This window comes from Oryza brachyantha, chromosome 3 (assembly GCF_000231095.2).
Source record: "Oryza brachyantha chromosome 3, ObraRS2, whole genome shotgun sequence".
NCBI classification, from domain to species: Eukaryota; Viridiplantae; Streptophyta; class Magnoliopsida; order Poales; family Poaceae; genus Oryza; species Oryza brachyantha.
In genome coordinates this window covers 8,034,683-8,098,073 of record NC_023165.2, presented here as the reverse complement: position 1 = coordinate 8,098,073, position 63,391 = coordinate 8,034,683, and the positions used below count along the sequence as shown (strand labels likewise).

Genomic DNA, 63,391 nt, shown 5'->3' with positions numbered 1-63,391 from the left:
CCAATCCAATTTCCTGGTCAGCTGTCAGCATAAATTTTTCAGTTGCCGTGCTGAATCCTCTGAAGAACACCAGAACAAAATCAAGGTGCTGTCTTGACATATATATATATATATATATATATATATATATATATATATATATATATATATATATATATATATATATATATATATATATATATATATATATATCCCAAAATGCTGAACTGCCTGCTGCAACTTGGCCTTGCATTGCATAAAGAATTAGCTATGAAGGGCGTCACTGCGTGCGTACTCATCACGGCCTCACGCATGCCTGTACTTGCTCTTGTCGCTCTCTGCAAGCCACACTGCAGATTGTTTACAATATGATCCTGCTGCTCAAGTCGTCTGAATGCATCTACCAGTTCATGGCTCCCCCGGATGTTGCTGCTGGATGATGCTGATTGAGGTTTCAGATTAGCTAGGAAATTAAGCACCTAATCTGACTTTGTGCTGACTTAAAGAGTATATCCATTACTATTAGGCTATTAGCTTAGCCATAGCTAACGTATCTTTCGAAGTTTTTTGTCCATGATGCATAATTGTGAGTGAAAGTACATTGGAATCATATATGCAAGCTGCACAGGGCCACAGGTTGTTCTGTACGATTTGACCGATCTTAATTATAGTTTGTAGTATTATTAATAAGTTGCTTAGAGGCAATGTCAACCGCCAAGAGATGCACTGTTTTATTAGCTTTAATTAACAACTGGGAAAATAATGAAAGTGTGCAATCTTACGTGAAGCAGATGATTGATTATCCTCTGACTTTGCTGCTTCAGTTGGAGGAGAAGTTGATCTAGGTTTTGTTTTGATGCATCCATTATGCAGTTTTTTTTTTCTTTTGTTCTCTCTGTAGTAGTGGTGGTGGTATTATTGTTCTGTGCCTCTGCTAAGCCGCGTCTGATGGACGTCGTCACAAACAATCATTTATATATTCTTATGGATTATTGTTTTCTCGTTGGGCAACACTTTGATGCATATTATTTGTAGTATAATACTGCCAGTAGACTAATCTCGTCCATCGATTTAAAAGGGTATTTTTGTACTTTGATTAATATTAGATTTATATTTATTTTTTTATCACATTATGTACGGATAAAAAAAAAGTCCAGCAAAGCCCACTTACTATCACAGTAAAACTAGAGGTGGCAATGGGGACCCGATCCCCGTTTTTCCGCGGTGAATTCACCTATTAGGGGACGGGGATGGTTAAGATATAATAACCATGGGGAATGAAATGGTACGAATCTCGTCCCCATCGGGGCTGGCGGGGACGGGGATGTTGCACCACTCCCCGTCCCTGTTCCCCACGGTGACCCGTACACTTAAGGGACCAAAGATAGATTTCATACATGGTTTGGCCCAAATAAAACAAAGCCCAATGTCCATGTATATAAACCTAACCCTAGTCAACACAGTCATTATTCAATCCAATACACCGCCAGCCGCCGGCTCGTCGCCAACCTTGCCGCCCTCCAACGCGGGGCCTCGCTGCCCCTCTCCGCCCGCCGGCGCGCCGCCCCTCTCCGCCCGCCGGCGCGCCGCCCCTCTCCTCTCGTCCGCTGCCCATGGACCTCGCCCCCCGCCGACGCGCGACCACGTCGGCGTGCTGCCCCTCTCGGCCCGTCCGCTGCTCGTCGACCTCGCCCCCCGCTGGCGGCCACGCTGGCGCGCCGCCCCTCTCCACTCGTCGGCTGTCCGTCGACCTCGCCCCCCACCAATGCCGGCCACGCCAGCGCACCGCACCTCTCCGCCCGTCGGCTGCTCGTCGACCTCGCCCCACGCCGACCCGCGGCCTCGCCGGCACGCCACCCCTCTCCGCCCGCCCTCTGCACGTCGACCTCGCCGCCCACCGACGCGCGGCCTCGCTGGCGCGCCATCCCTCTCCGCCCGCCCGCTTCCCATCGACCTCGCTCCCCGCCGACGCGCGGCCTCGCCGGCGCTTAGCCCCTCTCCGCCTGACGGCCGCCCGTTGCCCCTCCCCACTGCTGATGGGGAAGGGGAAACCATGGTGATTTTTTCCCCGCGGTGACGGGGATGGGTTCAATATAATTCCCGTCGGGGTTCACGGGGAAATTTTTTCACCACCGGAACAGGGACGTAGCGGTGATCCCCGACGGTGAATTCTCCGTTAACATCTCTAAGTAAAATAGACGATATTACCCTCTTAGAATTTTACTACACCTAAAATTATTGGTAGTAAAATTTAATCACAACCGTCCAATAAAATTAGAACAATAGTCTAAATTAAATTATTAAATTATACTACAAGTAATATGTATCGGAGGTGGCCTCTTTCTGTTATGGTACATAAGACGAGTTAATTATGATACACCAACAGACTACTCCGACCAATTATGAAAACCACGTTGCTCTCGTCACAGAAGAGAACTGGATTAAATGGAACAATAACTGAACTGAATCCATCTGTATTGTTATAACCCGAGCACATCATTCTCTAACTATTAAGGTTTATCACCATCATCTTTTAAATTTTGCTTATACTTCTAAGCCAAAATTTTAATTTTTAACCTTAATTTGGAGTTGATTTTAGGGCTTTATTGTGGTTCGTTTCTCATCCTTTACTTTTAGCTCATTAAGAGCACATATACAAAAAATTTATTCAAATTTTATCTTTTATTTATAAATATGTTGTTTGACTATTTTTTCCAAAAAGACAAACAACAATACCTGTCTTTTTTATTAGATTAAGATGGTGCCTCTAGAGCAATAGACAGCTAGATAGATATTTTAGGATGTCCAGTGCATTTTCTATTGAATTTAAGTGGAATCAGATATTTGTTGTTGATACCCGTATTTTTAAACATATGTTATTATGGGGGGCACTCGTGGTCACGGATTTGTATGTATTATGCATGTGGGTGCGTGCATGTCAGCCAATCAAAATTAGAGCAAATTCAATAGTGTAGCTAATCATTGGCTCTAACTTATCTATAGTCAATTTAATAGTCAACTCATACAATAGCATAGACTATATAATTAATATCCGGTCTCACCTGTCATATACACATGTGTTTTAGAGTCCATGCTGCAGCTGACTATTGCAGCTGACTATAAATTAGTAGCTCTTTATCCTTTTCTCCTCTCTTGTTTTCTTAAAATATATTTATAGAACTTTCAGGAACAGGTGTTGCATGCACAAGCGAACGGTCGAGTTTTTACTATAGCAGCCGTCTTCTGCTCACGATCGTAACGATGACAGTTGCGTGACATCGAGTGACCCGAACCCGACTGAAAAAGCACGCACAAGACGTCTGGCCGAAAGCGAGCATCAACTAACAGATATGTCTATCGCCGTCGTCATCGGAGAAGTCGGCCGGAGATATGTATATTTCAGAGTTCAGATACCTCACTCTTCAGACCTCCGAAAGGAGCAGGTAGCACAGTACCAACAGCTAGAGCGTACAACCATTAAAAGAACTTTTGTTTTGACAGTGACCATTAAAAACTTTTAATTAGCATGTCGACTATAGAACGGATAAATAATAAATTAAAAACAAGATGATACAAAATATATCATCTAGTACCCTACAATACCGATTAATATTATCTAGTACCATCGACGTGAGACAGCATGGAGGACACGAGTGAGTACGGGGGAGAGCGCCGGCAGCTAAGGAGCATGAGATTAGCGGGGCCGTGCACGTGCAGGAGAGGTGTTGAAGTTGGCACAAAAAGACTTCCATCTCGGATGGGAGTCCGTTGCATAGTATTTCTGTTTAACAAATTATACGCCACTGATAACTACAAATTAACACTAGAAAATATTTTTTTAACTAAAAAATAAAGACAACTTGACTGAAAAGTGGATCTTAGACCTAGCTGACTGACGTCACGTGTTTACGCCTCGTATTAACTAGGGGCTTAAAAAATATTACAAAACTTTTGAGAAATTGATTATAGCGGCCTGTCCTCTCCATATAGAGATGCATCAGCCGGATAGTGTACAAGGATGTGTGTGCGATAGTGATCTTTTGCTTTTTGAAAATGAGGGGTTGTTTGGTTTGCAAATTTTTTTTAAAAAAACATCATATCAAGTTTTAAATACACATTTAAAATATTAAACGTAGTCTAATTATAAAATAAATTTCAGATTCCGCCGCGAGACAAATCTTTTGAGTCTAATTAATCCGTCATTAGCACATGTTGGTTACTGTAGCACTTATGACTAATCATACACTAATTAGTCTTAAAAAATTCGTCTCGCGATTAGTTTTTTTAATTTATCTATATTTAATGCTTTATTTATATATTCAAATATTCGATACGATGTTTTTTATAAACTTTATGAAAACTAAACAAGGCGTGAATTTCGCCGATAAGACGGGTAGCTGATACGAAATTTGTCAACAGTTCGCTCCAATCCGATCCCAAGGCCGGCCGGCTAGCTCGCGGTCGTTAGCAATGATCAATCCGAGGAAAAGGAAAAAAGGGGTAAAAACAGCGTCGCAGTCGTCTGTAGCAAACTGTGTATGCGTCAGCTTTTCACTGTGCAGCCGCCCGCACAAGTAGGCGGTAGCAGCGACGAACAGCTAGCTGCCTACCTCGTCAGATCGACACTGCAACGACGACGATTTGCAGGTGCAAAATGCTCGCAGCCAAACGGCTTCCACGCATCGCTGCTGCGGAGCCTTCCGGCGGCCATGCAGCAACACAAGCTCATATATATCGTAACTGACATGATATTGCTGAATATATCTGCTTTGTATGCAAACGTATACAGCTGATGCATCTAGCTCCACTAGCTACAGTTAGTGTACCTAACGAGTTGCCATTGAAAATTTATCGAGTAACAAGGGGTGATTTGCCAAGAAAAAATATCAAATGATATATTTATGAATAAAAAATAATTTATAAAAATAATTTTTATATATGTGTTCATTAGAGATCTAAAAGTCAAACCAAAATAATAAACTAAAAAACCTAAATTCAACTTTAAATTCAAGGCTATAAATTTGGTTTTTGGTTTACAAGTATAAGCAGAAACGAAAAGATAAGATTATAATTAATTAACCATCTCATGAGATGGAGTAAATGTATTTTAACGTATAAGCAAGTGTTGATGATATAACATCATCTTGGATTTTTAGTTCTGCATCCAAAAAAAATGCTTGCAGCCGCATAATACGTACGTATAACCCAGCTCACCTCCATCGAATCAAAACACCCTCCCAATTGAGCTACCGTACGTTCGTTGAAGATGATCCAGTTGATACTTGTTTATGCTTAATGATTTTTACATTTGCATCTTTCACGGCTAGAATTTCAAAGCATATCTTCGTGCTACCAGGAAATTCCAGTGCAACACGCAAGTTATCTACTAGACACAGATAAATAGTTAATTATATCGGGCTATGGAATATTGTTGTTACTATTGTTTAATTTTTCTCTTTCACTACAATCATACATACGTTACCCGTTTGAAAAGTGTATGCAGCGCTCCTTTCAGTAAACATTATTCTCTCCTTTTTCTATTTAAAGACATTGACTTTTAGATATATTTTATTATTAGTCTTTTTTTTAAATATGTAAAATTATAAGTCATGTTTAAATAGTCTTTCGTAATAAATTAAATGATAACAAAATAATTATTAATTATTACCAAGCCGAATGGTCAAGCGTAGACCTCAAAGTTAACGACATCAAATAAAAAAATTGATGGAATAGATGTTTAATGCTAGAATCGGTCAAAATTATAATGCTCCAACCATCACCTTTTATACTGGAGTAATTTTGTAAGATCTAATTATTTTATGGCATTAGTACGATAGTACTCTGGTAAAAATCTACTTATTAAAAGAACTAAGTAAATCAACGATTGTGGTTTTTTTAAAAAAATTATATCCAAATCATATTCTAAATATTAAATATTTATAACTCGAGAGCCAGATAGAGTAGTACACATATTATTGATCAGTATGACAAGCACATAGTTAGCTTCATGAGAAAATATTACACAGATGCTGTATAGACAAAGGATTGATTAATCTTATTACACATTCCTAGCCAATGGAAGCTAGGAAAATAAAAATGCAAAGTCAGCTAAGACATATAGTCGTGTAACGTGTATTATTGTACAATTGAAAAGGCAATCAACATGCAGTCTTCGCGGCCTATAAATACACCGCCTCGGCTCGTCGTCTTCCATATACACGCTTCCAAGAAACGGCTCGTCCTTCCGTCTCTCTCCTTTTGCCAGTAGCTATTCTGCTCGATCGATCAATGGCTTACGGCAAGAGGTCGCGGCAGCAGCAGGCCGATGAGGCGGCGTTCAGCCTGTTCGACAGCAGCGACATGGCGCGCATCCTGCTGCTCTTCTCCGGCGGCGGCGGTGGCGGCGCGGCAGCGTCGACGGCGGACGTGTCGTCGGCGCCGGAGCGGATGTTCGAGTGCAAGACCTGCAGCAGGCAGTTCCCGTCCTTCCAAGCGCTCGGCGGCCACCGGGCCAGCCACAAGAAGCCCCGCCTGGCGGACGGCGACGCGGCCGCCGAGCCGGCCAGGCCCAAGGTGCACGGGTGCTCCATCTGCGGGCTCGAGTTCGCCGTCGGCCAGGCGCTCGGCGGGCACATGCGGCGCCACCGCGCCGTCATGGCGGACGGCGTCGGGCTTGGCCTCAGCCTCGGCGTGGGCGTCATCGGGCAGAACGACGACGACGACGGCGGCAAGAAGAAGGCCGCGCCCGCCGCCGAGCTGGTGTTCGACCTGAACGTGCCGGCGTTCGAGGAGGAGCCGGATCGCACCAGGGCCAGGCCGGTGGGGCTCGCCGTTGACTTTCCCGTGGTGGTTGACTTCCCGTGCTAATATTAACACGGAGATTTACTTCTCCATACAAGTTTTGAAATTAATTAATTTTACAATTTACATTATACGCTGCCCGAGAAGTCAACCCTGGAACATTAGTTAGAGAGATTCCGTCTTACATATTTTTTTCCCCTGGAAATGTATTCGGATGGTTAATGCTTCCAGGGTCTATATATTGTATTGTTTGACTTATCGCGGTATCTTCCTGTATTTTTATTCTCTCACATTACTTTCGGGAAATTTTTTTCCTGGACTTTGTGGATTGTCCATCATATATTCATATAGATGTAAGCTATTACCACCGCCGTTCATTTTCAATTGACACCATTAACCAGTTTGATTTTATCTTTGATCAATAAAAAAATTAAGTTATGATAGTTTGTTGAATATAAATAGTATAGATATATTTAGCATAATACTCCAATATATAATATGAATAATCTCTAGTGTCCATTAAAAAGGAACATTTGAGTACCATAGGATGCTTCATTTCTAACTCGACATGGCCTTTTACCAGAGGACCACCTTGACATATATTGACAAAATTTTATATTATTTTTTGCTCTTTTTGAAAGTAATTATAAAAAATGATAGGTTCTAAAACTTATTTAAAAATAGACTGTTTTGCTCCACGTCATACTTAAGGTGTTAAGATTTTCTCGACACAAACCTTGCTGAGTAAATGCGGCCTCAGTTATCTCAGCGCTGATTCCGTGGCAAGGAGAGGAAGGACATTCACGCCGCCAGGAGTTGCGCCGAACAAATTGTTCATTTTAAAAATATTTTTTAAACCTATTTATTTCCATAATTTGTTTTCGAAAAGAGCGCAAAAAAACCAGACATATTGGCATGCCAGTGCTTGTTGTTTTTTTTTAAACCTTGATTACGTAAGAGACGCATAAGTGTGCAACAACACGTACGTGCATAAACTCACATGTATACTCTTTTTAACACACGCTCAAGTAAAATACATTCTAACATTTTTTTTAGTGAATCATTCTAATAATTAAAATGTCTAATATAAAATACTATCATTGAAGTTCTGTGAAAACATACCATGCGCAATATGTGCATAATTGACGTTACTGGGGCTGCTACACATATCACTCGCTATGTTCCAAAATATATACGTATTTGATATGAATCGAGATGAATTAATTGATCAGATATATTTATTAGTAAATGGAGTAGATATTTATATGATATGCATAAATACATACCTTCTTTATTTTATGGTGTATAAAGGGCGTTGTTCTATATTAACAGAAATGGGAAATTATAAAATAATTTTTAAGATTAACACTTTATTAGCCTGAATCAAAAGTGTTATACGTGAACCATTTTAGCAGAGGCTTACTTCCCCGTAGTGGTATACTACCTCCGTCGTAAAAAGGACTTTTATCCTTATCAATTATTTTATTAAAGTTTGGTAAAGGGGAATAAATGCATTCGAAATTAAATAAAGTTTTTTTTGATATAGGGAATATACAATACGGTCTTTGAGTTCACCATAACGAGCCCATGAGTTACAAGCGGAAGCAATCGTGGGCTCAACCCAACTTAGAGAAGGCCCATATTCCTGAGCCCCAAGAGGAAAATATCTCGTCTTCTCTTCCCCTCGCCCTCATCCGCGTCATCCACCTGCGCTTCCGCGTCCGCCCGAGCCCACCCAACAGCTCAAGCGGCGCACGGCCCCTCCCCCCAAAACCCCAAAACCCTACTCGCCCATGGCCTCGCCGCCGCCGCCGCCGCCGCCGCAGCCTCCCAGCCCCTCCTCCTCCGCCGCCGCGGGGACGGCAGGCGCGACCCCGGCGCCGGTGGACGCGCTGTTCCTCCAGAACCTGATGAGCCGCGTCCAGCTCCGCCCGCCTTTCCTCGATACCAACTCCTTCCTCACCCAGGACCTCGACGAGTTCCTCCTCAACGAGTTCGCCGCGCTCTCGGCCGCCGCCGGGGCCTCGGACGATGACGACGAGGACGAGGACGGGGAGGGCTCCGACGGGGAGGCGGTCTCCGGGGAGGCGCGGCGGCGGCGGACGCTGGCAAGGGAGGAGGCCAAGCTGGAGAAGGAGATCGTGCGGCTCGTGCTCGCCGGGGAGGCGGAGGAGGCTCTCAAGCCCAACTCGGGCCAGTCCGTGGCCGTCGGCGACCACCACGTCTGCGTCGGCTTCCACGACGAGGTCGGAGGGGAGTACCGCGTCTGGGAGTGGCACGGCCACGTCATGATCTTCGACGACGAGGACGGCTACTCCGCGGAGTACATCTACGGCAACCACTTCGAGCCGCTCGCTGCCGCCACGGCCAGGGCCAAGAAGAGGGAGAAGGAGAAGAGGGAGAAGGAACTCAGCTCAGGCCTCCGTGATTTGATCGTGGGAGATGGCGGTGGCGCCAATGGCTCCAAGGAGAACGGCAAAGGCGGACAACCCAGGGTAGTGCGCAGGAACGTTGTCAATGCCCCTGCGGCGCCTGCCAGGTAATACTCTTTTAGCTCGACCAGTGTATTGATGGAAGCTAAGCATCAATCCGAGAAACAGAAGCAAATAAAGATTTGATATTTCCTTCTCTTCTGTAGTTGCCGCCGAAGCGGTATGTTTTGTTCTGATCAGAAATGCTCTGTACTTTGCTTCTGTTATAACACACAGTGTACCCTTTGGGTTTTGAGATGGGAATGTTTGTTCCATTTACTGCATATATGCCGTTTATGTGCTTCAATTTTTCTGTTCATGTGAACCTATGTTTCTTGCTCCATCAGTGGATTGTGCACATATGAGTTATGACTATTATGAAGAATTTGGTTCACCCTTTCAATACAAATTGGAATGTACTGGACTCCTAGACCTGAATTCAGGTGGTGGATTGGGGGAATCATACCTCCTGGCTTCTATTTAAGCCTATAAGGGGGGGAGTAAGCGTCACATTTAACATGACTTCGCTTCGATAAATGCAAAGAAACCAGGCATCAAATTTGGTGACTTGCTGTTGTATTATGGTCAATTTTTGTGTGCTTTGAAACTGATTCCTTCTCCTATCATCAATGGTAATTTGGTAATGCAAACTTCAATGTGTCTATGGACACTGGCCAAAAGCGTTGAATAGTTCATTACTGGACATTTTAATCGTATTCAATTGCAGAGGGATTCCCACAGGGAGGACATGAGTATAAACTATAGAGGTGAGTCTGAAACTATGGATTGGTTTGCCGCTTTGCATTTCATCTGTAAATGAAATTTAGATGTATTTCATAAGCTGGAAGATCTTCTGTTTGTTTTCCAATGAGATTTAGATGAACTTCAAAATTTCCATTGCTGATTGGTCATATAGGCTTCTCAAATGTTTAAGCTCAATAATCAAGACCATACATGCAGATGTTAAGTTCACATATGTTTTCCATATTCCAACTACAAGTTTGCATAAAACATCGCTTTTCCATAAGCTATAGATGGGATCAGACACCTGTTGTTCAGAGATCATTGCAACAGCGCACAACAGGCACTCTGTTTCTCTGCCCATCCAGAAAGTTCTGTAGCGTACAGCAGATAGGCCTCATATAGAACAAGTTGGCTTGTTAGGATTTATAGAGAAATTCCCATTTTAGTTGAACCATATAGCGCTGAAATGACTCTCGCATTATTATTTTTCTTTCACCTGACCATCTGTATATCAACAAGACAACAAATAATTGATTCGATCAAGAAGTGAAGTACAGTAGATATATCTATGGAACATTAGATTTGTGTGAAATGAACCATATACTCTTGATTTGGCTAAACAGTTACCGTTTCAACTGTATTCGGGTGAGTAGCACATGAAAACTAGTTAAGAGGCCTACCTCATACGGAGCTGAGTATTTTGTACTTCTTTCCCTTCTTCATTAGCGTATGCTTTATAAGTGTCCGGTGGAATGTGGTATAAATCCTTTTTCACAAAAACATTATGAGGTGTGGCATGTTCTTATGAGCCTGTGGTGTAGGAGATTTTGTGAATGCTTGAAACTTATATTATATTAAACGGCTACTGCCATATAGATCCTTGATTCTTCTGGTGCTATGTGCCAACTGCCAAGTGTAAGCTTTCTAGGCAAAATGGTTTGAATGGCATTGAGTACATTTGCTGTTGTTTTTTGGTTACCTGACTTCCATTAAATAGAGTTTTTCGGTAGGTTTGAATCTTGAAGTGTTTGATATAATAGTCACTATAGTTAATGTGGGGCATGTGTCTTCTGTCATTTAGCACTGTTGAGTCACTTGCATCCTTAGACATTATTGGCAGTTCTAAAACAAATTGGACTGAAACAGCACTAGTTTTGTCTGCTGATGAATCGATCTTTGTGATAAACACAAACTGGGTCAAAGTTGTTTTACTTTTTCGTAATATTGAGCCATGACTTTGAAACAGTTGCTGCATAGATTTCAGATAAAAGCTGCGAACAGTGGGACTGGAACTTATCGGCAGGAACTATTCTAGATTGCGAAGACGGCAGGAGTGAAGACGAGCTTTTGCGTAAAGCTGGCCGCAAAGCATCTAATAAATCAAATCATGGTGATCGCATCAAACAAACATGAGTTAATGGATATCTATATCTGACATTAGAAAGGTAGAGCTTTCTTTTATTGGAATAACTACTCTTTCCCCAGAAGTAACTGCTTTTCCATTGCATTCACATAATCACATGCATCATTTTTGCTTTTGTATTGAATGTGTTGTTTGTTAAGACTTCAGAAACAGCAGTTGCGTATATGTATACGCCGTGATGATCTGGAAATGCTGAATTGAGAAATATAAATCTACACCAGAAGTAACTGTGTTTGACAAATAATATATGCGGCCGTACGTACTGATCGATTTTTCTAAACAAAACCCCCAAATTGGAGCAGTATACCGAACATTGATACTCATGGCTGACACATTTCTGGCTAATGATTCGCGTCAGTTTCCCTATGCTAAACGTAAAAGCTTCTCTCTATATGTAAACACTTGCAAACATTTTCATCTACGTTGAAGGTGATTCCATCTTCCAAGCATTCCACCCTCTCCTGGCATCAGTTTTTTTTTCTTTGCTGTTAAGACTGAGCTTGCAACTCTCTTGTTGCGTCGAGAGTGGTACACATTTTTAGATGGTGACGCAAACATCTTTGAGAAATCGTGCAGGCTGTTGATGCGATGCAAAAGGTTAAACAATTGGCCGGCCCTGCGCCCCCCTAACGGTGTTTGGTTCATGGGTCAATTTATCCCAAATGGCTTTGTTTACTTAATTATATCTCTGAGCTTGAACTAACCCTGAGTCCCTGTCTCCCTGACACGATAAACAAAACCCATGAGGGCTCGAGCAATGGTCAACTGGAGATTCAGAGTTTCAGACCAGCGTCGTCCTACCTGACACTCGTCGACACGGCAGGAAGAGGGAGAGACAAGAGCCTAATCCAAAAACATATCCTTTTTTTCGCTGCCACTGCTGCAAGAATACTAACAGACAGTAACGCGGCTTGCAACAGTCAATCTCTCTGATAAAAAAAAAAATAAACCGAGAAAATTAGTTTCAGTGATGGGATGATTGTCATTAGAGGTTGCAGTAAACTAGTAGTAATCATATCTTCTGCATGTAAAAGAAGTCAAGGCGAAACGGCCATGACCATGAGAGGCCGGAGCTGAACTTGTAAAAAACTAGTTAGAAGTGGCAGGCCCTCCTATTAATGCGTGGCCAATCTCCCTGCCTTCTCCCGTCGATCCGCCCCGTTTTCCCGTGTGCTCCTCCTCTTGAGCTTTCTTGGCATGCTTGATGCTTCTCTGCACATCTCATGTGTTTGATTTGGCAAGCTTTCAGGTTATAATTAGCAGCAACCTGAATTACAATTAAAAACGGCAGTGCAGCAGAGGAGAGAGAGGTGGGAAGGCCAAGCAAAACGACGCATTAATTCAGAAGCAGAGGATGAGGAGGAGTATTTAGCCATTGCTGCTCTGGGATGCCTTCTCTTCTTCTCTCGTCGCGTCTCGCCATTGCTCTCCCCGATCGAGTGCGGCTCCCATGTAAGAAATTCCGCCGGCGTTTTTTTTTTCTCCTGTTTGTTTTTTGGCCATCTGCATTGCAAGAGAATTCGGTGGAGGGTACGAGCCTAGGTGTTCGTGGTCGTGTCAAACCTGATTCATACTTGTTGTTTATTTCTGTGATCTCTGAATCTTTGTCTTGTGGTATATTCGAGGAGGCAAAAGATGAGCACATGTGTTAGTTTACTGGATAGCCTGTGAAGTTTTGTCTTTGAAGAGTAAAGCAAATTCATAAACAAAAGCTTGGTCCTTTTCTTCTTCTTCTTTGTACTCGGAACTATGATTGTTTTTTCATCTTAACCGCAACTGAACTTTTCGATTTTTACTCTATGATGAAAGGAGGTGAAGCCTGCAGGTTTCTGGTGATCTGAGCTTAATCATACATAATGTGGAACTGCTCTGCATCATCCTCTCTGCTTCTACCGCTCAGCGACGATTACAGTAAAACTCCCTGCTTGCCATGCCATTTTGTTTTCTTCTCTGTTGAATTTATCTGACAGGTGTTTTCAGTTGCAGTGAAATGTGAAGTGCCGTCTAATTCACCTGCCAGAACTATAGGTTTTGACAAAATGTAATGGTGGCTTCGTCTTTGTATACTCAGAGGGCTTCAAATAATATCTCTTCTCACTGAAATATTATTCTCTCTTTGTTTAGGCTAGCCGCGGACTATGAACTGTTCAATCACTTGAGCTTCTCGCCGTCGCCTCAGAATCTACAGTCGCCAACGTTTTTTACCACGAGAAGTTCAGACAGCTACTTAGGTAACTCCACTGTTTCGATTTTTTTTTCTTTGCATGGACGGTGAAATTGTTTTACCTTCCTAGTTAATTCGTTCTGATAAAGTACTAATTACAGGAGAGAGCTCGATGTATGGTGCCGGTGCCAGGCCTGCATTTGCGCAGTTCAGCTATGCCCAGCCAACTGATGCTACTTCTGCCGCTGTAATTCTCTTCGCCTACCTGAAAACCTTGGTGATAAACTCTAAGCCGACGATGTTGAGCTTCGTAACTTATGTCGCCGGCCGGGATGCTTGTTTATGTCAGCATTTGGTGAGATGGACGGCGGCGGGGGAGCGGACGACCGGCGACAGCGGCGGCGGCGGTTTCAGGGGCTCCAAGAGGCTCAAGACGACAGCACCTACGGCGGCGACAACGCAAGGCCCACGGCATGGGCTGAATTGCCATGCAAAGCCTAGAAATCAGCCTGCAAAGGTATGTATTCTTTCTTCTTTTTTTCTTCGGCTGCAGGATCCGGAAACTTGAGTATTTGATATCCTGAACACATGCTGCAATGTAAAACGACTGCAGTTCTTGCGATATTCAGTGCGTAGCTGTGAGCCTGTGACCGTTGTCTTGGATTTGGTTTCGTTCATGATGCCTTTTCTTTTGTCGACGTACGTACAGGCAACGTGTAAGAGGAGCCAAAAGCTGGGCGACAAGATCACAGCGCTGCAGCAATTAGTTTCACCTTACGGCAAGGTTAATCGACACCGTTTCTTGGTTAACCTTTCAGTGTTCGTTAATTCCGAGAGATTTTAACTTCCGAAACCTGATCGTCCTCGTCCGAGCAGACGGATACGGCGTCGGTGCTCCAAGAAGCCGCCGCCTGCATACGGCAACTCCACCACCAAATCCAGGTGATGACCACAAAATCATCGTCCGCGACGCCGTCGTCCATTTGCAACAGATGGATCCATCGGTTTCGCGTGTTTCACATGCAAACAGAGAAGGCTGCAGCTGTGCAGAATCTCACCACACTTTTCACTTCCTGCGCAGATTTTGACAGCTCCCTACCCTCCTGGAACAAGATCTTCCTCTGCACCGTCGCAGCAGGTACTACTCCCTAAATTTTTCTTTTAACTGTAATCTTTTATTAAATATATAATAAATAAATATTTATTTTTATTAAAGTACACCTTTTGACTTACTGTCTTACTAATTTCAAGCTATATATTTTAAAAAATTTAACCTACATCATTGTCTAAAACAATGACAATTATATAACTGTCTAAATATTTTCTATTCTTGAAGGTGTCTCATATGGAAGAGTTTTCTCTGACTTAGAGTTACACTAAGATTAGACCGTGTCAGCGACACGGATTCCTGACTTTAAATCAGAGGATCCGGTTCCGCCTCGTATGTCCTTGCTTACTGCAACTGCACCTCTGTGGCTGCAGGATGCCGGAGGAGAAGGAACGACGACGGAGCTGCGCCGGAGAGGGCTGTGCGTGGCGGCGGTGTCGCCGGCCATCGTGAGCCTCGTGGCGGAGGGCGCCGCCGGGCACGGCCACCGTCGCACGGACGTGGAGGAGAATCAGAGGAGAATCTGGTTCGGCAACCGGTAGCCGCCAGGGCCCAGGAGGACACGAGACGTGGCGAGCGGCGACTTTCTTGAACTTTTGCTCTAATCGGAGCTACGGAATACTTAAATTAATTCGATATTTTGATCACGTCCACGAGGTTACAATGTGTCGTTACACGTCGCTTAAAAAAGTTGCTGGAGCGACGTTCGGAGCTAGGCTTGCCCTCGAGTCAATAAAAAAACTAGTCTCCCGACTGTAATGCTATACACCTGAAATGTATTGTGTTCTGAGATTGAATTAGCGGGAATACGAGCACCAGTTTATTCTAGGAGCTTAGCTACATCGCTCTTTACATGTATATTCTACCGTCGGCGTAATTAGTACTGTGAATAGAGCTATAAATATTTGTATTTTGAGAAATATAATCATTTTAGTGCCAATGGAGTAAAAGATTGAAGAAAAGATAGGACCAATAAAAGAAGAGACGGAGAGGGACAGAGAGAGGGAGGGGTTTGGTTGGGCCTTGCCTTGGAGAATGGCTGATAGATCTTGAATGCCAATGTTCGTCACTGGTTGGGCGCACGACAATGTTGAGTGTTCCATTAGTATAAATTGAATGCCCCGAGTAAGTTTAATAGAAGAGTCATATAAGGTTTACAGAACTGCTCAGTCACGGTGGATAGTCGTTGGTGGGTGGCAGTGGTAAACCGGGGTAACCGTCCTAAATTCAAATAATTTAGAAAAATAAAAACTTTTGTTATATTTGATATGATTTCGCATTGTTCAACCATAGTTACCGTGATTAACATGCGGTTTTCTTAGGGACCAGTAACGGTTCCCCCATGGTCTTATAAATCATGGAGCCAACTACTAGCTATCCGTATTGCAGCTAACATATATATTAGATCAGCCATAAAGTTGGATATAATGTTTATCTCTATCTATTTATCTTTCTTGTGTATTTAATGCATTTACGTTGGATTTATATGTAGAGCTGGCTCTTACATAAAAGTCAATGATCTTATGCTCATTCTTTGTTATTTATCTCCATTCACATATGTTTAGTTAGGTCATAGCCTATTGCTATTGTCGGAGTACGAGACTCTTACAATGAGGAAGTGTATAAACTCCCCTTGGAAGGTTCGGTCAGGCGGTGAGTAGGTTCAATCCTCTAGAACAAAATAAACTCGATGATTTATATAGGTTCGAGCCACACGATCGCATAATACTGCACTCATTTTTTGACTATATGGAGGTGAAGTGCATGGCGCACAATCCTTCTTGCCTCTCCTTTTCATAAAGATTGATATCTCCTCTTATATTTCTAAGGGGACCTTACAGAGTTATCATCACCCAAAGGGAGGTAACATAGAATTTTCACAAGCTAATTAATCTGGTGCCACCATCCCATTCATATTTTTTTCTAATCTTGTTGTCGTCGTTGACATACCCCAGATGCTCGGAAGCAGGGCCCTGGATTGGTTAGTCATTTTGTCCGTGACACCCGTCTAGTACACCCTAAATGCTATCGACATATGCGCAAAGCAAGGATCCCTGCTGGCCATGACGGACAGTTGTTCCTTTCCATATTGCACCACGTTGTGAAGACAAGTGGGGTGGCGTCCCAGATAGCTCTAGGCCTCACCACCTCCCAACGCATGCAGTTGTCATATCACCTTAAACCATAGCTCCTTCTTAGGTAGCGGTTGATGGGACATTGTTGCTACTGAACAAGTTATAAGATTTACCATTCGACATGCCTTATTGGTGGTTACTCTACACCTTAATTGCACTTTACTCCCCCTTGTGGGGATTGTTGTAACAACAACCCAGGGCGAAATGCATGCACGTCAGCACGTGGGCATATGTGGACACTACTAGAAAAATAAGTTATCACCATGAAAAAAATCGTAGCATCAATGCTAAAATCGTGCCAATAGGTACATGTTGCCACAATCTTAAAATCGTTGCTAGCCATGGCAATAAATAGCGTAGCAATAGGTTATTGCACTGATTTTTATTTAGTTGTAACAAATTTTGATATTGCCACGAAATGGATGTGGCAAAAAAATATATTGCAACACTTCACATCGTTGCAATAGATAACTATTGCCACCACTCCATATGTGGCATTAGTTCTATGTACCAAAATAAATATTTCAATATTAATTTGTCATCCTAACTATTTTCCTTTAATATTTTTGTTATGCATAGGATTCGAATCCAAGATTTCTCCCTCACGCGCGCTATCCTTTACCAACTACGTATCAATCTTGTTTAAAAATGCATATCATTCTATTTGAGCTTTCCTATCTGAGATTTGAATCATGAATTTGAGTATTTAAAAAATTTTAAATGAAAAGTTTAAGTTGCGGAGCTCTAAATTTCATACAAAATGTATCCTAATTAGTGTCCATATGAAAACAATAATTTAAATTATGAGATGATAAATTTTTTTGTTGCAACGAATTTGTTAATCGTGGCAATAGAAAATAGTGAAAAATACCATGTACTATACAAATTGCCACATAAATTAAAATTATGGCGATAGAACATTTTTTTTTGCAATAGTAATATTCTTTTGGGCGATATCTCATTTCTTATCATAGCAAAAATACTGAATAAAACCACGATCATAAATCGTTGCAACAAAATATAGTTATTTGCCACAGAAAAATTATCATTATGATAGTATAATATATTACTACGAATTATTTTTTGTTGTAATAAATTGGTGGCAATAAGTTATTTTTTGGTCCAACATATAAAAGATAGAGCACCAAGATAAAACACTGATGGAATACCGAGCCCGGTGCAACAAAAGTTATATTTGCACGTTTCTTGTAGATGTAGACATTGCATGTTTAAGGGATCATATAAATTTTACAAGTTATTTGGTACATCAGATACAAGCCATGTAACATTAATCATTTTTTCTATAATATTAAATTAAATTAGACTTTTTAACAGAATGAGTTCGTGAAATTCTTGAACCATAATAGACGGGTTACATGCCACATGTCATGGTACTTGTGTTCATTTTTGAAATTTAGACCATAATATGTGTGGTCTTGTGAAATTTACTCAAATTATTTAGGTCGGTCTCTTCTATGGTTTTGAAGACATGTCTTTAACCATGCTCTTAAGGCATCATAAATTTGATTACAATATAATTCTTTTCTCTAGAGAAGTTTGTAACATTCTAAAATACAAATTTTATTATGTTGAAAACTAAGAATTCAGAAGTTTTTGACACACATCTGGGGAAAAAAAATCAGTTATTTTTATATGCACATGTTGCTGCTTCTCCCCGATAAAAACGCTTGGCAGTTACCCTTTTAAATAACATTATTTTTGCAAAAGAAAAACACTATTTGACTGCGCACGAGTCCACGGCCCACGGCCCACCCGCCCTCATCCAGGCCACCAACCCATGGGTCCCACCCGCTAGCCGCCTGCAGGCCTCACCGGTTCATCCCAAACATAAAAAAGGAAAAAAAAAAAAAAAACCCCGGCCCGCCTCCCACTTGCGCCACTGCCACCTCCCACCTGCCACTGCGCCGTCGACGCCTCCCTCCCGCCGGCCGCCGCAGCCAGACAGCCGGCGGCGATGCCGCCCCCTTCTCTCCTTCTCCTCCACCCACGTGCGCCGCTGCCGCACCGCCGATCCTCCTTCCGGATGAGCTCCCCGCCTCCAGGCAGGGTGGTCTGCGCCGCCGCGGCGTCCACCGAGGGGTTTGTCTCCGCGGCGCCGATCCTCCTCCCCGACGGCCCGTGGAAGCAGGTGCGCGGGTGGTTTTCTTTTTTCGGTCGCGTTTCCGGCACGCTGCTTGGTGACGGCGCGTCGGAGCAGGTGCGAGTGCGTTGCGCGGTGGGTTTCTATGTAGGCTGATGAATCTGGTTGCTGGCTGGCTGCGGGGTACAGGTGGAAGGCGGCGTCACGGCGGCGAAGGGGTTCAAGGCGGCGGGAATCTATGGCGGGCTGCGCGCCAAGGGAGAGAAGCCCGACCTGGCGCTGGTCGCTTGTGACGTCGACGCCACTGTCGCGGGTAAGGCTAACCAGTTTACCAACACTTCAGTTCACTTGTAGCAGCATAGTTTCTTCAGACTTTTTCACTTCTCGTTTTTGATTCCTCATCAACTGTTAAAAACCACAGAATGTGTATCAATGTGTGCTAATTAGGATGAACGACTGTCAATATTTTGTTGTTCTGAATTTTGAGTTGCATCGGTGTATTGACTTGTGCAATGCCACGAAATCTGTCAGTTAGGCTTAGTTCTTGTCCTGTTGGGATCTTTTCAGGAGCTTTTACTACAAATGTTGTTGCTGCTGCACCAGTTTTGTATTGTAAGCGTGTCCTTAGTTCATCAAAAACAGTAAGTTAATGTCGCCTCATCTTGTCTTATGGATAAAAAAGGGAAAACTTTATTTTCTGAACAAATGGGGGTAATAATTCATTGAGCAATTTCATATTTTTAGTGTATTGTTTTCTAGGCTCGAGCTGTGTTAATTAATGCTGGCCAAGCAAATGCAGCAACCGTAAGTCTTTCTCACCACTGTATCCATTCTGCTGGTTCTGAACTGTATTCGAAAAAACTGTGACTAGTATTGATATATTTCTCTATATAATTTGTCATCAGGGAGATGCAGGATATCAGGATGCAGTGGATAGTGCAGATGCTGTTGCCAAGGTACTTACCTGCTGATTGGATGCCTAAAAAGGGCCAGGCATCGATGTTGCCTTTTTTTCTAACTGGCTATCAGTGTTGCAGCTTCTTAATGTGAGCACAAATGACATACTGATCCAGTCCACTGGTGTTATTGGTCAGAGAATAAAGAAGGTACAGTGCTATCACGAGCAAAATATGGTTTGGTGACTATACACACTAGTAGTCTGACTTAGGTGGTGTTTAGATTGAGAAAATTTTTGGGAGAAGTGTCACGTCAAATGTTTGACCGGATGTCGGAAGGGGTTTTCGGACACGAATGAAAAAACGAATTTCACGGCTAGCCTAGAAATTACGAGACGAATCTTTTGAGCCTAATTAATCCGTCATTAGCACATGTTGGTTACTGTAGCACTTATGGCTAATCATGGACTAATTAGGCTCAAAAGATTCGTCTCAAGATTTCTTCCGTAACTATGCAATTAGTTTTTTGGTTTATCTATGTTTAATGATTTATTTAGGTGTCCAAAGATTCGATGTGATGTTTTTGGAAAAAAAATTGGGAACTAAACAAGACCTTAGTACAGTTTCAGCTGATGCTTGGATTTTGACAATACAGGAGGCACTTGTAAATTCACTTCCTAGACTTGTGGGCTCACTGTCTTCATCCATTCAGGGGTACAGTTAACATGCATTGCTTGTAAAATGCATCTGCAGCCTGCAGGTGGCATTTCTATATGACTGCATCTAACATATTGACCCTGCCCCTCTGTCACAGCGCAAATTCTGCAGCTGTGGCCATCACAACTACAGACCTTGTTAGCAAGAGCATTGCTGTACAGACAGAGGTTCGACTTCTTTCATTGTTCTCATCAGGTTTTATTTGGTATGGCATTATTGTTGTCCTCATCATATTTTTTATCGCAAAGTTAGATTGGAGGAGTGCCAATCAAGATAGGAGGAATGGCCAAAGGTTCTGGAATGATTCATCCAAATATGGCAACCATGCTTGGTGTAAGTTCTGTATCCATCTAATTTTCCATACCCTGTTCTACTCCTTCGTTGATCTTTTTTTAAGGCATGTATGAAGCTTCATTATATACCTTTTCTTACAGGTTTTAACAACTGACGCTCAAGTAAGCAGTGATGTTTGGAGAGAAATGGTCCGAACATCAGTGAGTAGAAGCTTCAACCAAATCACAGTGAGTACTGATAAACTGCTCCTCTCGTGTTAATTAGCATGTTATCATTTACTCAACCTGGAAAATAGCTAGATGCACTGGACATTAGAGCATGTAAAGCTCTTTTGTTGCATTGAGTTTAGTTTTGCTTGTATTATGGAAGTCTAACGAGTATGATTCATCCTCTAAATGGTATCGTTGTTAGATGTTGAAACTAGTAGGTCAAAATCTTGATTGTTTATGTCATAATTTTTAAGGTGGATGGTGACACAAGTACCAATGACTGTGTTATTGCTATGGCTAGTGGATTATCTGGTTTATCCAGTATTCTTACTCATGATAGCACTGAAGCTCAACAGTTCCAAGCATGCCTTGATGCTGTAAGTTTCACTTCCCCCAATCTTTTCCTTTTCATACAACTCCAAGCTCCATGTTCTTGTCTCCATATTTTATATTGAAAAATGCACTTTACTATAGACTGATCAGATTACTCTTTTATTAACTTCCCATATGATGGACCAATATGAATCTTATTTTCTTCTTGGTAGCAGAGTTTTGATGTATTTTATTCACAGCAAACTATACTTGTCAAGGAGAAGGATGCTGACCTATTCATTTCCTGTAGGTAATGCAAGGTCTTGCAAAATCCATAGCATGGGATGGTGAGGGAGCAACATGCTTAATTGAGGTTAAGTTCTTACCACTTCATTCACTTTGCATCATCAGCACAATATTTTCTTTTAGGATGACAACTGAGCAATTGACTTCTGATATACACCGAGTTATCTAGCAACTATCGCATTCATCATATCGAAATTTATTTCTTAATTTTTCTGATGTGACACAAGCTTCTAAAGTGCCCATTCCCTTAGGTTACTGTAACTGGTGCCAATAATGAGGTTGAAGCAGCTAAAATTGCTCGTTCGGTAGCATCTTCCTCCCTGGTTAAAGTATGATATATTTTACCAACAAAATATCACTGAGGATTGTCACCTCTATTTTTTTCACTCATTACCAAAAAACATGAGTCTACATTACTTTTTTATCAGGCCGCTGTATTTGGAAGAGACCCAAACTGGGGACGTATTGCTTGTTCTGTCGGCTATTCAGGCATTCAGTTTGATGCAGACCAGCTTGATATTTGCCTTGGAGATACTCCACTGATGAAAAATGGCCAACCCCTCCCTTTTGACAGGTCAAAGAAGCCTTGACAACATAGAAATACAATTTTTTTATTGACGGTTTTGAATTAATAGTAGTTTGGGTGTATCTTACTATAGAATTTAAAATACCTACTATTTTGTAGATCTGCGGCCAGCAAGTATCTGAAAGATGCTGGAGACATCCATGGTACAGTGAACATCGATGTATCAGTTGGTAAGCATTCAACTTCTTGTTGTGTAACTGAATCTGTAGTATGTTCTTGTTGTCATAATGTTAGTCATGGACTTCTGAGTTCTGGTTGCATCGTTCTTTCGAAAGCTGTTGGTTCACCACTATACCCTTTGCATCAGCGTATATTTGCATTGAATGGGAGTAATTTTATTGGCTTGATGCATTTGATTAGCAGTCTCCTTTCTTTATTTGTTGATTTCCTGTTTCGTGCGGGCGTGCGGCATCTTTAGCTGCAGAAAAGTTCAACAATTGCTATCACCGAAGTAGATTTGAAGAAAGTAGATTTGTTTTAGGGAACCTAAGATTATGCATTACCCAATTGTTTTCTTGCATGAACAGACATAGCTGTTGGTTCACACCTCACAACTGTGCCCCCTTGCATTCAGCATATATTTGCACTGAATCGGAGTACTTCTATTGGCTTCATGCATTTGTCTAGCCAGATGCTTTATTTATCATTGTCTTGTATGACAATATGTGAGATTGGCATATCATGCATGTTAATGTTAATTTGTGTTTACGTGTCAGGGAGGGGAGAAGGAAGTGGAAAGGCCTGGGGATGTGATTTAAGTTATAAGTATGTCGAAATAAATGCGGAATACACGACATGAAAGTTACATTCTATGAAGAACGGTCTCTGTTGGATGGAAATGGAGTGCTGTTTGGATACAGCTACGCGTCTTACCGATTTGTATCATATTGAAACGCGCATGTGTTGTACCAATTGGTTGGTTCTGCATTCTTTTGTAAGTGCAATGATGCGAAAGAATGTTATGGGACAAGAAGGAAGTCGTTTGTCATGTGACTTGATTCTAATTTATTACGACAATGGGGAGGTTTGGTGCACGCCGAATAAAGTTTATACGTTATTTGCAAATTTGAGTATCATCTATGTTTCTCATGTCTTTGGGGAAGAAAAGGGCCATCGTTTGGTTTTTTCGGAAAAAAAAAGAAACATCATATTTGCAAACAAAAAATAATTTATAAATAAAAATTTTATATACTTGTTTTTAACGATTTGAAAACAAAATTTGAAAAAAAAACAAAAAAAACTTTTAAATCAACTCTAAATTTAAAATTTTTTATTTATAAGCATAAGCGAAAAGAGGAGGTTTAATAATTAGTCTAGGTTCAGGATTAACGTGTTGCTTGTTGATTCGCTGTTACAGTACACGTGGCAGAAAGAGAACACGGACCTAATTAGATGGTGTGTTATAATTCATGATCATGATCCGAATGAGAATTACGTTTTAAAGAGATAATGGATCTGTTCGTGAAGCTTTAAATTATGAGAAGCAGCTAGTGAGAAACTAGCTTTTCAAAACCTGTAAAAGTTGGGTTTCCTAGCTTCACAAGTTGAGTGTTGTTTGGGACGGTTTTAGACGTCTGAAGATTCTGTGAGAAGTTGCCGCTACTAGAAGCTCCCTCAAACAGACCCAATATATTGATGCGATCAACTAAGAATATTCAGATGGAATATTTACAGTTCAAGTTTTTACACATTGGATAACATGATTAGATGGGGATTTTGAATATCGATGGGAGCTTTTATGAGGAAAATGAAACCTCGAAGCCTTGTTTGCCATCGGCTCTTTCTCAGCCCTATGTATGAATCATGGTATTAGTTTATAAGAGTGGCCCATGCATGGACATGGCTCGACCTTTGTTCCATGCCAAATTGTTCTACGATTGTAAGATGCTACAGTTCTCATTACTGATTTTTGTGTGCTCATAAAACTCTAAAATAGTTTATGGTTATCACGTAAGATTAAATTAGTGTATGGCAATCATCTAAGGTTAAATAATAAAGGTTTTATAAGCATTGTAAGGACCATGCTAACCACATGGTTTTTAAGCATTGTAATGACCATGCTAACCACATTATCTGAAATTGATGTGCACTGGGCTGACCCGATCTTTCAGTGAGTTATGATAACTACGATGTGGAAGAAACGTTGACGATCTAACTATAACCGTACAAGACGTTGTATTGCGCCTTAGCGATCAATACACCTCTCCTTGGGTTGTTGATCTTGCCAGTGCAAATCAACATTATTCCTGCTAGCAAATCGAAGAAACAAGTAAGAACAAAATAAAAACAATATAATATTGTAAATAGGAATTGAATACAAATGATAAGTTGGGGTTTCGAAGAACAAGCAGATAGACGGTCTAGCCGGCATGCGCACTATAAGCAAGTAGCAATGGCTAAACTTTAATCTAACAAAACCCCACCGAAACCCTGAAGGGGTACCTAGCTATTTATCAGGGTGGAAGGATGACCAAGGGTACCCTAGGGTCGTGCTCCATCAGATTGGGGCGCACTCCACTTGGGCCCCTCTTGGGTCGGGGTCCCAAACGAAGTTACAAGCCCACTGGCCCAATATAGGTGACGCAACAACTTGTTTTTGTGCTTGCTGCCAAACGAGGTGGAATTTGACGATGAGGCTGGATCCGTTGGAAAGATGACTCCAAGATCTTTCCATCAAGTAGTCATGGATCCTGGAGCTCGTATGCATATTTGGCAGCCGTTTGAAGTCAGCAGTGTAGCGGGTGGCCGAATCGGATTCCAGCGCTTCAGCATCTTGATCTTGATATGAGCAAATGGTTGTATCAATCAAAGGCTTGGTCACATCAGAAATGGAACGGGTTGGCTTAGCAATATTTTCTTAACTAGCAAATACCCTATGTTGCATTGCATGAAGGAATTTAGAAATATTTCTAAGAAAGCTCGAAGAAACAATGTGTAAATCATGTACTTGTAATGTCTAAATGATAATATGGATGTTTATGATCAAGAATTAGAGAAATCCAATGGGTGTTATTTTTCTAGGTGATGTGGCTCAATGTTATTGAGTTGTATCACATTAAAAACACTATGACCCTGTTCTTCTGTGGGTTAAGTAACCAATGCATAAAACATAGCAACAAATTAGTATATGATTAATCAATTATTAGCTAAAAACTTAAAAAGTGGATTGATATGATTTTTGAACTAACTTTTCTATATAAAATTTTCGCAAAATCCACATTGTTTAGCAGTTCGGAAAACATGTGCGGGAAAAACAAGAGAATCTGGGTTTTAACTGAGAAATGGAACAGGGCCTACATGGGTGTAAATGTGCATGACGTATGGATTGGCTGTGGTGAAAGTGTGAAGTGGTTCCAAAGACTATTGGTTCCTAGATGGTGTGGCTCAATGTATATTGAGTTTTTGTTCTAGCTAGTATGTAGGATACTAGATACCACCTTGCGTGCTGCAACGGGGTATCGATGTACAACATAATTGCAAGGTTTCATATAAAAACATTTTGAAATGACATTAAACGTAAAAAGCATTGCCTAGCGATATAAATATTACAAATGATGTTACTTCTTGTGGTAGCATTACCCACAAGGGCTTTTGTGATCCCACATGAGTGTGAGGTAGCCTTGGGAATTGTTGTTATACATGTGGCACAATTCAATTAGATGACATTGATCCATTGATACATGTGGGGATTGGGCGCATTGTTATGTGGCATGTATATGGGTATTGTATTGCGAAAATCCATCTAGGCCCCTGGTCATTTTGGGGATTAATGACATATGATTAAGAAAGACTAACGATCTTTGTTGAAAATGTGTAGAACAATTTTCACCATTGTTGTGAAGATTGTGGTTTTGGGAAAATAGAAGTAAAACAAGAAGAATGCATGGCAAAAGGATATGGTAAATTTAATTGGTATACTTCCGGTCACAGGAAAATGTATACTATAAAGAAGGTGTTAACACCAGAATTTGGAACACGAAAGTGATCTAAGTTAAAACTGATACGATAACTAGCAATCGCGCAACCATATTAGAAGATTGGACCGAACCGAGACAGTCCTAATCTAGCCTTGCGCGTACCTTCTAAGAATTTAGGTCCTACACTGGAGCTGTCTAAGATTGACTCCTAGGTCTACGTGTGTGACATGTTGGATCACTTTTTCGACGTCAACATAAGGATGCAACTTTAAAACCCAGGGTTGAAATTTTGAGTTTCAAACTTTTTCAAAAGGTGTTTATTTGATTTGCTCCAATTTATGCCTTCTTCAACATGAGGAAATATCTAAAATGGTTAGTGTATGGTTCCATCGAGAAAAAATATCAAAAAATACGATATGTTCATCAGAGTATCCAAAGTGGCCGGGTGGATCTATTACCATTGAGAAAGATATCAAAAAATATGTATGTGTATTGAAATGTCCCATAGGATTATAATTGTTTCGATTCAGAAAAATATCAAAATTTATAATATGCTAATAAAAACTTTCGAAGTGGTTGCAAGCATGTCTGTTTGAGAAAGTATCAAAAATTTAAATATACATACAAACATATCGTATGCGATGTACCTTAGATTATGTTGGAGTGTTTTCTCAAACTGGTTGAAAATTTCGATGACAACATTGAGATATGTGATATGAGAAATCTTGGCCTTCAATAGCCAAATCTGGGTGACGGCCTATAAAAAGCCACTCCCTATCCACAGGCTATAGTTGTTGAACGCGATGAACAATTTTGTGCCCTTTGGTTGAGTATCTTAAGATTCATTTCAAGCCTTGCTCGCCAACCTTCTACTCTCTCAATCTACTTGACGTGGCTTTGTGTGAGTGAGATGGTTCTAGGAGATCTTGTGCTTGGTGCGTTCTTGGTTTGGTTTTTTAGCACTACTTCCCAACACCAAGGAGCTCATGTTGCGTCTATACTCTTGGAGGTTAAAGATTCTTAGACGGCTTGGTGTCACCCTTGAGCCACCGATCCAAGTGTGATATGTCAAGAAAAGTTTGTGAATGTTAGATCCGACCCTCGCAAGGACATAAATGACACTGGTGATAAAAACAATACATTTGTGTTATCTCGAGAGCAAATGGTTAGCTAAGAGATCCAAGTGCGATATGTCAAGGAAAGTTTGTGAAGGTTAGATCTGACCCTCGCAAGGATATAAATGACACTAGTGACAAAACCGATACATTTGTGTTATCTCAAGAGCAAAGGGTTAGCTAAGACCTGATTCTTTATGAGTTGTTCAACAATAATAGAATCCCTAAAGGACTTAAAACCTCAACAATATCTATCTACCTTGTGCATTTTCTCCTAGATTAACGTATCTTGTTAGTTGCCCCAAACAATTAGTTGTTGATTATGCTTATATGGTGTGATGCCTCCAGATCTAGCTTGTCTGCTTGGTTTGTCATGATGCTGCTATACATAATGAAAATCTGATACACACATAGGAAATTCTAACCAAATCAGAATATATGATCCTGACTTTCAACTTGTATTGTATTAAGTTTGTGAATTTTCTATTCACCCTCCTATAAACCTAAAGTGGTATTCTACCATTCATAGGCAATAACCCAAGCTTTGCAAACTTCATGGTACCCATAAAGCACCCATACATAGATTGATGGCTCGTGGGTGACATGTCCAACTGTATGGGAGTACTCTACCCTAAGAATAACAAACCTGCATAACAGGGGGTTGGACCCTCGCTCTAGAAAAATAGGGATGTGGGCTCGAGCACTCAAAACATCGTTCTAACTATCAGACAATATGTAAAGCATAATGATTGAGGGAGTATGGCGGGAAAAAGCCATAGAATGATGTTCTTTTTTGCACGCAAGCCCATAAAAAATCAACTTGTAGAATCAAACCTCGCAAAGGATTAGCTAAGAAATCCAAGTGTGATATGTCAGGGAAAGTTTGTGAAGGTTATATTTGACCATCACAAGGACATAAATGACACTAGTGATAACAGCGATACATTTGTGTTATCTCCAGAGCAAAGGGTTAGCTCAGACCTGATTCCTTGTGAGTTGTTCAACAGATAGTAGAATCTCTAACGAACTTAAAACCTTGGCAATATCTATCTACCTTGTGCATTTTCTTAGATTAACGTATCTTGTTAGTTGCCACAAGCAATTAGTTGTTGATTATGCTTACATGGTGTGATATCTCTAGATCTAGCTTACTGAAAATCCGATACACACATAGGAAATTCAGACCAAATCAGAATACATGATCCTGACTTTCAACTTTTGTATTGTATTAAGTTTGTGAATTTTCTATTCACCATCCTATAAACCTAAAGTGGTATTCTACCATTCATATGCAAAACCCCAAGCTTTGCAAACTTCCTAGTACCCATAAAGCACCCATACATAGATTGATGGCTCGTGGGTGACATGTCCAACTGTATGGGAGTACTCTACCACTAAGAGTAACAAGTCCACATAATAATTGGCTTGGGGTTGGACACTCGCTCTAGAAAAATAGGGATGCAGGCTCGAGCACTCAAAACACCGCTCTAACTATCGAACAATATGTACAACATAATGATTGATGGAGTATGGCGGGAAAAAGCCATAGAATGATGCTCTTCTTTGCACACAAGCCCATAAAAAAATCAAATTGTAGCATCAAACCTCATAAGAGAATGAGTTGGGTTCAAATAGGAAGCTCAATTTTCACTCACTAGGGATAAAAGATTGCAACTTTGGAATTGCCGGTTAGTTCAAATTACCCAATGGCTAGATTCACAATAGCATAACTATATTTTTTCAACATCTTGGAACTTCCGGTTAGAGCACCGGAACTTTTGTAGGACTATCACATGTTCAATCATTCACAGAAACAATTAATCCTCTATAATCGTTTATTATTGATCATGAACATTACAGTAGATCTTTTGACTGTTGAAGAGAAAAAAACGAAATGGTATATCTTAAAACGAAAAAAACTTCAAAATCAACTCTGAATTTAAAACAAAAATTCAAAATTTTACTTATAATTATAAGCAAAAACGAAAAGATAAGATGTAAAATACCAGATCTCCTCCTTCCATTTTTGGGGGCATAATCATCATATAAAAAATCTGATCCTCAATTAATATCAACCAAAAATTTTATCAAGATATAACCACGAATCATATACGTAGTAGCTACCAAAATCAACAAAATCCTCGTGTTCACCCGCTCACCGTCCACGCCTGCAAATCAATTCACTCACTGGCAGCCTGGGTGGCGCGGCCTTTTTCACTTTTGGCCAAAAATCCCCTTCGCTTGGGCGGGAACACGCCCCCAATTTTCCTCGCCTCTGATTGGCCGAGCCGCCCCTCCCACGGATCGCCCCGCCGCGATCCCCATCCCAGCCGTCCATCCTCCTCACGATCCAGCCGTCCATCACCCCCCCTCCCACGGATCGACGGGCCCACCACCCTCTCCTTCCCAACCGTTTAAATACGCGTCCCGTCGGCGTCGTCTCGCCATCGCCAACCTCGCATTCGACCAAAAGTCCTCTGCGCCTCGAGCAGCCGCCGCTAGCTAGCCAGCCAGACATGGACGCCACCGGCACCGGAGCGGCTGGGAAGGTGAAGAAGGGAGCCGGCGGGAGGAAGGCCGGCGGGCCGAGGAAGAAGTCGGTCTCGCGCTCGGTCAAGGCCGGGCTCCAGTTCCCCGTCGGCCGTATCGGCCGCTACCTCAAGAAGGGCCGCTACGCCCAGCGGATCGGCACTGGCGCACCCGTCTATCTCGCCGCCGTCCTTGAGTACCTGGCTGCTGAGGTAACCGCTCTCGTGGACCTTGACGGGCATCGTTTCGTAGATGCAGCTTCGTGCCGCAGTGTGGTTTTCTAATCTGGTTTGGTCTCTTTTTTTGTGCGATTAGGTGCTGGAGCTCGCCGGCAACGCGGCCAGGGACAACAAGAAGAACCGGATCATCCCGCGCCACGTGCTGCTGGCGATCCGGAACGACGAGGAGCTCGGGAAGCTGCTGGCCGGCGTCACCATCGCCCACGGAGGCGTGCTCCCCAACATCAACCCGGTGCTGCTGCCCAAGAAGACGGCGGAGAAGGCCGCCGCCGCCGGCAAGGAGGCCAAGTCGCCCAAGAAGGCCGCCGGCAAGTCCCCCAAGAAGGCATAGACTCGCTCGTCGTAGGACGCTTTAGCTGGTAGATTGGAAGCTGTGTAATGCCGTGGCGGGTGTTTTGTTTGTAGTCTGGTGGTGTTTATCTATGGTGTCGCGTCGAACCCTGTGACCTGTGCCCCCGTTCGAAGATAAATTTAAGAGATGTTAAATTTTTCTTCAAATCTGTTCTTGTTCCATCTGCCTTGGCTGTGGAGATCTATGTTTAGGGTCTGTAATATTGAAATATAGTTGAAGAGCACGCAAAATTTTATGTTGATGCCTCTCAATATTTTTTTTTTCAATTTAGGATGGAAATCATTGGATCAAGAAGTGTGGATGACTGTTGAAGGGATTGTTTCTTGTTTGGGAAACGAATATTTGAGTGATTGTTTGGAATCTGCATTTTGGGAGGTGAGATTTGGCGCTCTGATTTGAAGTCTTCCGAGGGAAAGGGGCGGGCGGGGAGGATGAAAATGTTTTTGTTTTCAAGCTGTGTAATATTGAAGGGATTTTGGTGTCAATGGGATTTTGGCGGGCCAACTGGGTTGAGAGAGAGAGAGAGAGGGGGATGGCTACTTGGGGCCTGAGTGCCCTTTCACCAAAAATTGAACGGGCAAAAAAGCTTGGCGCCTTTTAAGGAGGTGTTAATAAAAATTTTTTATCTTACATCCGATGTTTCATCGAGATGTTTGATCGAATGTTAGAGATTTTTGGATACGAATAAAAAAACTAATTTCACGGCGGGTCTATAAACCGCGGGACGAATCTTTTGAGCCTAATTAATCTATCATTAGTGCATCTGGGTTATTGTAGCACTTATAGTTAAACATATATTAATTTAACTCAAAGGATTTGTCTCATTATTTCTCACGTAAGTATGCAATTAGTTTTTCATTTATCTATATTTAATAATGTATTTAAATATCCAAATATTCGATGTGATGTTTTTGGGTGGAAATTTTTGGGAACTAAACAGCCCCTAAGTTAATTGGTGAAGATCCTAGTGAGTCGACGATTTCTGTGTTCCGTGTATGAAGGATCCTGAGGCACTTATAGTGGGTGTGTTTATGTTTGCATCTTTTATAATTATAAAAGAAATTGTGTGGCATTATTTGAAACGAGGAGGTTTTAAATGATTTTTGTGAGGAGATGAAACTAATCATAATAATCAGAAAGTTCATAGATCAGCCTGGGCTAGTTTGAATCGTGGCGTCCCATAAGCAAAAGACACGACCGAAACAACGAAAAATTAATAATTAAAACCAAGTCATATAAAATTTTCTAAATGAGGAAATTTATAAAATTTTCTGTGGCTGTAAAAACAAGTAGATGCATCCATAAATTAACAGCGAAAAACCAGTTACGTATCAGAACAACTTTTAAAGGATACAATAGGTACCATATATCTTTTCGTTTATACTTATGTGTTATAAAGTAAATTTGAATTTTTAATCTTAAATTTAGAGTTGATTTTATGGTTTTTCACCGAATTTTATTTTCTAACTTTGGCTTTTAGATCATTAAAAATTCATATATAAAAGGTTTATTCACAAATTATTTTTTATTTATAAATTTTGAAATCACCACCCTAAACGCATAAATAAAAGAAAGAAAATAATATGCTATCGCCTCCGTCCAAAATAAACAAATTTATGTGTTTTTTTTAGAATTTTTGACTATTTGGAAATTTTTTATGATTAATATTTTTCTTGTTACTGTATGATAAAACATGAATAATACTTTATATGTGACTAATTTTTTTCAATTTTTTAATAAATATTTTAAATAAGATGAATGGTCAAAAGCTTGACTAGAAAACCTAGAAAACCCAGAAAGCAGTACGACGATGATGTCCAACTTGCGTACAACCACGCCTGAAATGGCAGGTGACCACGTCCCGATAAAACTTAGACCTGCATATTTTAGCGCGCCTCGTGCTATAATTTTTTAATAAAAATTGCTATCTTAACCATCTAACTTACGTATGTCACAGTAATTACAGTCTCACTGAGACTCACTTGTCTCTTTTTTCTCCTTTGTCTAATTGTTGCAGTGTTTTAGTCGTATGCAGGTAGTACAATTAGGTCGTACATGTAATGAGATTGTTTTTAATTTATACTTGAAAGTCAAAATTTAAATTTAATTGAATTTAAGAATTTAGTATATTTTTTGCCTTTAGAGTACTAAGAACTTATATATAAAAATTTTATCTATAATATTTTTAATTATTAATAAGTTATTTTACTTGTATTTATTTTCAACGAAACACAAGTGTGTAGACGGGTGGAGGGTGAGGGATTGTGCCATCCAAACCATTCAAATCCGGTTAATCAGATTATCAAGATTCCGGATGGAGACGTCGGCTTCCCAGATCAAATTCATATAACTAGTACGGTGTCCCGTATATACTGTACGACTAGTATCCTAATATATTATATCTACATAAACTTTTTTTCATAATACTAAATTTGTAATTCAAATTTTAGATAATTCTAAAGTTTGAATTTAAATATTGACCATTTCTCTTAATTTTACTTATTTTTAACGGAATTCTATGTCTCCAAATTGTATTTATATATGACTCTTTCCTCACTATCAATTATTTAAAAAAATTTAAACTAAAATTTGGTGTTTTTTAAAATTGTATTTACACATGGACTCTTTTTATTGTTTTTCTCTATTTTTAATTCCGAAATTATATTTCTGATCAGATTTTTTTAATTTATAGATGGACTCTTCGCTCAATATTAATTATTTTAAACATTTTAATCCGAGATTTAGATTGTTCTAAGTTGTATCGATACATGGACTCGTTTTTTATTTTTCTTTGTTTCATAATTCTGAAATTGTATTTCTAATCGGATGCTTTTTTCGATTAACTTGGGTATTAATCTGATATTTGGATTTTTCTAACTGTACTTACACATTGACACTTTTTATTATTTTTATTTTTAATTCTAAAATTGTATTTCTATCCAGATACTGGACTCTGAAATCGTATTTCTAATCCGATTTTTTTCTTTTCGATTAACATGGGAATTTTTTTGGCTCATAAGAATGAATGTGCTACATCAACTGTATTAGAGATCTATTGCATTATAAACAACAGATTGCCATGATATTTTATTCTCTCTCTCTCTCTCCTGTAATACACGGTAAAAAAATTGATATTTTCTTTTTTTGCTGCTGTCCGACTCAAAAGGCTATACACGGGCAAAAAATTGATATTTTCCTTTTTTGATGTTGTCCGACTCAAAAGGCTATATACGGTCAAAAAATTAATATTTTTCTTTTTTTCTCATATTTTATTTCTATTAATCTCGGAATTTCTGGCCCTAGCCCGTGAGGAAAAACATAAAGCCTTTTTTCTATTACTTTATATATATAATTTATATATATAATAGATGCCTGCCTTATGAATGGCACAGAAGACAACATGGAAACAGCGGTGAGTATCTAGCTCATCCAACATCCCTCACAAATAGGAGTATAATGCTAGTACCAAGTAGCCAGTAACATTACTGCAGCGGTCAACAGTTCTACGTATAAATCAGTTACAAATGAGACATCAACTTAACCATCGCCCTCGTAGCAATGTCCTTGTTCACTAGTACTCAGCAATAGCCACAATGCAGTTGAACTTCGAAAAGCTGAGTCTTGTTTGTGAGAACAGGCCCAGATATCAAGCCAAACACGCCTTTAAGCCAGGAAAATGTTACAGTTCCACGCGATGGAGCTGGAGCATCCCCTATGTGCTTTTACGTTCTTTTGCAATTTCCACAAAAATTAGTCTTCCCCGCAGGATCTGCCAAAAGAAAGAATTAATTGGGAGATTAAGCTTAGAGTAGCACCAATCATGTAAAAATGAAGCTTAGTAAAACCAATCAAGAATCGACTAGTGTTTGATGTAGTGAAGTACATACCTAAGCTTGAATATGAATATTGAATTTCATGGATGGTCTCCATTAATACATTATATCAAATGAATGCTCATGATCCCAAAACAGAAATATTCCCTCGTGACAGAAATGGTGAAATTCTAGCGATGGCTCCCATCGTTTTGCTTTTTAGAAAAAAACGTGAAAACACGTTTTTGTAAACGAAAAATAATTTCAAGTCAAACTTTTATATACGTGTCCATAACGATTTGAAAGTTCAAAAAAATACGATGAAAAAACTAAAAAATTAAGCCTAAAATTAAGTTCTAAAATTCAATTTTTGGCTTATAAATAGTTGTAACTGTGAAACGATGGCAGCTAAGGTCAACACAGCCAACCTTGAAAACATTCCCAACAAATATATTTCAATTGCAATCAAAGAAGATAAAAATAATTATTACCTCCGTTCCTCATTATAAGTTTTTCATACATATGCTAATGAATATAGACACATATACAAACTAATGAAAAATATATATGGATACATGGATGGATCTAGGCAAACCAAGAAAATCTTACGATATGAAACGAAGCGAGTACTATTAAAGCAAACAAAAGATTGGTGCATATAATTTTCACAGTAAAGCAACAATTTCGTTTCACATGGCTTTCACAGTAAATCCAATCTGTAGCAAGTTTCTGATTTGGTTTGCAAGTAAATCCTATAAATCCCAGCCAGCAGAAACTAGCGATCTGCTACTGTTTCCATACCAAGACATGTAGTTATCCCAATAGTACTAACATGTAATGCATTAAATCTTGAAATGAGGTTTTAGCAGTTAATCGGTCCTTTTCATTCATCTCTATAGGTAAGTGCTTTATCTAGTGAAGTACCAGTGGAGGGCAGCAAGACATGGCAACAAAAAAAACAGGATTTAAAGATCCTAGTCTGTGAAGTAGATCAGGATCACATGACAAAATGAGACCCGCTCAATATACAAAGATAGTACCGTGAATCATAATAACCCATCTGCAGGCTTAGCTAGAAAAGTGAGTCTATGTGTTGTGTATGTGCCTTCAATTATGATTAAAAAAAGGTATATGCAATATCCAGGATTTTAGAATCTCTTATCCAATAAATGACAACCATCATAATTTATAAACTTTTCATTATATTAGCATCAGTACATTAAATTTGTAGGTCAGCCAAGATAATGGATGAGGAAAGCAAATACCCTTCCATCCATTGCCTTGACAGCTTTCTCTGCTTCCGCTTGAGATGAATATTTGACAAAACCAAATCCCTTAGGCCTTCCAGTTTGATTGTCTCTCACCAATCGAGCTACATTTGATGAAATATAAAAAGGGGAATGAAAGTTGAGTCAATAGAAAGCAACAGCAAAGATCTCCAATTCCCCTGTGGTGAAAGCATGACTGCTAACTGGTACCTTCCTCGACAGCGCCAAATGGTGTGAAAATATTTTTAAGTTCTTCCTCTGTCGTGTAAAATGATAGCCCTACAAAATCCCAAGATGAACAAAACAATGTTGAAGCTGTACGAGCAAGCAAGCCAAGATGAACAAATCGACACTGAAGCTGCATGAGCAAGAAATACCAAAACATTACAGGACACGTTGATTTAATGCGCATAATAACAGAGTATATATATGGAAATATTCAAATTAGAGTACAGTACTTGCAAGTGATAGCACACAGCAAAGTTCAGTGTAGTGATCTATGTGTTCTACTTAGGGCTCATTCAGGTTTTGGAGGAATTTCACAGGAATTAAACTGAGCTGGTGGGCATCTCACAGACTCGATATATAATCTAGTAGCACATTAGGAAAAAAAAGAATCAATCCATAGATTTTACAAAGACCATATAGCATTATATCCAGCAACTTTTCTAGGCTGCGACTAGAAAGCAGAAAGCACCATCTGATAGTATCCGTCATAGCAACCCCAAGAATCATATTCTGAAAGCACCGAACGTTGGTCCTTGCCTGGAGTGCCAAAGCTATCATTACTAGTGCTCATTACATCCAACCAACCACTCCAAAATCACAACCGATCATGAAACCGCATATGAACTATAAAAGTTTCTCGCACACAGATCACCAGGCCATCACAGATTCAACCATTCTGGGCAGCGAACCACAGGACTGCCAGGACGGAGGACAAGGAGATTTTTTTTTTTACTTACTGCTCACAAATATCTCCGTGCTGAAAGACTTGGCTCCCACCATCCGAGAGGCCAAACCCGCCAGCCGCCCACCTCGCAGCATCATCTCCCGAGTCCCCTCTCAAACCCTAGATCCCCAAATCGCAATAGCGAAGACACAAAAAAAATTACAAGTTGAATCAGCCACTGACAAATAATACCACTCCACGTCTATTACTTCAAATCCAAGCCGTCCATTATGACTCAGCAGGATTGACAAAGCAGGCAAGCTTGCAACTACACGAGAAGGGAAATGAGGGGGAGAAGCATGGCGACGAAGCCTCTCCATAGATGATAGAGTCTAGCGATGGCTAGTTGCTGGTGAACTTGGTGACGGCCTTGGTGCCCTCGGAGACGGCGTGCTTGGCGAGTTCGCCGGGGAGGACGAGGCGGACGGAGGTCTGGATCTCGCGGGAGGTGATGGTGGGCTTCTTGTTGTAGCGGGCGAGGCGGGCGGCCTCCTGCGCGAGCTTCTCGAAGATATCGTTGATGAAGGAGTTCATGATGGACATGGCCTTGGAGGAGATGCCGATGTCCGGGTGCACCTGCTTCAGCACCTTGAAGATGTAGATCTTGTACGTCTCCACGCTCTTCTTCGCCTTCTTCCTCCCCTTCTTGTCGCCACCGCCGCCCTCCTTAGAGGAGGCCTTGGACGCCGGCAGCCGCTTCTCCGCCTTGGGCTTCTTCCCCGCCGGCGCCTTCTCCGCCGATTTCTCCTCGCCGGCAGGCTTCTTCTCCGCCGGCTTCTTCTCGGCCTTGGGCGCCATAGGAGCAGCTATCTCTCGTGGTGGGATCGCGGAACCAAACGGGGGGGAATTGCTCGTGAGGAGGGAGGAGGAAGACGACTTCCCTTCGCGTGGAGCTGAGGCGAAGGGGAAAGCGCCCCCCGTAATGTAGAGGCGCGTGGTGGCACGCCATTGGTTGAGACTGGTGGGTGGCAGATCGATGACGTGGCATGCCTTCAGACCCGTCGGATGCGTGGAGGGTGCAGCGAACGGCTCCAGATGATGCACGCGGCTTGCAAGTAGTCTCCTAGAAAGCTGGTGGGCCTGTTGGGCTTTTTTGTTAGGCCCAAACTGGCACAGGATGGAGATTGTTGGGCTTTCATACGGCCCGGACCGGCCCATATTAGGCGTGATATTGGGGGAGGAGTTTAGTTTAGTGGCGGCGATGGCGCGGCGGCGTCGTGTGGCCTTGGTTGCTTTGGAATCCCACCACCCAACCCGGTTCGGATTAGATAGCCGATAGCCCGCCTGCCTCCTCCTCTCTCTTCACCACACCGCGACTCCTCGCCGCCGCCGCCGCCGACGACGCTGCCGCTGCTCCCCCCTCCTCCTCGCTTCTCGCACGCCCCCATGGCGACGGCTATGATGGCTGCGGCCACCACCTCGTGCTCCCCGCGCCGCGCGCCGGCCGTGCTCAGGCCCGTCGCGTCGTCGTCGGCGCAGCCGCCCAGGCGGCGGGAGCAGCAGCCGCGGGGATTGAAGCAGATTCCGGGTCTGGTGGCGACGGCGGCGGCGGCGGCCGTAGCCGCGGCGCCGCTCCCGGCGCTGGCGGAGCAGATGGAGAAGGCGGCGCTGTTCGACTTCAACCTGACGCTCCCGGCGATCGCGATCGAGTTCCTGCTGCTGATGGTGGCGCTGGACAAGCTCTACTTCACGCCGCTGGGCAAGTTCATGGACGAGCGCGACGCCAAGATCCGGGCGGAGCTCGGCGACGTCAAGGACGCGTCCGAGGAGGTGCGCCAGCTGGAGGAGCAGGCCGCCGCCGTGCTGAAGGCCGCCCGCGCCGAGATCGCCGCGGCGCTCAACAAGATGAAGAAGGAGACAACCCAGGAGCTGGAGGCCAAGCTGGAGGAGGGCCGCAGCCGCGTCGAGGCCGAGCTCGTGGAGGCGCTCGCTAACCTGGAGGCGCAGAAGGAGGAGGCCGTCAAGGCGCTCGACGCTCAGATCGCCTCCCTCAGCGACGAGATCGTCAAGAAGGTGCTCCCATCCGCGTGAAGGCAGGCCGGCGATCTTGCCCCCCCACCATGTCTCGTAAAGATTTTCTCAGTGTTTATCGGCGACCATGACATTTGTGTGTATACGCTGCTGCTGGGCTGCCGTCCATTGCCGGCGCTGGCCCTCCTAAGAATGTAATTTCAGTGAGCTTCTCTCGTCATAAGTATAAATTAATAACCCTTTTGTAGAAATTGGGTTGCATTTGTCCTTTTCTTTTCGAAATGTTGGCAGGTTGTTGTGAATTGCTTGTGTATGCTAAAACCACATCGACTTCCTCTTAAAGCGTTGATGCTCCAGTTTCATAGCAGAATTTAGAACAACAAAAAAAACACGCTTGCATAAATACTTATATTGAAATGGTTATGTTTTGAAATAGAGTGAGTAGATAACATCACGAAGCGAGCGAGGAGTGTACTAAAACAAAAAAATTCCACGAACTTCCTCCAATATTCCTATCGTTCTTAAGGATGATTTCGATCCTTAAAGATGGTTTTGAAACGTTGTTTTTCATATAAATTTTGCGTTGCACTAAAGTTGAGCTTTTTTGTTCAATTTATTCAGAAGAGTAATAAAAATAAACATACGACTCTTCTAACAAAACAAGAGCTAGAAGCGATAACTATACGGTTTTATACGGTTTTAGCTCATCATTTAATGTCTTGTCCATTTAATCACTAAACATTTTTAGCACGAATAAATTTGGAAAGGAAAAGAAAGGTCGGGTAGTAGTATTTAGTTTGAGGTCTCATTTTAGTAGATGTTTTGGGACTAGAATATTTCAAAATTATCAAAATTTAGTAAAGCTGTGTTGGTAATTGAGAAATTTAACAAAATACCACTTCATACGGGTGACTTTAACAAAATGCCATCCTCTACTGAGTTCTTATAAAAATATCATTCTTTTTCTTAGATTGATAACAAAATGCCACTTTTGTGAAAGGACCGAAATGCCCTTGCTCGATTTAAAACCATGCAGCCCCTTTTTCTGGTCTGTCCAGCCACCACGCCCACCCAAATGCCCTCTGTCCGGTCTGTCCAGGCCAGCAAAAAATTAAATCTCAGGCAGCAACATGCATTGAAGTGATTTGCAAACACTAAAACAAAATCCCAGTCATTCATCATCATCATGTAATAAATCATATAATAAATATCAACTTCATCTTAACTAACAAATACATCACATAATATATCACCCAACAACAATAACCATCAAAAATCAAAATCAACCATTCATCATCACATAATAAATCATATCTCCCAACAGTTTATTTTGGATGGACAGACCAGAAAAGGGGGCTGCATGGTTTTTAATTGAGCAGGGGCATTTAGGTCCTTTTACAAATCATTTTGGATGAAAAATAATAAGAATACCCTTCAAATACCTGAGAATGGCATTTTATTAAGAATCTAAAAAGGATGGTGACATTTTTATAAGAGCTCAATAAAGAATGACATTTTGTTAAAGTCACTCGTATGGAGTGACATTTCGTTAAATTTCTCGTTGGTAATTATATGATTAATTTGGAAAGGTTGAAAGTGATAACGAAATGTCAAATTTTGATAAAGTTGTGTTGGTAATCATATGATTAATTAGGAAAGGTTGAAAGTGACCATAAAAATGAACAAGATTCTACTTTCCCTAGGATGTTTTGGAATGCCATTTTCCCACATGAATTCTGTTGGCACAAAATAGAGCGTTGATTTAGAAAACGGGGTTGATTACCAAGACAACATCCGTAAAGTGAGCTCTCTTTAGAACACCATTAGTAAACCAATAACCTTCAAAACACCACTCATTTAGCCATTGTGTATTTCATCATATCATTTTTATTTTTTCTTTTATCTTCTTTGCCTTTTACTAAGACACTCTTTTACCCTCGAGTCTAAAACATCACCATTTTTCCTTCTCTTCCCTCTTCTTGCCTAGCCGGCAGATCTGGAACCCTACCGGCGGCCCGGCGCGCGGCGAGGAGGCGGCCAGGCGCGGCGGCACCCGGAGCGCGGGCGCGCGCGACCAGCCGCACGGCGTCTCCCTGCTGCAAGTCAGCTTCGCCGTCGCCACCTTCGCTGCAAGTTTGCTGCTGCTGCTGCAAGTTGGAAATTGTATGCACCCATCTAACATTTTTTTACTAGAACATTTAGATTTTTTGTTGTGCACTGGTTTTCAGAGTTAATACTTGTAAGCTTGATTGAAATTGACATTTATACTTGATTGGAATAATATACGGCTTTCGAAGACGTCATGGTATTTTTTTCGCGAAAAAACAATTATTCCTATTTTCTACTATTATTTATTCGAAAATAAATATTTTTATATTTTTAATTAATTTCTGGAATAATATAGTGCTAATAAAAGACTTAGAGGTAGAATGTTCCTTTTTATTTAAAACAGTATAATACGTGAATTTTGACGTTTTGACATGACTTTCTTGTTTACTCGTGGTGTTTTGAAGATTATTTATTTACTAATAGTGTTCCGTATAGTGCTCATGATATTTTAACGATTAACCCCCGAAAACGAGAATAATTAACTTTTGCCACTCTTAGAAATGACACTAACATATTTGCCACTGGACCCATATGTCATAGACACATGAGGACCCACGTGTCATAGACAGCGGGTGACAAATATGTAAGACGTCATTTCTAAAAGTGGCAAAAAGTTAAATCCCTCGAAAACTAAGCGCAGACGGCAGATCTGATCTGGTCGAACCAGAAGACCAGAGCCCAGAAGATCGGACGGGCCGGGACTCCGGGGCCCCGCGCTCTCCTCCTCCGGGGTTAGGGTTTTGACCGGCGGCCATGGCCCTCTCCTCCTCGCTGCTCCGCCGCCTCCTCCTCCGCGGCTCCACCCCGGTCTCCTCCTCCTCCGCCACCTTTTGCTCCTCCGCCGGCTCGCCCACTCAATCGCCCCTGTCCTCCGTCTTCGGCGACGACACCGAGGTCAGCAACGTTCCGCCGCTCACCACCCCCAAGCTTTTCATCAGCGGTAACTCTCTTTACCTACCCAGCTCCCCTCCCTGTTATCACACGCATCTGCTCTATTTGTTTCCATAAGATTGGCTGTTGTTACGCTTCATGGGTACAAAGACGACACGGTCAGCCCGAATTCTCGGTATAAATTGGGGATGGTTGTGTGTGTTGTGCTGTGATGTTACCATGTTTTATGCTAAATCGGAGCAGCTAATGTGTTTGCGCTCAACAAAATCTCATAATCTATTCTTTCTTGTCATTATCTTTGTCCGTATGCTTACATTGAACAACTGAACCCATTGAGAGATAACACAGCTGAGTCTTGTCAACATTCTTGAGGAAGACATTTCCTGCACGGTTCTATTTTGGGGGTGATTGTTTGGCTCGGCATATTTGCAAATAAAAAATAATTCGTGAATAAAACTTTATATACATATTCTTAGCGATCTAAAAGCAAATGCTGCAAAATAAACTTCGGTAAAAAACCCCCCTCAAAATCAACTCTAAATTTAAGGTTGAAAACTCAAATTTTGGCATATAAGCATAAGCATAAACGAAAAGATAAGGGTTCTATATTTGTGTTTTGTTGCTTGTACTGTATCGTTGCTGAACACATTGACAGATAACATGGCTGAACTGAACACATTGACAGATAACACAACTGAGTCTCCTCAGCATTCTTGAGGAAGACATTTCCTGCACGGTTCAATTTTATTTCTATATTTATGTGTTTGTTGCTTGTACTGTATCGTTGCATATTACTACTACATTTATACATTTAAATTAGATTGTTTTTTGCTCTCGACAATTAACTACATACTGTGAACCTACGTTATGTTGTTTTTCTTTGTATTCTCACATATGCCTAATGTGATGCAACACAGGTCTTTCAAGGTTAACAACCGATGAGAAGCTTAAAAATGCCTTTGCGCCCTTTGGGCAACTACTTGAATGTACATATCTTGATCAGGTGTTATGTTTTTTTGACCACTGATATCTCTCTTCCAAACTCATTAATGGTTTTTTTTGCCTCATGTAGCAAAAGTCATAACAGACAGAATTTCTGGAAGATCCAAGGGCTTTGGTTTTGTTAGATATGCGACTTTAGAAGAAGCTGAGAATGCTCGGCAGGAGATGAATGCAAAATTTCTAGATGGATGGGTTATTTTTGTTGATCCTGCTAAACCAAGGGAGCATAAACCTGCTCCTCAGCCGGACACTCATTCATCACACACTGGCTTCACAACGCACAAAACTGTAGGATGGTGTGGTTAGTCAGATAGCAGTATAGCACTGTGGTGTTATAACTAAAAAAACTTTGATATGTAGTTTGATAGAAATGTCATTCATATGAATTATGTGTTGGACGTCCGTGATTATTGTTCTAAATATTGAACACTATATTTGTTGCCCAATTGGGGAAACTAATGAACCGTGGAGCAATACTATTCTGCTACGTGAGAGATATGGTGGGAATGAGCCAAGGCCCATGAGTTTTTTTCCAACCCTATTTAATTCTTAAAAAAAATTAGCCCTAAACTCTATATAATTTTATTTTAACCTATTTAAATCCGGCCCTTAAATTTTATAAGCAAAATAGTTAGGCTTATTACCACCCCTAGATATGGATGATACAGTGTGCGGTACCCTGTACCCCCGCAACCACTGTGCCCAGAGATATGATACTACAAATACAGGTACAAGTATGACATGATATTAATGCCTAATTGACATTATCAGAAAGAAACTGGGAGCAATTGATCACATCTAGCTAGCTGGGAACATGTGTGGCAAATGATGTACATCACAGACGCAACCCTCTCGGTGGAGCATGTCAGAAACGCTTCTATTCTTGCAAAGAGTTATGATTCAGCTTCGAATTATCCACTCGACGTTAATCTACAAAAACCTTGTTTCTGAGTGATTTTTTTAAGTACTAACTAAAAGATTCTACTGAGATGCCTCTACTCTCTACACAGTTGAGCCTTGAATCATCCATTAAAAAGGTGGCCGGCTACAAACTATACCCGGTTGGCTATCCAAAGGTAAACTTCTCTCCTAAAAACCATGGGATCAGTTTTCTCAGGCAAGTGATTTCTGCATCAAGGTTAGGTTCTCGAACATCACCAAGGGATGTGCCACCAGCATAGAATGCTTCTGTCAACAAACAGATCATCAGTCGTGCAATGTCAGTAGTTTGGAGAGAGATTACTAGTTTCATATACGGCTAGTACAAGTTAATGCTGTCAGCAACAGCAGGAAATGCACAGATACAAGAAGAGGACGATGCATTACCTGTTCATCTGACAAAATAGTGTATCCAAGTTTGTCAGACCAGATTGGCGCCATCTCTGGATCAACAGGTGCCGTTAGAAGACGGATATTCCATGCCTTTAAATGTGCTTCAATTAGACTTAGGAGAAGTGAAAAATAACCCTGCAGAGAGACACAAAGTTAGCAAATAATGCTTTGGTCTGCCTATGTATTAGATATTTTTACATTGACTTCGTTCGTATGTACTCCCAAGTCATAAATTCAACATCCAGAGTAAATGCCTATCTTACTTTAAGTAGGCCGTAGAAAAAAAGAAAAAGAAAAACCTGATTTGTTACCACCTGCAGCTCAACCACTAACAATTGTACTTTACCAATTGTGCAATTTTAATTTTAGCAGAGGAATGGAAACACTCTCCAATAAGATTATCTCTGGTATTTACTCCAGTAAAAATATAAAGGAACAAAAAGTGTCGAGTAAATTTCACAATTTCACAAAATTACAGATTTAACAACAAATTTCTCAAAAAAACTACAAATTTAGTGGTGAAACTATCAAAGAACTACAGGGTTTAGAGTTGCATTATTATCATTTTTAAGTTATGAAAGTTGTAGTTTTGGGATAAAATTGATGTTAAATCTGAAGTTATGTTATAGTCCCCCTAAAATCTGTAGTTTTGTGATGGTTTGATTAAACTATCTGTAGTTTTGTGAAATTTACTCAAAATTGTCAGAGGATCTGAACTATAGGAAAGTGAAAATGCTGCATGAAGGGTTTGCTTATGCCTGTGGCTCCATAACAATACACCAAATATAAGTCATGATCTTTTGTTCAAACCACAATCTGAATCATTAAAGCTATGCTTTAGTTTAAGCCTTAAGCCATATTCTATCATTGTTCCATGGATTTCTACTTCTTCTCTTTTCTTAAGCCAAAGCATAGTTTTTTCGTCCATATTATGTAAAACTAGATTTATATCAGATATTTAATGCCACTTCCCTATTTTTTATTTGACACTATTGATTTTTTTATCAACGTTTAATCATTTGTCTTATTAAAAATATATAATTATTAATTATATTGTTAAGATTTATTTTATTATTAAAGAAACTTTAAGCATGACTTATTTGCATATTTGCACAAAATTTTTTAATAAGACAAATAATCAAACATAAATCTAAAAGTCAACGACATTAAATAATGAAACTGAAGAGAGTAACAGAGTTCATTATGGACTAAACAGTTTACTTATTTTCCCACCTTCTTTCTGCACTCATTACGCGTAGCAATAAGGGCAAGTTCTGCAACTTCTTCTGTACGCACTTTCAGAATTGCAGCTGACACAACAAGTGTACTGCAAATACAACAAAAGGGGATGAATAAGTATGATATAAGAGCAACTAAACGACATGCAAAATAAAAGCATTTCACTTGTTTTTGCTTAAGAATTGATAATCAGTTGGAACAATTAATAGATTGCATGTGCACTCAGATTTCTTTTGGGGGTATGGTGTTGGTTGAGTGTGTTTTGTTATGCGCGTGGGCGGGTGCCTGGGTGGGGGTGGGGGTGGGGTATAGATTGTAGACATAAGTACATAGCAGATACATTTTTCTACAAGCAGACCAAGGGGCATGAAATGCTAAAAGAACAATGTGCTACACCTGTACACCAGAGATGTATTACCTTGTAATTAACACTGCACAATAGATTCCACGAAAATCCTTCTCTCCGGTAGTCGACTGTCTGCAACCATTGATGCTTAGAGTTATTTACTTAAGTTCAATACAGACCAAAAAAGAGTGTTGATCATTATTAATGTGGACATTCACATGCCAGCTAAGAGTAAGATAAATAAGCAAGAACCTACGAATTAACCATATCTTGTATAACATCAATGTCCTGGGCAGCTGTTCTGGCAAATGAATCCTACAGATATAGGATAAAGTGAGACTTTTGCAGCCTACTCATTAACGGCATATTTAATATATTTAATTATCGACAAATCAGAGTTCCCAAATGACAAACATAAGCTCCCATAAAAGGTCTTACTTTGAAGATCTCAATGACCTGATGCATGTACTGTTGCACATCACTCCTCATATTCATTCCACTTAAAAGTTGCCAACAAATACTGGATCTTGTCTGTCTGAGAAAGGCAATCTCTTCCCTCTTGTTCAGTGCTTCATGCAAAGAAGCACGTAACATCTGGCATTTTTCACTGCACATGAAGTTGAATTGTGTGTATTCTCCCAAAACTTTCAGAGGTGCCTGAAATGTTCAGAACAAGACAACAGCGTCATTTCACAAATTAAAATGACAAGCCTTCCTCAACCACATGCAAAGGAAAAGGCAACAGACCTTTGGTTTTTGAAGTCCATTGTTGTAGCACTTAACGTGGCATGCTCTCTCACACTGTACATAAGAATAGGGCACAATATCAGGGTGACAATCTAACTATTGAAGGCAACGTGTTGTGGAGGAAAAAAGCATTAAGCAGAACAAAAACCTGGTTACAGAAGACAATCATGTCAATACTGATAACTCCAATCGCCGTATGGTGATCTCTGTCAAAATTTAAAAGGTGTAGAATTACATATAATGGGCTCAAATAATCTTGTCATTGCCACCCATACACATCTTATTCTCACCCACAAATATAACAGCTCTCTACTTTGGATACTCTTTCTTGTAGTGTCCGCTTCAAGGGAAAAATAATAGGTCTGCTAGCGGTCAAAGCTTCTCTGCCAGAACCTGTGATAACAACGGAAACAATTGTTCCACTAGGGTAAGATAATTATTTACTGACTCAACATGGCATATACATCTTAAAGGAGGCAAAACAAGACATGCTATACAAGTCAATTCTTACATTATATCTGTTATGCACAGAACCTAATAATGCATACTTATGCTGCTCACTCAAAAACAAATATTCTTAGACATCTTTATAACATAGAATATTCTAGTATTTGAAAAAAAAGGCGTACTGTACATGAAAGCACACGAGACAGTAAGCCACATTTCAAATATGCGCATGCAGATGAGGAATTGAATACACATATCTATACAGAAGATCATCATGGGATGTATGCAAGTAAAAAAGCAACGAAGATCCATCATGTATTCAACTTATACAAGCCTACAGCTTTGTTTGGTCCAGGCCTCCAGAGTTAACGGGTGGATTAAGGATTACCCCCAAAAACCTCTGGGGTAAACCGTAAAAGGAATAGGAGACCCGTGGTTTGAAGACTGCAAAGTATTTCAGAAAATTGCACTATTCCGCCATCCTAGAAAGCATGGAGAGAGAAAGGGAGAGAAACAATACAAGTTTTCCACTTCACAGGGCTGGTTCCAACAGAAACAAACTATTCCCTTCATAAAATGAGCAGGGCGTTCAGTCATTCACCATTGCCCTATGCCCAATTACCCTTAACTCTGCATAACTGTAGCTAAGCTGCCCCTCAGAGATATTTTATTTTTTTCAGCTTTAATTCCTTGGATTTTTATGTCTTTGTGATTGTAGGAAATATATAATGTGGAGTCTAGAGAACATATACTAATTTGGTAATATCATCTCAGCACATAACAGGAAAATGAGAAAATTCTCTTCAGAAAAAGGAAAATGCACACACAAAAAAAAAATTCTAAACCATGTTATGGAGAAAACATTGAGCATGTTTCAAGATCTGCATGCATTGCAAGAATATCATAGTCTTCATTATCTATGCCAAAATTTGAGTCCTAAGTGAGATAGTGAAGTGATTCTTCAGCTGCCACAATTGCCCAGTGCGAATAGTTGACTAGTGTGCCAGTGCCCCCACGCTGAAGCAGTTCTATGCTATTTCAGTTATAATAAACCTCGAGGTCCTAAAATAATCAAATGCCTCAAGTTCTATCAAGAAATCTAAGGCTCAAAAAATGCATAAACCGATTGTTCAAAAGCTTAAATTTCTACCTCTTACCTAAATTTAGATACAAAGCTTAACCTAGTCACTGAATAAGAAATGGAAGATTAATTACACATGTGCATCCAACAATTAAAAGATAAAATCATCTTCTGAATATTTCCAGCGATCTTGCTATTATAAATGCATTTAATATTTCACTTTTTACTTGACAAAATATCATTTCATTCGTTGCCTAAAGAAAATTAGTAGTTACTTCATGTATTAAATCAAACATAGACGTCCAATTTTCATCTCAGTTGGGCATTGAAAACCATGAGCTCTATTCAGGTTCAAACTGAAAATCAACAATGTGGTTATCCTTGCTCCTTAAAAAGTTTAATGCAGTAGTTCACCCAATAGCTCAAGGTTTACAGGAACAGTGGGCAACATAACACTACTTTATAGGCTCTTTAATGGGCTCAAGATACCTGCAATTATTTTCTCAACTACACTGATTGAATCTCAATGTTAGAATCTCCTGGCTCTGCGACCATATTGTATCCAACTTACCAAAAGTTTAAGATAGACTCCCTCCGTTCTAAAATGAATCATTTCTAGATGTTTCATGGAAATTAATCAGGAGAAATTGAATGGTGGAAATTTGTGATTGGTAGAGATGAGGTTGGTGGAGGTATTGCTACATTTTAGGACGAATTTGAACTTGAGACTTACTTACACAGTTGGGGGGGGGGGGGGGGGGGGGGGGAGGAGTAAGCAAGAAGCTCTTAGCTCTCATCTTCCCTGTCAATGTGGTGAACTGATAATGCCATTATCACACTAGGTCTACCTCTTTTAAATAAAGAAACATGAAGACACTAACGTACATATGTCCAAATTTCACAAAGAACCTACTGAACAATTCTACAGAGATCATGACTATTGCGTTGATGCCCCTCAAAATGTAATATTTAAAATAATGAACGAATAAGGGCGCACTGCCACTGGGATAAAAATAAACAGAAAACTGGAAGGCTCATTAAGTTACCTGAAGTAAGATTAGGGAGTTCATCAACCGTGCAAAGAACAGTGCTGTTCATTGTCTGCGAACTATCCTGCAGTTTCAGTGCCAGCTCATGAAGTGTTAATCCATCTGAAGTATAAATACTGCGGTACCTGAAACAAACATATCCTCCATTTAAATGAACGGAACACCAAGATCCTTGAGTTGCAAATACTACAAGTGCCTTTATATGTAATGATGATGCTTACGGTTGCCGTCTTTTCCCCATTCCAACATGTTTTTCAAAATGTGAAGGAGTAAACTGGAGTCAAAAGAGGACAAAAAATGGTTTGGTCCTTGAGCAGAATAAAAAAGGCCTAAAATCAAACTTAAGCAATTGCTAAGTTTGGGACAGATACCTCGCTACTGCAACAATCACAGACTATACCTGTCCCCAGTTTATATCCTTGCATTAGAACCTACAAGACAGTGAAGTATGAATATTTGAGAGATGTTATAACCTACAAGACAGGGAAGTATGAATGTCTGAGAGATGTTATAATTTCTGGTGTAGGTGTAGGGAAAAAATATTGCAGTTCATTCAACAATTTAGAAGACCTCTCCATTCTTCGTCTTGTAAGTTAACAAAGTAAAGTCTGGAAGCCCCCCCTCCTTGAAAAGCATCGGGTGCAAAGTGTTATCCCTGGAGAAAAGACAGAAGCCAAAATTTGAATTATAAAACTTAAGTTTCGAGTTAATTCTGTTTTTTTTTCATAATAGTTTATTTTCCAACATTTGTTTTTAAATCACGCTGGAAGGATTCATGAGCTTTCTACATTTAAATGCAGCAGAAAACCGTAGATGTGACGAATGTCAAGAAATGCTGTAGGTTTGACCTTTACCTCACTTTTGGTTGCCACAAATCTTTCGAATTTGAGTCAACGTTGTGGTCTGGTGGAGGATCTTGAATTACTGTAAGTGGACTTGACAAAGGAAGTGCCAAATTTATGGGATCACACTCTGAAGATGTGGAACTCAATGCAATACGTCCAGCGGAATTACATTTTATACCATCGGGAGCGAGAAGAACAGTTGTGTTCTCACTAGGAGTTTCCTCAGTGCCACTCTTCATGGAAGTGCCTGTAGATAGACCTGATGTCTCTTTGTCGGGGCTTCTACTCAAGATTGGAGTCAAAGTCTCAGCACATCCTCGTTTGAACTGTCTATCTGAACGCCTCCTGAATGAACTCCAGTTGAGGATTGAACTGGCATTGTTGGTTGAGTCTTTCAACGAATCCGTCAAAGCGATAGCGAACTCTTGTGAGCTAGAAATTGGGTTTTCAAGAATACTGGAATCAGTCTATGGCAGATTATGATAACCTAATTACCTAAATGTTATTGATACAATAAGGTACTAACTCCATCCCAAAATATATGAAGTTCTAGAGTTGAACACGGGTATTAAGTAGGTGAGATTCAATGGGAGAAGGCTGTGATTGGCTGAGAGAAGAAAGCAAGTGAAGAAACTGAATGGTGGAAGGTTGTGATTGGTTGAGAAGAGAATGTAGGTGGAGAAGTTGTTATATTTTGGGACAAATTTTGATTTTTAATGCTAGTAGTTGCTATACTTTGGGATGGGAGTAGTAGTATACAACATCGAAATATTACTAAATATTTTGATCATGCTTGGAGAAGAGCTAAAACTGAAACCTCATTCATACTGCAGATGTATAGCATTAAGCTGCCATTATTATGGGGCTCGGTGAACCTATTGAAAAGTTCAAGCCCGAAAATGATGTTTAAGAAAATAACATATAAATTCCTGTAATAACCCAAGGTACACCAATGGGTTTCTGGAGAGTCCAAATACAAGACCCACTAAAGTTTTGCATGCATTTCAGGTCAAAGAAAAGTTTCACATGCACAGTAACTCACCTTTGAGTTGAACAAGGTTCTGAAGGTGCATCATCAAAATCATCCTTTTCCAGTTGAAACGAAGCTAAATGACATTTTTTTTTTCAAAAGATAGGCCAACAGAAAGATTAGCATCTTGAAGTACACAAAAGCTAGAAAGCTGCAGGTACTCAATTAAATACCTTTCCACTTTTCATATTGAAACATATTTGGAGGGAGACCGATCTCTTTGCCAATCACATCCCCAAGCATATCAAGTTTAGTATATTTCAGTCCTTGTATCACCATGTATAAAGAAATTCCGCTGTCCAAGAATATGTGATTGTTTTGATTGTTGGACGACTCACCAGAATGCTGTTCAAACTCACAAGCATTCATTATCTGCAAATTGTCAGACACCCACTAATGTCAGGTAAAAAATTTCAGATAATATATGGGAACAGACAAAAATTTCCAGGAATGAAGACAACAGAAAACTGACATTTTTATATCCACATTCCGAGCAGCCACAAGAATATCCTTGTCCATTTATTCTTCCAATCCTCTCCGCCTAAGGATCATCAAAATAAACACAATTTTCATCAGATCAATAAAAGTAGGTTTTCAGTCAGATTCAACAATGAATCTACTATTCTACTGCCTGAAGGAACCACACAGACCTCATTCTTCTTATAGGTTACCCTGAAGCCTTCAAGAAGGCCAGTGGACAGCAATCCCCTTACATCTTTAAGTATACTCTCTGGCCGATACTTGGTTTCCGTAACCCGCATCTTAACAGGAGTGTTTGTCGACAGATTACTATCCCAAGGTTGCTCAAGAATTGGATTTCTTGTCTGTTCTGAATTAGGCATTGCATGGTCATTGACTGCTCCAAGTTCCACTTTAACAACAGAGGCTGTTGCTAGCACACTATCCCTAGGTTGCTCAAGATCTGCATTCCTCGTGTCTTTCGCATCAGGCATTGCATGGTCATTACCAGATGTAACCTCCAGTTTAACAGCAAGGGCTGTTGACAAACCCCCATCTTGCTCAACATCTGCACCCCTCATCTCTTTTGCATCAGCCATTGCACGGTCATTGCCTGTCATCACTGGCACTTTAACGGTTGTGGCTGTCGAAAGAACACTATTCCTAGGTCTCTCAGCAGCTGCATTCCCCATCTCTTCTGCATCAGGCATTGCCTGGTCACTACTTGGAACAATAATTGCTTCTGAAGCAAGCCCTTCAACACCGTCCATTGGATTAGTCTCGGTCGTTGAGACACTTGCCCTGCTCAAAAAATTGAATTAAGCCCGATATAATCCTGCAGCCAACTACTAATTTTACCAATCTAAGACGTCATTGTTTTTAGCTTTGGCAAAATAATTACAATTCCACTACTCACAGAAGAATTCATCCCCATGGAAAGGCCCAAGACTCCTATGCCGTGAAATCGCCAATACATCGTGCCACCACAGTACTACCCAACGATTTCCAAACGAAAATCAAGAGGCGGAGGCGCTCACCTCAAGCCAAGGAGAGACAAGCCAGCCTTCTCCTCCTCGGTCAGCATCTCCACGGTCGGACGCGGTCGGGGCGTCGCCGAGGCCGGGGGCTGCTCTGCCGCCGCCGACCCCCGCTCCCGCGGCGGCTCTTCGGAGGCAGCCGCGGCCGCAGCGGCGAGCACCGTCATGGGCACCCCCGCGGCCATCCGGAATGCCTCCGGAAAGTTCTCGGCGGGCACCTCCCTGAGCGCGTGGAAGAGCTCGTAGAGCGAGCGGCCGTTGCGGAGGAATATGTGGCCGTTCTGGTTCTTCGACGTCACCCCCGCGTGCTTCTCGAACTGCAACGCCGACAGCCCCTACGCCCCCCCACCCCACCCCACACCACGCCGGAGAAGAAGGTGAAGGAAAAAAAAAACCTCTACACCAGAAAAAAAAAACCGGGATCTCACCTTGCCACGGTAGCCGCAGGCCGCGTGGGCGGGGCAGGCGCAGACGTAGCCGTCGGAGGCGACAGTCCCCTCGAGCGTCGCCTGCGCGCGAGAGCGCGAGAGAGAGGCGTGCGGGGTTATTTCAGCCAGAGAGAAGGAAAAGAAAAGAAAAGAAAGCACAGCGAGGAAGAAACACGGCGGCGGCCGGGCGCGCGGCGCCGAAGGTGTGGTGGGGCCCGCCCGTCAGAGGGCCGTGGACGAGGGGCTACTACTCACGTTGTACTTGTCGAACCGATACGTAACGGGGACGCCCTCCAGGAGCGGGAGGAGGTCCTTGACGCAGGTGATCTGACCGATCTCGAACCCCTGCGCCGTGGTCGCCGTCGCCGGCGCCGCCGCCGCCGTCTGCTTCGGTGGCGACGGCGGCTTCATCTCGCCGCCGTTAGCTTCGACGACCCCGTACAACTAAGCGATCAACCAGCAGTTAGCTGTGGAATTGTAGACGAGATCGTCACCGGGTTGAGGGGGTTTGGGAGGAAGCGGAGAGCTCACGGCGGCAGGAAAAAGGCGGAGGCCAGCCGACAACAATATATAGTTCAGATCTAAATCTGTGGGCTCGGTCGGTTCGCTAATTCAGCTAAGGATTTTCAGCGTAAGCTCATCGGTTTGTTTATCATGCTAAATGCAGATCAGTCTTTGCTTTGATAGTAGGCCCTATATAATACTGGATCTGTCTATGGCTATTTTTTAAGTAGACCAACAAGATTATGTGTAATAAGTAATATGTCAACGAGTCATTTAATAATTTGTTGTTTTGTATTCAATAATTAGTTCTCATTTTGTAAAATAAAAAAACATCCAGTGAAGTTTAAAAACATGTATAATCTCATGAAGAATTACTCAACTCATTAATCCACAATGCCACAGAAGATTCACTAATCAGCTATTCTTTCCTCGTAAGCAAAACAATGGAATTACGGTTGCTTTTAAGCAGCAGCCTATCATGCTGAAACGCAACTGCAAACGCAAAACGATGGAGCCCTATATCTCTAATCCTATACAGTGCACCATCACTAAAGACTCATGACTCATGAAATAAATCCGACGGATAAAATCATCTACAACAAAGCGAACGGAAAATTAATTAAAATAATATATTATATATATAATCTAAAATTTTTGATATACGTTTGGTTTGAAAAACAGGAATAATGAGAGCTAGTTTGCACACTGGTATTTTTTAAATCTTCCTCGTTGTTTTCATATCATAGCGCTGAATTTTGAATCCTTGTTTAATCGTTCATCTTTTTAAAAGTTTTTTGCAAACATAAAATATTATATGTCATTCCTACTGTCCATACACTAACAATGAATCAAATTGAGAAATAAATATTTTTACAGCCCAGAAATCCCCTTATATAGTTAGGAGAATGCCCTCAGGCGGCCCATTGGGACCACATTTTAAGCTATCACCACATCTCGAGTTAATCTACCTAGCACATTGGGACCACATTTTAAGTTATCACCAGCACTTGATTGCTGATCCCTAGTTATCTTGAAGGAATATATAATGGAGTGGTGTGGTGTAAATTTTATGCTAGATATATTTGGTAAGATTATCACTGTTGTATCGCGTGTAACTTGCATTTGGATTGTCTATTTGTGAATATGTGCAATGCATTACATTTATTTCTTTGTTTCCATAAAATGTAATAGATCGTCATGGGTGTATATTGAGTTTACATAGGCAAATTTTAGTTTCATCCAAGATGTCATGTAGAAAAGTGTGTTGCATGTGTACAGTTACTAGTAAAGATAAATAAATAACGATGCAAAAACCTAAATTTCACATTTGACAAGTATTGTTGTGTAAAGGGAAAACAAGTCTAACCAATTTCCAATGGACAATGACACTCAAGCAATGAATACAAGGTAGCTCCATGGATTTAGAAATAAAAACAATAGTACAATAAGAATACAAAGTTATCTAGTTGAATAAATATGATGTCCTATTCATGCAAGTGTAAGAGTCAAGATGTTTTCCTTTCCTGGAAAGCATTTCACCATGAGAAATCTTGTACTTGCTTTCAATAGTTTTCCATGATACTTTTGTCTGTCAACATAATAGCCAACCTGATTTTTGATTGAAATGAACCAACACAATTTTATGAGTAGGCTAAAATAAGATATCCACAATGAGCTCATATTGTGCAAGCAAGCAATAACAATGCACCCATGCATCTGGGCAATATAGGCTTGCATTAGCTAGCCATTCTTGACCGACCAATATACAAATACCGAATGGGAAAAACTTACTTGTTTGCAAAGGGAAAACCGAAAAAAGTTAATGTCACTTGGTCCCTAATTTTAAAGTGATATTTATTTTAGAATCAAATGTATCATTACCATCGTACATAATACTTGTATATATTGAGCACAACCATCGCATTCATTCTAAATATAACCAAAATAGTCTATAAACATGTAACCAGATGAAAGTTGTTGCTACTGCATGGTACCCAATCAAATACAAGACATTTAATGACTTACTTAAGTTGACCTCTAGACCTTCTTAGAGAAAAGGAAGAAAAAAAACTATAACTGTGGCTACATAGTCTCTAACCCATCATCTAACCTTATGTAAGTTAGCAAATTGGCAGCATATAAATTTAAAAATAATAATCATCCACAGAAGTAGAACTAAACCAAAAAATTACATTAAACTGAATGGAATCCGTGTCATCATGGATCATTTATTCTCTTAACATTCAAATCAAGCTCAATTTAGGAAAAAAAAACTCAGGAGATCTTTAGCTAAATCATAGGCATTGTTAGTAAGTTCTATAACAAGCCCATTAGTATAATTTCATAAACTAGAGAATAAAGAGCAACTATCAAATTAACATCTCTAAACACAAATATTTAACACTTTTGGAAAGCTTGGCTTGGTAGTGAACTCTTAACTAGCATTTACACCAACAGAATCTAGTAGGAAACCAGGGTGAATGGCCTCTTGATCTTCAGGTTTTGTTTTTATTGCTTTGAGCAGTTTGACACACTCCTCTGTTTTGGCAGATAGCATGTCTGGTGAATAAATCATCATAACCACTTCAGAATTATCTAGCTCAAGTAACATTCCAGTGATTTTACTAGCAAGATCAGGCTGCGAAAAGCAATGTAAACCAAATCAATACAAATCCATAAGTTCCAAATTTTGAATGAAAGAAAAAAGATAGGTCAAGATTAATGTAACATAGATGGGAGAAAGATGTTACATGATGTCTCTCAACCAATGGATAAAGCCTATTCCCAAGCATATTCTTTTGTTCATCGGGTGAAGCAGTAGCCAACAAGTTATTAAAAGCATCATTCATCGATGAAATAGAGTCTCCATGATGAATAGCTAATCCATTGGCCATGAGATCATTTGGCATGTACTTTGCATGGCCGAATCGCTGCATAAATTCAAAAGGTAGAATGTTAAATTTAAATTCTTTAGGAAGAAAGGTACTTAGTCCATCTAATTGGTGGTTATATATCACATAAAATTGTATGCTAAATAGTATGAGATTAATATTGTCAAAAACATATGAAAGTATGAAACTAATTGATGTAGAGCATTGTTCTAAAAACAATAAAAGCCAACACAATAAATTAGAAAAGACATACCTGTCGAGACATGGACACGAGTTCTTTAGTTGGTTGCATGTGTGGCAAATAGTTCATGGTGTGGTGAAGATGCATCATATTTCCATTCATCCTTCCTCTGTTGTTTCTATATTGCCTTGGAGTACTTGGAATCTGTGGAAAAGAAATAATGTTAAGATAAGTTTACTTTAAAAGATAAATTTTGAGCAACAGGACAATCGGACAAGGACATACAATTGGTGAATGTATTTGTTGTATATTATGTGGTGAGGGAAACATATTATGCCTCCATTCTTGACTGATCCCAATGGGTGGATACATAAATCCTTGTCTTGAAGGATCTTGGGGGATATGTGTACTAGGATGAGCAAAGTAAAAATGAGGATATCCTGTGGGTATGACCGAGCTTGCGGTTCCAACCATCGTTGCAAGCTCAGCAAAACGTTGTTCTAGTTTGGCTCGTCTTTCCTCTTTCCTTTGAGCAATAGAAACATACAACGGTTTTCCATAAAACATTACACCTGATCAATCAAAACAAACAAATGAAATCATTATGTCGTGAGAAATACACTTATTTATGTGTTAGTAAGGATGAATATATGAGATATTTACCACGCATGTTGCTTACAGCACGTTTTGCTTCTTCAGGTGTACCGAAACATACAAATCCAAATCCTTTGCTAATTCCCTTGTCATCACGCATAATCTTGGCCGAAGTAATGTTTCCAAATTCATTGAAGCGTTCACGGAGAGCATCATCATCAACTTCATCATTAATATTTTTTATGTAGACATTGGACCCCTGGTAAAAAAAAAATTTAGACGATAATTCAAAAGAAAACATACATAACGAATAAAAGAGAAGCAAATGGAAGTTACATTGCTCTTGATGATTATTTCGTTTCTCTTCTCCTCATGTAATCGTTGCAAATATTGTTTCCTTTCGGCTTTCTTTTGAGCCCTTGATACATACAAGGTTTTTGATCCTAAAAAAGATTCACAAATATAATTGTGTATCAAATTGAAATAATAGAAAGAAATCAATATAGTTATTTAACATAAATGCAAAATGTATTACCGATTAGCATTCCATTCATAGCTTCTTTTGCCTTTTTGGCGCTTTCTGGGTTCTGAAAACTTACAAATCCAAACCCTCTAGATGTCCCATCATCTCTCTTCATTATCTTCACACTTATTATCAAACCATATTGAGAAAACTTTAATTTAATAAGTTCCTCTGTTATGTCATCGTCAAGATTCTTCATATACAGGTTAGTATATTTGTCATCATTATTGGTAGACCGTTCACTCTTCTTAATGAACGTAGCAACATGCCTGTATAATATGACTGTATAATATGACCATCATCGTATACTATATTATGGTACGGAAAATAATAAATAGCTAGCATTGACAGGAGTAATAGCTAAGAAGAAAACATACAATCGTCTATGACAAAAATAAAAATTGTTAAGATTTTCAATTGCAGCATCGGCTGACTCTTGCAATGCAAACTGAACAAATCCATAACCTCTGCTTGTCCCATCCTCATTCCGGGCAACTTTACAAGATAATATATCTCCAAACTTGCAAAATAATTCTTGAATACTTCCATTGTCAACTGAATCATTAAGATTCTGTAAAATTAATATCATATTATATTAGCACTTACATATAGCACTACACAACAAGAGCTTAATATAATATGAGGATATTACTATTACCTTAACAAACACATTTCCAACCCCACTTTTCCTAGCATCTGGGTCTCGGTTAGACCACATTACTCTAATTGCCTTATCCAGAATAAGGCTATGATTTAGCTTCTCCAAAGCAGCTGCAGCTGTCAAATGTAATGAACTAGTCATGATTTTATTAAAGTCAATTACACCACATAGTCAATTACACCACATGTACAATAAATCAAATGTTACGTACAATTAAAGTAGGATAGGATTCGAAAGGCATAAATTAGTAGTTTAGTTGCTTCCGGGTTTTTAGTACAAACAAATAAATGATACAAAATAAAAACAAATATTATGGTAGCTAAGAGAGAAAACAAGATAGTGATAGTCAATTTAATTACTCATAAAAATCTAATAAAATTATAAATCAAAATAATCAATTTGAATGTATGTAATAGTAAGTGATATGATAGTTTAGCGCATGATTAGTTACACATATAGTCACCAACAAGAATAAATTTGTCTATATATCATTAACTCCACATAACATAAAGCATTATACATCTCACTAGAAGTACAACTCTTACAAAACTAAACTTATAACATCACAGACACGTGTAAGAATAAGATACATATCATACAACATCAATCAACTAGTCAAGTTAATATATAATACTATAAGGATTACCAAACTGATTTTGACACGTGTAAAATTTTCTTGACTTATTTGTTTAAATGCAGCACATGGATAGTGTATCTTTAGTTGAAAAATGAGCAACAAAATCGTAACTACACACATTTTTTAAACCAAGCATGGTATAATGTGGTACAGTGGTGTTGTATTCTCCACAATCATGCCTATTTGATGTTTAACACAAGATTCAAAGAGCTTATGAAACTTCGACAATTTAATGCTAAAGTAAGTTTATAAAATCCAACGATATTGTTATAGTAATTTTTCATGGGAGTTCTACATATATCATATTTTTGGTTTTTAACCACCAACCACCATGTAAGGTATTGGTGATCAAAGTTCCAGAAACTTTACCTCATTTTGTCCTAGAGATTAAACAATTATGGCCAGATTAGTACACCCTTAGACACATTCGACTCTAAGTGATAATATACCCTTAGATATCCTTGATTATAATCGATAGTAGAGTATGGTACTGTGTGCATCGACACCTACACTATCAAAATAAAAAGGTGAAATTATCAGTGGTATATCTTTAAATCATGTTATACATTATACATATATATTTAATGCTAAAGTAAGTTTATAAAATCCAATGATATGACAATAGTACTTTTTGATGGGAGTTATACATATATCATTTTTTTTGTTTCCAACTACCATATAAGGTACTTATGGTCAAAGTTTCAGAAACTTTACCTCATCTCCTAGAAATTAAATATTTATGACTAGATCAGCACACCCTTAGACACACTTGACTCTAATTGATAATACACCCTTATATATGCTTGACTATAACCGTTACTAGAGTATGGTAGTGTGTGCATTGACACCAACACTATCAAAATGAAACTATGCTATATATTTAATTTATGATATATAATGGTGCAAGGTACTACAATGCATTTTGACTAGTACAAGGACATCTGAGATCACATATGGGCAAACTCAAATAAACACTAACCAATCTCCCCTATTAGAACGATACATAGCACATAATAACAAAGACGTAGATCATGCATGGATTTTCATGTACCGTCGGACTGGGAGAGGTAGTTCACGTATCCATATCTGAGGGAGCTGCTAGTGGCGTTGTCACGGCAGACACGCACTGACGTGAGGGTGCCGATCTTGCCGAACACCTCTAGTAGGTGCTCCTCCCGCACGCCTTCATGCAAATCACCGACATAAAGTGCCGGCACCGTTGCGTTCATCCCTGCTCCTGTTGTAGCCGGTACTGTCACATCCTCCCCAGCCGCTGCCATCGTAACCTCGGCCTCCGGCGTCGCCATTAGTAGCCTGGCCGTCGTCGGGCTTGGGCAAACACAGGGAGCGAGGGATAGAAAGGGTCGAAACTGAAATGCACGTTTCGGGAGGTAAGGCGACAAGTTGGTGTGAGGGAAAAAATGAGCTCATAAAGCGCGAGATGCCACAGGCTTTGGCCTCTTTTGTGGTGTAGAGTGAGGAGGGATGTTATTGGACGCGCGTGCATTACGGTTGCGCGATGGCCGGATGCCAAGACCAAGCGCTCCGGATGGGTCTACCCATCGGGTGCCCACCCACCATGGTGTTGCATGCTCTGCATGTCTAGTCGTCTCCTACCATGCTGCCATCAAACAACCTGCATGTAGTTGTATGCACTGCATGCATATGTCTAGATCACTTATTTTATCTTTTTTTTCTCGTAGCACATAAGTATCTCTCCAACAATAACTTTATCATTAAATTTTAATTTTCCCCAAATCACTTATTTTATCTATAGTTTGATTACATTGTTTTATTTGTTACTGTTAAGTCTTTGTAGTAATATCCGATACGATTATATTTTAATAAAGAAAAAAATATTTCTAACATAGTGATAAAATCGGCATTGTTCCGCTATTAATATAAAAATGTTCCACTACTATGTTAAAACATGTTGCATTATATTAAATTGTTGAAACATAATTGAATCACGATTAAAATATTGAGCTTCCACGCATGCAATGATCTTGAATGTTTCATAGTTAATAAAAAATCCACCACTATGTCTAAAAAGTGTTTTGATGCACTAAAAATATTTAAACACAATTGAATCTTGGCTTGAAACATTTAGCTTGTACATATAAAACATTTCGCTTCTATATATGAAACATCAATCTTCAATTGAAACATTAATATATTCACAAGAAATGAAGCGAAACATGAAGCAGAACAAGATAGTTAGTGCAACATTTCGACACAACACTAAGAAACATCAAGGATATATTAGCTGAAACATATATGTTGTTTTCATCATAATATAATTATGTGGGATCCAATATAATTATTTAATTACGATAATACAACAACATAATTAATCGTAAATTGGTTTCTAATCAATCCAATAGACTTCATTATTGGAGTGGAGAGAAAAAACTGAGTAGCACATGGTAGACTATCATGCACGCATACACCAGAGGAGATAGTGGCGACAGTACAAGAGAAAAGAAACACAATACGATTAATTGCACCGAAGGAGATAGATTCAACATACAAAAGAAAAGAAACAAAGTATTACTCTTTCTCTCTCTTTTTTATTTGACACATTTGACCCCATCTTTTCACTTTTTCTCGTGCTTATAAGCCAAAATTTAAATTTTTAACATTAAATTTGGAGTTGATGTTGAGAGTTTTCGTCAAAGTTTATTTTACAGCCTCGCTAAGAAGACATATATTAATTTTTTATTCATAAATTATTTATCGTTTACAAATATGTTGTTTGACTTTTTCAATTGAAACACAAATAATCACCTCCTTAACTTCTAGATCTACATCCGACCATTTGGCTTAGTTTAAAATTTTTGTATAGATATGCAAAACTATAAGCCATGCTCAACGTTTGTTTAATAATAAATCAAACCATAACAAAATAATTAGTAATTAAATAAATGTTTTAAATAAGATAAACATATATGTACTTATGTCAACAGTCTCGAATTAAGGAAAAAAGCGATATTTTAACGGTGATGGCAGAAACGGACTAGGGGAACGGCGCCCTATTTTTACGGACGCACCGGGTAACGGAGCCTGATCTCGGTGGTAGTTTGGCGATAGCCGTGGCCGAAACGCGCAGGGAGGGACGTGCCGCCCTCTGCCTGGTGCGGCGGGTGCCTTTTGCCTGGGTGGGGTTGCTGCGGTTCGCGCGTCGCGGCGTGCGATCGAGAGAGGCGGGTGGCCCGACGACGCGTCCAGATTGCCCCTGCGCGCGAGCGAGCGTTATTGCCGGGGCTGCCTCGGCACCGGCCGGGGAGGAGCGGTGCGGTGGGGGGCAAAAGCGTCCACACCGCCGTATTTGACCCGTCTCCGTCCCGTGTCGGCGACTCTCTCTCTCTCTCCCTTCTCCTCCTCGTCCGACTTTCCCCTTCCCCTTCCCCTTCCCCTTCCCCTTCCGTCGCGCGGGCCACCCACCTCCTTCCCCGGATCCCGGATCCGAGGGGGCGGCAGATCCGATCCGGCGATGGCGTCCACGGCGGCGAGGCGGCTGCGGGAGCTGCAGGGGCAGCCGGGGAACAAGACGTGCGTGGACTGCGCGCAGCGGAACCCGCAGTGGGCGAGCGTCTCGTACGGGGTGTTCATGTGCCTCGAGTGCTCGGGCAAGCACCGCGGCCTCGGCGTCCACATCAGCTTCGTCCGCTCCGTCACCATGGATTCGTGGACCGAGGTCCAGCTGAGGAAGATGGAGGCCGGCGGCAACGACCGCCTCAACGCCTTCCTCGCCGCGCGGGGCGTGCCCAAGGAGACCCCCCACGTCGCCAAGTACAACTCCAACGCCGCCGCCGCTTACCGCGACCGCATCGTCGCCGTCGCCGAGGGCCGCCCGTGGACCGACCCACCCGTCGTGAAGGAAACGCCCGGATCTGGCGCGCCCGCCCCCACCAGGAGGCCGCCGTTGCCCGCCGGAGGCGCAGGTGGTGGTGGCGGCGGCGGCGGCGGCGGATGGGATGACTGGGACGACGACTTCCGGCCCGACATGAGGAGGAACCAGTCGGTGGGGTCGTTCGGTTCCCCGGATGCGGAATCAGGGAGGCAGCCACCGAGGTCCAAGTCGACGCAGGACATGTACACGAGGCAGCAGCTCGAGGCGTCGGCGGCCGGTAAGGACAGCTTCTTCGCCAGAAGGATGGCAGAGAACGAGGCGAAGCCCGAGGGGATCCCGCCCTCTCAGGGTGGGAAATACGTCGGTTTCGGCTCCAGCCCGGCACCGTCGGCGAATAGGAACGGGGGTGCTGCCCAGGGCGATGTCATGCAAGTCGTCTCCCAGGTAAAAGATCTTACTTTTGATATTTCATTACAAACAGATATATGCGCATCAATATACCCAGATTATAACGTGGAACTTTTAGTGCCTAATGAATTTATATAATCTATATCTGCAAAAGAGAAAACTGATGTGTCATAAAGCTAATTTCTTTAGATCTACAAGTGATAGAATCCTATGAATATGAATTCCCATAGCAGGTTGAATGGCAGTACTCCACTATTGTACCGATCTTTACATGAAACATCATTAGTTGGTTTTGTCCCTGAAATCAAATCTGGTACATCCTGGCTTAATGATTTTGTTAATCTGGTGTCCCTGAATGGCAGGCAGTTCTCTCTTGACTTAATGGTTTTGCTCTTTCTTAGGATGCTTGCTTTTATACCTTGGCATTTATATATCTTGGCTTAGGTCCTAGCATCACCTTGAATCTTTGGTACATCCTGATCATCAACAACTTTACTTTCTAATGTTATAGTTAGGTGATGTTTCTTGTATCACCTGAAATTATTTTTCAAAGACACTGTTGTAATGTACTCCTAGTTCGTAATGCCAAATGGACACTATATAAAGTAGGTGAGCACTTTTAGACCTGTCTATCTATAGAAGAGCAAGCATTACTTACTCGCCTTCAAATATGATTATCGGAAGCCCAGCACTCAT

At 40.7% G+C, this 63,391-nt stretch overlaps 12 protein-coding genes across 16 annotated transcripts in view; 8 read left to right on the top strand and 4 right to left on the bottom strand.

Moving 5' to 3' along the window:
• Positions 1-6,214: 6,214 nt before the first annotated feature.
• LOC102719281 (zinc finger protein ZAT7-like) lies at positions 6,215-7,144 on the top strand. Its single transcript, XM_040522674.1, has one exon. It carries the CDS (start codon positions 6,268-6,270, stop codon positions 6,844-6,846), a length of 579 nt encoding a protein of 192 aa, XP_040378608.1. The 5' UTR covers positions 6,215-6,267; the 3' UTR covers positions 6,847-7,144.
• Positions 7,145-8,491: 1,347 nt separating this feature from the next.
• Positions 8,492-11,635, top strand: LOC102718999 (zinc finger protein 652-A). 4 transcript variants are annotated; one of them, XM_040522090.1, is made up of 2 exons: positions 8,492-9,319; positions 11,260-11,635. In XM_040522090.1, exons 1-2 carry the CDS (start codon positions 8,574-8,576, stop codon positions 11,261-11,263), a joined length of 750 nt encoding a protein of 249 aa, XP_040378024.1. In that variant the 5' UTR covers positions 8,492-8,573; the 3' UTR covers positions 11,264-11,635. The 4 variants fall into 4 exon arrangements, with proteins under 4 accessions (XP_040378024.1, XP_006649864.3, XP_040378022.1 ...); XM_006649801.3 differs by having other exon boundaries at positions 11,253-11,635; XM_040522088.1 differs by having other exon boundaries at positions 11,242-11,325.
• A 1,168-nt stretch (positions 11,636-12,803) lies between these two features.
• On the top strand, positions 12,804-15,497 carry LOC102708511. Its single transcript, XM_015835184.1, has 10 exons — positions 12,804-12,870; positions 13,228-13,329; positions 13,399-13,459; positions 13,543-13,649; positions 13,744-13,829; positions 13,932-14,099; positions 14,292-14,366; positions 14,459-14,524; positions 14,664-14,720; positions 15,065-15,497. The coding sequence occupies exons 2-10, from the start codon at positions 13,275-13,277 to the stop codon at positions 15,230-15,232; spliced, it is 843 nt and encodes a 280-aa protein (XP_015690670.1). The 5' UTR covers positions 12,804-12,870; positions 13,228-13,274; the 3' UTR covers positions 15,233-15,497.
• Positions 15,498-18,697: 3,200 nt separating this feature from the next.
• Positions 18,698-23,325, top strand: LOC102718722 (arginine biosynthesis bifunctional protein ArgJ, chloroplastic). Its single transcript, XM_006649800.3, has 16 exons — positions 18,698-18,974; positions 19,116-19,239; positions 19,494-19,567; positions 19,686-19,730; positions 19,832-19,882; positions 19,964-20,032; positions 20,478-20,536; positions 20,637-20,706; positions 20,792-20,872; positions 20,974-21,060; positions 21,297-21,419; positions 21,665-21,727; positions 21,912-21,989; positions 22,089-22,234; positions 22,346-22,416; positions 22,963-23,325. The coding sequence occupies exons 1-16, from the start codon at positions 18,801-18,803 to the stop codon at positions 23,043-23,045; spliced, it is 1,398 nt and encodes a 465-aa protein (XP_006649863.1). The 5' UTR covers positions 18,698-18,800; the 3' UTR covers positions 23,046-23,325.
• Positions 23,326-29,730: 6,405 nt separating this feature from the next.
• On the top strand, positions 29,731-30,635 carry LOC102718440 (probable histone H2A.5). The gene is made up of 2 exons (XM_006649799.3): positions 29,731-30,019; positions 30,123-30,635. Exons 1-2 carry the CDS (start codon positions 29,795-29,797, stop codon positions 30,375-30,377), a joined length of 480 nt encoding a protein of 159 aa, XP_006649862.1. The 5' UTR covers positions 29,731-29,794; the 3' UTR covers positions 30,378-30,635.
• A 3,119-nt stretch (positions 30,636-33,754) lies between these two features.
• On the bottom strand, positions 33,755-36,563 carry LOC102717326 (glycine-rich RNA-binding protein 4, mitochondrial-like). Its single transcript, XM_006649795.2, has 4 exons — positions 36,444-36,563; positions 35,689-35,757; positions 35,476-35,582; positions 33,755-34,167 (listed from the first exon to the last, which is right to left on the bottom strand). The coding sequence occupies exons 1-4, from the start codon at positions 36,526-36,528 to the stop codon at positions 34,111-34,113; spliced, it is 318 nt and encodes a 105-aa protein (XP_006649858.1). The 5' UTR covers positions 36,529-36,563; the 3' UTR covers positions 33,755-34,110.
• A 54-nt stretch (positions 36,564-36,617) lies between these two features.
• LOC102717600 (histone H2B.1) lies at positions 36,618-37,336 on the bottom strand. Its single transcript, XM_006649796.3, has one exon. The coding sequence runs from the start codon at positions 37,226-37,228 to the stop codon at positions 36,773-36,775; it is 456 nt and encodes a 151-aa protein (XP_006649859.1). The 5' UTR covers positions 37,229-37,336; the 3' UTR covers positions 36,618-36,772.
• Positions 37,337-37,678: 342 nt separating this feature from the next.
• LOC102708231 (ATP synthase subunit b', chloroplastic) lies at positions 37,679-38,675 on the top strand. Its single transcript, XM_015835297.2, has one exon. The coding sequence runs from the start codon at positions 37,817-37,819 to the stop codon at positions 38,459-38,461; it is 645 nt and encodes a 214-aa protein (XP_015690783.2). The 5' UTR covers positions 37,679-37,816; the 3' UTR covers positions 38,462-38,675.
• A 2,495-nt stretch (positions 38,676-41,170) lies between these two features.
• On the top strand, positions 41,171-42,866 carry LOC102717880 (organelle RRM domain-containing protein 2, mitochondrial). The gene is made up of 3 exons (XM_006649797.3): positions 41,171-41,450; positions 42,319-42,387; positions 42,474-42,866. Exons 1-3 carry the CDS (start codon positions 41,264-41,266, stop codon positions 42,707-42,709), a joined length of 492 nt encoding a protein of 163 aa, XP_006649860.1. The 5' UTR covers positions 41,171-41,263; the 3' UTR covers positions 42,710-42,866.
• Positions 42,867-43,111: 245 nt separating this feature from the next.
• LOC102718159 lies at positions 43,112-52,954 on the bottom strand. 2 transcript variants are annotated; one of them, XM_040522127.1, is made up of 21 exons: positions 52,699-52,944; positions 52,444-52,524; positions 52,016-52,350; positions 51,170-51,779; positions 50,992-51,060; positions 50,693-50,891; positions 50,532-50,595; positions 49,499-49,921; positions 49,215-49,299; positions 49,016-49,075; positions 48,866-48,918; positions 48,642-48,769; positions 46,358-46,460; positions 46,216-46,273; positions 46,068-46,121; positions 45,759-45,977; positions 45,577-45,635; positions 45,393-45,452; positions 44,969-45,062; positions 43,730-43,870; positions 43,112-43,591 (listed from the first exon to the last, which is right to left on the bottom strand). In XM_040522127.1, exons 1-21 carry the CDS (start codon positions 52,852-52,854, stop codon positions 43,517-43,519), a joined length of 3,126 nt encoding a protein of 1,041 aa, XP_040378061.1. In that variant the 5' UTR covers positions 52,855-52,944; the 3' UTR covers positions 43,112-43,516. The 2 variants fall into 2 exon arrangements, with proteins under 2 accessions (XP_040378061.1, XP_040378062.1); XM_040522128.1 differs by lacking the exons at positions 43,112-43,591; positions 43,730-43,870; positions 44,969-45,062 and having other exon boundaries at positions 45,573-45,635; positions 52,699-52,954.
• Positions 52,955-54,764: 1,810 nt separating this feature from the next.
• Positions 54,765-59,853, bottom strand: LOC102707949 (polyadenylate-binding protein 4-like). The gene is made up of 10 exons (XM_006651191.2): positions 59,486-59,853; positions 57,795-57,913; positions 57,514-57,707; positions 57,149-57,405; positions 56,950-57,056; positions 56,683-56,872; positions 56,305-56,591; positions 56,092-56,223; positions 55,698-55,877; positions 54,765-55,585 (listed from the first exon to the last, which is right to left on the bottom strand). Exons 1-10 carry the CDS (start codon positions 59,739-59,741, stop codon positions 55,382-55,384), a joined length of 1,926 nt encoding a protein of 641 aa, XP_006651254.1. The 5' UTR covers positions 59,742-59,853; the 3' UTR covers positions 54,765-55,381.
• Positions 59,854-61,820: 1,967 nt separating this feature from the next.
• LOC102707664 (probable ADP-ribosylation factor GTPase-activating protein AGD6) overlaps positions 61,821-63,391 on the top strand; it is a 3,096-nt gene continuing 1,525 nt past the window's right edge. The window contains exon 1 of the mRNA XM_006651190.2: positions 61,821-62,731. Within this exon, the coding sequence (XP_006651253.2) occupies positions 61,928-62,731 (804 nt within the window). The 5' untranslated portion in view covers positions 61,821-61,927. The remainder of the gene's footprint in view (positions 62,732-63,391) is intronic.

What these genes read in the sequence shown, in the direction of transcription:
- LOC102719281 (XM_040522674.1), top strand. Translation starts at nt 6,268, where the DNA reads ATGGCTTACGGCAAGAGGTCGCGGCAGCAGCAGGCCGATGAGGCGGCG.
- LOC102718999 (XM_006649801.3), top strand. Translation starts at nt 8,574, where the DNA reads ATGGCCTCGCCGCCGCCGCCGCCGCCGCCGCAGCCTCCCAGCCCCTCC. An exon ending in GCCCCTGCGGCGCCTGCCAG is followed by an intron (nt 9,320 to 11,252) that starts GTAATACTCTTT and finishes GTTGCTGCATAG; the next exon opens with ATTTCAGATAAAAGCTGCGA.
- LOC102708511 (XM_015835184.1), top strand. Translation starts at nt 13,275, where the DNA reads ATGTGGAACTGCTCTGCATCATCCTCTCTGCTTCTACCGCTCAGCGAC. An exon ending in AAGTTCAGACAGCTACTTAG is followed by an intron (nt 13,650 to 13,743) that starts GTAACTCCACTG and finishes TACTAATTACAG; the next exon opens with GAGAGAGCTCGATGTATGGT. An exon ending in CCTCTGCACCGTCGCAGCAG is followed by an intron (nt 14,721 to 15,064) that starts GTACTACTCCCT and finishes CTGTGGCTGCAG; the next exon opens with GATGCCGGAGGAGAAGGAAC.
- LOC102718722 (XM_006649800.3), top strand. Translation starts at nt 18,801, where the DNA reads ATGCCGCCCCCTTCTCTCCTTCTCCTCCACCCACGTGCGCCGCTGCCG. An exon ending in GAAGCTTCAACCAAATCACA is followed by an intron (nt 21,061 to 21,296) that starts GTGAGTACTGAT and finishes ATAATTTTTAAG; the next exon opens with GTGGATGGTGACACAAGTAC. An exon ending in CAACCCCTCCCTTTTGACAG is followed by an intron (nt 22,235 to 22,345) that starts GTCAAAGAAGCC and finishes ACTATTTTGTAG; the next exon opens with ATCTGCGGCCAGCAAGTATC.
- LOC102718440 (XM_006649799.3), top strand. Translation starts at nt 29,795, where the DNA reads ATGGACGCCACCGGCACCGGAGCGGCTGGGAAGGTGAAGAAGGGAGCC. An exon ending in TTGAGTACCTGGCTGCTGAG is followed by an intron (nt 30,020 to 30,122) that starts GTAACCGCTCTC and finishes TTGTGCGATTAG; the next exon opens with GTGCTGGAGCTCGCCGGCAA.
- LOC102717326 (XM_006649795.2), bottom strand. Translation starts at nt 36,528, where the DNA reads ATGATGCTGCGAGGTGGGCGGCTGGCGGGTTTGGCCTCTCGGATGGTG. An exon ending in ATTTGGCGCTGTCGAGGAAG is followed by an intron (nt 35,583 to 35,688) that starts GTACCAGTTAGC and finishes CATCAAATGTAG; the next exon opens with CTCGATTGGTGAGAGACAAT. An exon ending in TCAAGGCAATGGATGGAAGG is followed by an intron (nt 34,168 to 35,475) that starts GTATTTGCTTTC and finishes TTCTTTTGGCAG; the next exon opens with ATCCTGCGGGGAAGACTAAT.
- LOC102717600 (XM_006649796.3), bottom strand. Translation starts at nt 37,228, where the DNA reads ATGGCGCCCAAGGCCGAGAAGAAGCCGGCGGAGAAGAAGCCTGCCGGC.
- LOC102708231 (XM_015835297.2), top strand. Translation starts at nt 37,817, where the DNA reads ATGGCGACGGCTATGATGGCTGCGGCCACCACCTCGTGCTCCCCGCGC.
- LOC102717880 (XM_006649797.3), top strand. Translation starts at nt 41,264, where the DNA reads ATGGCCCTCTCCTCCTCGCTGCTCCGCCGCCTCCTCCTCCGCGGCTCC. An exon ending in CCCCAAGCTTTTCATCAGCG is followed by an intron (nt 41,451 to 42,318) that starts GTAACTCTCTTT and finishes GATGCAACACAG; the next exon opens with GTCTTTCAAGGTTAACAACC. An exon ending in CTTTGGGCAACTACTTGAAT is followed by an intron (nt 42,388 to 42,473) that starts GTACATATCTTG and finishes TGCCTCATGTAG; the next exon opens with CAAAAGTCATAACAGACAGA.
- LOC102718159 (XM_040522127.1), bottom strand. Translation starts at nt 52,854, where the DNA reads ATGAAGCCGCCGTCGCCACCGAAGCAGACGGCGGCGGCGGCGCCGGCG. An exon ending in GAACCTTGTTCAACTCAAAG is followed by an intron (nt 49,922 to 50,531) that starts GTGAGTTACTGT and finishes CCCAATTTCTAG; the next exon opens with CTCACAAGAGTTCGCTATCG. An exon ending in GTAATGAGTGCAGAAAGAAG is followed by an intron (nt 43,871 to 44,968) that starts GTGGGAAAATAA and finishes GTCTCTCTGCAG; the next exon opens with GGTTATTTTTCACTTCTCCT.
- LOC102707949 (XM_006651191.2), bottom strand. Translation starts at nt 59,741, where the DNA reads ATGGCGACGCCGGAGGCCGAGGTTACGATGGCAGCGGCTGGGGAGGAT. An exon ending in TATGAATGGAATGCTAATCG is followed by an intron (nt 57,057 to 57,148) that starts GTAATACATTTT and finishes AATCTTTTTTAG; the next exon opens with GATCAAAAACCTTGTATGTA. An exon ending in TCGTGTCCATGTCTCGACAG is followed by an intron (nt 55,878 to 56,091) that starts GTATGTCTTTTC and finishes GAATTTATGCAG; the next exon opens with CGATTCGGCCATGCAAAGTA.